This window comes from Myxocyprinus asiaticus, chromosome 32 (genome assembly GCF_019703515.2).
Source record: "Myxocyprinus asiaticus isolate MX2 ecotype Aquarium Trade chromosome 32, UBuf_Myxa_2, whole genome shotgun sequence".
Lineage (NCBI taxonomy): Eukaryota > Metazoa > Chordata > Actinopteri > Cypriniformes > Catostomidae > Myxocyprinus > Myxocyprinus asiaticus.
The window spans coordinates 29,581,978-29,647,555 of NC_059375.1; the positions used below are offsets into that span (position 1 = coordinate 29,581,978).

General features: G+C 39.3%; 1 protein-coding gene across 1 annotated transcript; it reads left to right on the forward strand.

The window, feature by feature from the left end:
* Nucleotides 1-14,167: 14,167 nt before the first annotated feature.
* On the forward strand, nt 14,168-60,719 carry LOC127423633 (GDNF family receptor alpha-1-like). Its single transcript, XM_051668115.1, has 9 exons — nt 14,168-14,277; nt 14,711-15,019; nt 15,276-15,359; nt 37,072-37,423; nt 42,943-43,052; nt 43,316-43,450; nt 48,303-48,502; nt 50,686-50,730; nt 58,299-60,719. Exons 1-9 carry the CDS (start codon nt 14,217-14,219, stop codon nt 58,443-58,445), a joined length of 1,443 nt encoding a protein of 480 aa, XP_051524075.1. The 5' UTR covers nt 14,168-14,216; the 3' UTR covers nt 58,446-60,719.
* The last annotated feature ends 4,859 nt before the right edge of the window (nt 60,720-65,578 follow it).

The window sequence follows — 65,578 nt, forward strand, 5'->3', positions numbered from 1 at the left end:
TGAAGGCTCTCCACATGGTTGGAAAGACCATGTGATGTATTCTTCCAATTAAATTCCCCCCCCTCTCTTGGGGCGAGATGTGGTCTCCGCGGTGTCCTCCCCTTGGGAGGGACACCCCCCGACTAGACCTGGCGGCCCAGGCAGATAATCCCCCTTCTTTTTTAGGGAGTGGAAAAAGAGAAGGGGAAAGAGGCCACGACTGGGTTAAGCCTGTCTCTATCTCTGGGTAGTCGACTTGTCCCCAAAAAGTGCCGTTCGACACTCATAACTGTGTTGGGGGAGGTTACGTGTCGACCTGGTGTGCTGGCTATGAGGCACACAGCAAGTCTGCCCACCACACACCGCCAGTTCACGTAACACAGTTCAGCCTTGTGGCGTTTTGTATAGGGACCCCTAGTGTCACTACATCGACACCAACGTCGAGTGAGTGACAGATAGGGAACGTCGTGGTTACTGGTGTAACCTCCGTTCCCTGATGGAGGGAACGAGACGTTGGTCCCTCCTGCCACAACGCTGAACTACCCGCTGAAATGGCCGGACCTTATATCGGCTCCTCAGCGTAAAACCTGAATGAGTGGTTGCATACCAGCTCCTTTTATACCCGTATGTTCGGGGAGTGGCATGCAAATACCACTCGCCAATTTTCATTGGCCTTTTATCAAAGACCAGAGGTGTCTCGGGCTCCCAAGAGTGACCCCTAGTGTCACTACATCGACACCAACGTCTCGTTCCCTCCATCAGGGAATGGAGGTTACACCAGTAACCATGACGTTCGCTGGACGAACAGATTAATTGATTGTAATATTAATTCAGCTACATCAAGTTAATTCTATTGATTGATCCAAATATTGATAATTAATTATAATGAGTTATGGTTAATTATTCATATTCCCATTTTAAAGATAATTTGACGGTGGTATATTTTGATAAATAATCTCATCCCTGTTTTTAAAAGATTTCGCTTCAAAGCTGTACCTAAATATGTGTAATATTATTTTCAATAAGCCATGAGAGTAATATTACTCCAATAAGTGAATTAATCATAATTCCCTTATTAAAGCTAATTCCTTACAATAGAAATTGTGAGCGGATACAACGAGACGTTGTATTATGATTTTAATGGAGGAGAATTTTATTCAGACAAATAATCTAGTTATTTGTCATTTATCTAATTTATAATGGTTATCGAATGCGATTAATTCCATTATAAATTTCCTTACGTAATAATGTAGAATAAGGACAGTTTAATTTAATTCCTTGCTCACACATACTGTTACCCTACATATAATGGTGGAGGTACGTGGGCACTTTAACCCATCCCATGTACATTTATACTACCAAATTCGCCACATAAAATGGTGGTCGAATGCGGCCAAGATTCGTAAACAAATTAATTAATTTATACAATCCAATTTCCCTACACTGTCATGTGGGCACTGAGGTATGCATGATGTCTTAACTGGAATATCGCCTACTCCTAATTCCCATACTGCCATTACATTGTTTTGATTACTAAACTGTTAAAACTAGCAATAAAAAAGAAGAGTAGGTGTGTCCAAACTTTTGACTGGTACTGTACAGAATATAAATAAACTTGCCTCGCCAAGTGGATCCTATTCCTTACCTCTACCTACTGTATGTGTGCTGTAGTTTTGGGCATTTTATGGATGGAGAATGGCAAGACCACTGAAAACATGAATACTCTGACAATAAATGTTTTTGACTTGCACTCAGGCCCATAGTGGGTTTCCATGGTGATGCTCTCACCTTTCTCCCACTGTCACAGTAGGGCTGAAAAAAAAAAAACAGAAGTCACTGATATGTTTTGCATAGTTACATCTCGCAGGAACACAAGCCCACCAGTATCTAAACAGAACCGGCTGAGCAGAGAGGGCATAAACCAAGCAGTATCAGCTCCAGGCTAATTTAACCTTAGACATCATTCTTCAACTCCCACTCAGTGAACTTTTGCTTCTCTCTCCTCTGATCATACACAAAGAAGGGGCGTGTTAAGGAGGACTCATCGCTCTGCTGGACACCAACTTCTTTTCCTGAATCGTGACTGTAGAAGTGAGATGGAGTCAGTAGTATGGGCTTTGCATGCCATGTGCAAAAAATCCATACTGAGTTTACTGTTAAATCGCATATTGGTCGTGGCAACTCCCACAGCGAAATGCACATAGCACTAACTATTGGCTACCCACTAAAAGGCAGCATTATTCCCTCAGACAGAGAGACTTAGTTGAACAGCATTGAGCTGCACAGGAGAGGGTCCCTGCATGAAAGAGCTGCCTCTGGCCGAAGCATATACAGACATAAACATCTGCGACTCTGACATTTGCGAGTGAAGATGCTCCAAGTAAAACCTATTGACATGCAGGCTGAACCCCTGTGGTCCGCTGTTGTCTTACAGCAGTTGGCAGGTACGAGTGTTTGCAGACAAAGTCGACACTCGCTTTTCGTTTTCATTATTTATTTAATTTCAAGTGCCAATCAGGCACTGGTGTATTGGCAGGTGGCTGGAGACAGCAGGGTTGGGGGCTGGAAAGCTCTCCGACGTGCATGGATGCAGGATGCATTGCAGATCATGAAAGAGAAGGGGAACGGAGCTGATTTTCTCGCCAGCAATGGATGATTTTTTTATGATTCGCTGAGCTGCTGGAATATTTCCCTTTGAAGTCAGTAGAGGTCACAAGAATGGTGATGTAACCTTAAAATTTTCACACTCTTTGAAGATTTATGTCTACACCATGTCAACAAAAATGGCCAGGACCTGCTGTGAAATCCCTATATTTGCACTCGCTGTGGAATACATCAATAAAAGACTCACTCCAGAAACGAGGGCATCAGCTACTCTTCTGAAAGCCCCCTATTTCTCCATTTGGTACATTTACAGCCTCATCAAATTGACTGTCTCGGCTGTTGAGTTAGGTAACAAGGCGCAATACAAAGCCACCCCCCAATGCTCTGGGAGGCAAAGTAAGGACAGAGACAGATCGGTCTTCACAAGGCAGCAGTAGCTTGCCCTTGCATGTCACATTATGTGTGCAATCATGTCAGGGGTAATTGGACATGTGGAAAGAATACAAATTGAAGTATTAAGAATACCTGGTGTCTTTTTTCAATATAGTTTAGTTTGCCAAATCCAGTTAAAGAGCCAACTTGAATATGTTTGGCCCTGTCACTTTTAACTTCCAACTTAATTACTGTAGGAACAGATGCAATAACATTGTTAGAGTAACACAAACTTATTAAAAGAAAATGACTAGCAGTTGTTCTTGAAACAAGTTGTTATTAAAGGTGCTGTTCCCTCCAAGGGATTTCAGATTTCACCTTTCTTGTTCATAAAGCCTGGTGCAGAATAACTTAGAGAGAATAAGGAGGCAATTAAAACATGCACTGTCAATCAACAGTTTTTCTAGAAAGTAGGGCAAAAATGTCATTGATAAATAAAATGAATGATGCCAAAATCTTCACAGACTTTCACTGTTGTTGTACCAGTTTGCATTACATGCATTTGAGCCAGTTTCTAAGAAAACAAGGGCAACACCATCCAGTGGCTCTCATTTCTATTGCTATGTAGAGCTTGGGAAGCCTGTGGGGATGTCTCACAACAGAGCACTATCCTAGTTTAACTAGACTCAATCTAGATTTCAAAGAGCAAGTTTTTCAATGGTCAGGCAAGCAAAATACTGTGGATGGATGTTTACTGACCTTAGCTCTTCATTTAACTCCTCCTAAAGCTGGTTTCAAAACTCAGGGCTTGTGCCACTAAAGATTTAACTTAATCCTGGATTTGGTCAAGAGCAAACCACAAGCAATGAAACTGCACGGAGAAATCGCATTTTCACAGATCCTGACTTGTACCTAAAAGACTGCTATCTCAGAGTATTCACTGTTCACACATTACATTCACTATTCACACATTACACTAACAAACGCTTACACTACATTAACAAAAAGTATGATTGGTATTACCATGTTTTTGGACATGATTCAATGATAATACCAAGGACATGCACCATGGTAATATAGTACCATAGTATTCTTTGCTATACATTAGAATACCATGTAATGAGATGATATGATATATGATATGAAAAATATTTCTTCAATTCCACTGTGTATATTAAAACAGGCCAGGGGTTTTCAGTCTTTCACAATATGCGCCCCACTAAAATTCACTGAGAATGAAATGCATGCTAAAACACCCATGACATACTACTTCACATGCAGTTTAAGTCAAGTAACTAAAGTGGTGCACACTATATGCATACCGACACATAAAATACATAGACAATAGGTTTTACTTACCATATTCTGTGTGATGGTTGAGCCATTTCTGAGGGCACACTCTGTATTATTGTTGGCTAGTCATTGTTAGTTTTTGGATTGTTAACCCTAACTCTTTACGGCAGAAAAACTCAAGCGATGTTTGAACGTCAGATGTTTGGTATATACACTCAGGGGCGGATCTACTAGGGTGGCAAATGGTGGCAAATGCCACCCTAAGAAAAGGCATTGCCACCCAATCTGCCATCCCACTATAAGTATACAAATGTATAAAATATAAATGTACGATTTTTTTTTCCAAGTCTTCACTGAATGATTATTCAATATATTGCCATCAGTTGAGACATGTCCTCAGCACTTTTTGAAATAGCTTTTGTCAGGTATGTGTATAATCCAGATGAAACATCTCCATTTCTTGAGTAGGAGTTTCTATTTCATCTGATCTGTGTACAGTTGTGCTCAAAAAATTGGTAATATATGTACCATTTTTAAAGAAAACATGAGTGAGCAGGCAAAACACATTTCTTTTATTTCTTGTGGGATTCATATTCAACTGTAGTTTATAACAGAATGGCACAATCATAAAACAAAACATGGCAACAAAGAAAAAAATGAAATGACCCCTGTTCAAAAGTCTGCATACCCTTAGTTCTTAATACTGTTTATTGCCCCCTTTAGCATCAATGACAGCGTGCAGTCTTTTGTAATATGAGGCCCCAAATTCTTGCAGGTGGTATAGCTGCCCAATCGTCTTGGAAAAATGCCTCCAGGTCAAGCAAATTCTTTGGTCATCTTGCATGAACCGCACGTTTGAGATCTCCCCAGAGTGGCTCGATGATATTAAGGTCAGGAGACTGTGATGGCCACTCCAGAACCTTCACCTTTTTCTGCTGTAACCACTGGAGGATCAACTTGGCCTTGGGCTTAGTGTCATTGTTGTGCTGAAAAGTCCAAGAGCGTACCATGCGCAGCTTTCGTGCAGAAGAATGCAAATTGTCTGCCAGTATTTTCTGATAACATGCTGCATTCATCTTGCCATCGATTTTCACAAGATTCCCCGTGCCTTTAGAGCTCACACACCCCAAAAACATCAGTGAGCCTTTCGCTATAGGCCTTGTTGACCCCTCTCCAAACATCATTTTCCATCTTTATCAAGTTCCATTACCTTGTTACACAGGTCTTTTGACAGTTCTTTTCTGCTCCCCATGGCACAGTATCTAGCCTGCTCAGTGCATCCACGTGAGAGCTAACAAACTCATTGACTATTTATACACAGACACTAATTGCAATTTAAAAAGCCACAGGTGTGGGAAATTAACCTTTAATTGCCATTTAAACCTGTGTGTGTCACCTTGTGTGTCTATAACAAGGCCAAACATTCAAGGGTATGTAAACTATTGATCAGGGCCATTTGGGTGATTTCTGTTATCATTATGATTTAAAAAGGAGCCAAACAACTATGTGATAATAAATGGCTTCATATGATCACTATCCTTAAATAAAAGACAGTTTTTTTTGCATGATCAGTCATATTTTGAAAATCAATGCCAAAATTTCACAATTTCTGCCAGGGTATGCAAACTATGTTTTGATTGGCGATCCGGCACTGGAATGTGTTATTTTGAATTTTTTTATCAATGTTTGTTGTGGCTGTTATCAGTGTCATTAAGTGTCAGCAGTTTGATTCTCTCTTCCGAGAAATAGAAAAGCAAAATATGTCCCCCATTGTGATGGCCTTCTCGGCCATATTGTTTGTGTGTATTTAGAGCGAATTCGGAAAAGTTGCACATATATTCACAGATTCGAACATCCTGGATCAATAACTCATAAGAAAAACATTGTTAAAACACAAACGACGCTCTTTCCAACCGTAGTAAGGTAGACAACAAGCTACAACCTAATTTTCATCAAAACGAGCTATCCTCTGAGCTGGACAAATATCATTGGTCTCTACATGCAGCCGGCTGTGAGACGAGTGCGCAGGGACCGTCTATAAAGTGCGACACCGAAAAGTGATACTAAAAAAAATGCAGTAACTTCACTCTTACTCACCAAAATCACTTCACACATCAGTGGTCTCCTGTTGGTTATACCATAACAAAATGAATTTCTTCTGAAGCAAATTGATATGTTTGTGTAAAAAATAATTTGATAATTAAAACTTTATTAACTTTTAAAAAGTGCTTCCTGCCAGCAGCTGATGCATCACGTACCTGATGCGTGACGTAAGCGTGTCGGCGAGTTCACGCGAGAATTCACAACAGAAGATCATGCAAGAGTTCAGCCATTTCAAACAGCATCAGAGCCCTGGATGGAAGCGCCGATTTAAAGTTAAAAACATTTTAATTATCGATTTGTTTCTTACATAAACTATCGATTTACTTCAGAAGATATTCATTGATCGACTGGAGTCGCATGGATTACTTTTATGCTGCCTAAATGTGACTTTTGGACCATCAATGTGATGGCACACGTGTACTTCCATTATAAGGAACTGACAGAGCTCTCTTCTAAAAATGTTCATTTGCGTTCTTGTGAAGATAGACAGTCATACTCATCTGGGATGGCATCGGGGTAAGTGAATAATGAGAGAATTTTCATTTTTGGGTGAAGTATTCCTTTAAAAACAATAATTCAGCGACTCACTCATTAACCTCCTGTTATGTTCGGGTCCTTTTTTAACCCCGTTTAAGAGTTAAAAACAGTGAAAAACTCATCGTAATCTTAAATGTGGTAAAAATGCCTTTTGGTTCTCCTCAATATTGACTAAAAAAATGTTTTTGGGGTTTTTATAATACTTATAAAATATCAACCTTTTTGTCTACACCTTTTATGTTTGGGTTATGTTCGGGGATAAATAATGCATGTTTTCATTGCAGATGTGTTCTCTACTTCTCTTGAGTGATCTAATAAACTGTATACAATTTTCAGCTAAGTATTAAACATGTTGATGATGTACAGGCTTTAGAAATGCATGTATTAAATATGATAAATACAGCTTTATAGGGTAAACATCCACAGATTTCACACACAAGTACAAACACACACACACACACACACACACACACATACACACACACACACACACACACACACACATACACACACACCCACATCCTTTAAGTAAAGCTAAGGATTTACTGTATATCTACTTTACACGAGTAGTACCATACAACCATAGTACATATTAGTAGTTAAAATGATACTATGTAATCCTGTGTTCAGTGTGAAAACATGTAGGTAGTAAACCTATGCTAATTTAAATGTTCATAATTAATAGATGAGTATACTGTAAATCTACTGCAAATATTGTACTCTATATGGATAATTTTTGACCTGAACATCACAGTTGTTATTATTTTTTAAACATAGCAGAAGGGTTAAACAATACTCACATTTGTATCCACCTACTGCCATACAAATATATGTTTCATTGCTGAATGCATCATTGAACGAATCTGAATTAATCCTTTTGGTGAATGAATTCAAAAGACTCAGGTGAGTCCGATCAATCAAAATCCTGTAATCTCGTGCCCACTTTAAAGGTTAGTTTATTTTTTTATTTTTTTATTTTTTTTCCTCATTTAAAAAGGTTTACTTTGAACAGTAATTTTGAAAACATCTGTGTAAAATGATGACCACTCATGTGAGATGAAGAGTTCAGTCATATTAGTAACCTTAGGCCTATAAAAGCTATTTTATTCTACATGGAGCAGGGGCGCGTCATGGGGGCAGCTATGTTAGCATCACATGACCATCTGAATACTTCTGGCTTAATCTCAGTAACTGCCCTGTTATTGGACACATTCACTGATGGATTAAATTAATCTTGTTTTACTGTGGATTCACTTTGAATGATGCTGCATCTAGGCCACTAGATATCAGTGTAAGCCAACAGAAGCCACTTCAACATACTTAAAAAAAAATACTGAGTGCACCTTTAACTCATGCTCGCACCCTCTCACAACAACTGTAAAAGTACAAAGGTATTACAATCAGATAACATCACTGTACCATGGTACCACCACAGTTACTTTTAAAAGGCACTGTTCTACCAGTAGCGGTAGCCGCCCGCAGTACAAAAAAAAGTATGTAACAGCACTAAAACAACAGCTGAACTCATTTATCTCTAAGGGCAAGCTATTTGTTCATATACAGTATTTTCATTATTTTCTGGATCAGTTTTCATTTTTTTTCTAATGTATATATGTCAGTAATCCCCATGCTTGAAACAGGGGTGTTGACATGAAGTATGCACCAAAAACAGAGATTGTGGCTGTGGATAAAATCCAGGAATGTTTAGAATTGAACACATGACACAGGCAGCAAATGTCTTCAGTTTAGCGTCTGACGACAATGCTATGTGGAAAGCTGTACAACATTCCCACCTGCTGGCAGGCTGCTTGAACAACCTACTCACTGAGAAGAAATGTAGAGAAGAAAATTAGATTTGAGTGCATTTGTTCAGACCAGAAAGCTTATGTATGTACAGTGACGGTATCATAATTTTTTTTTACTGTCATTTTTTATATTTTTATCTGTTTTTATTGTTTGTTTATTTAATTTTTTTAGTGTATGTCTTCCTCTTGATATTTTGTGGTTTGTCGTAATATTAGACCGCTAGGGGGAGTGCAACTCCTATTTCCTATGGGACACTTTGGAATTTGGCCTAATCTAACTGGGGGATTTTTTATTATTATTTATGTGTAAAACAAGGTCCGTGGTTAACAGTCTGGATGTTTTGTTCTAAAACATAAATTACACAGTAATACCTCAAACTTTAATTTTGAAGCCGTCGTGTGTTTTACAAAAAAATTAAATAAATATGTAAATCTATACAGCTTTAAAATTCCCGTTTGAAGTGTGTAATTTATGTTGTAGAACAAAACGCATCGTCAAATAATGTTTACCACAGACCTTATTTTACACATAGGTTCAAAACCCCCATTATAAAACCCATAGGTAAATCCAGAGGGAACCCATGGCGAATTCTCTTCCGTGTTTTTGGACTACAAACTGAACAGCTCTATTGTGGGTACTACAGTGATTACTTCTAAATTAACTTAAATGTACAAATATATTTCTCCACATTTTCAATCCCTGGCACTGTTATGAAAGCCATATTCCATCTGTCTAAAAAATAAAACATAGCAATCAAATTAAGATAAATCAAGCTAAATCAAATTAGGCCTACAGTACTGTACATTTCCTTCAGAAAACACCAACCCCCCTCAATGATTTTTCTCAACCTGCTTACTTAAAATTATTTATCCCTTTTGCTTTATTTTTGGGTTGAGTGAGTTATTCTGTTAACTTATTCCTTAACTGCCAAATGAATAAATGTAAATGTAAATGTAAATGTAACTTATAGAAAATACTAAATATGTTTTACATTGGTTTACACCAGTATTCATTTCAAATCCAGCTGTGGATCTTTTGCTTGACTGTAACATCAAATCAGTTCTATTGTCATTAGTATAAATGTCCAGTAATCCACAACTTAAACATGAATTTGCTTTACAGAAGAGAAAAAAATTATAAAGATAAAACTCTGTCCTCCAACAAAATGGGACAAATATTGTGCATTCCAGACACTAAGATCAAAACATGCTACCAAGTTGAGCAAGTAGAGGAGAGGGGAAATTGTCAAAGAAATGACCACAAGGCCACAATTTGAAAGTGGGAGATGGGAAAAACTGTCAAGATATCAACAATCTCTTCAGCATTTCACTTATTCATCCTCTTAGGAAGAGTGAATTAAAGCAAGCCACAACTGGGGAATTTCATGAATTGGAGGGTGCATGCTCTTGAATAAAATTTGTTCAATAAGTGTTTTGAATGTTTTTAAAAGGAGATTTGTGTTTCAAATTTGAACAGGAACAAAATTTGAAAAACACTTTCAAATGTACTTTCTGAAGGCATTGCATTTCATTCCTTGGTCATTTTGAGTCAATTCGGATAAAATTAATCCAACCCCATGGTGATCTTTACAGTTTTAAAGAACTTCAGTGAGAAGTCTATGAGCTGGCAGGCTGAAACTGAAGCAATTTTCTCTTTGATTGAGTAATCAAAAAGACACTTCAAAGTCAGCAATTACTGTTCCTCAAGTCAAACATGGCTTAATTGCATTTTAGCTTTTCAAAGACAAATGTTCATACAGAACACATTTGCAGTCTGAAGGGGAAAATAAGTGCCATTTCCTTTCTCTGCTAATTAATATGTTATAATGAGGATCAACTAAAGTACTGCATCTGCATGGACCGGATAAGATTACAGACCGATATAGCTTTTGAAACGAGCAATCAATTAGATGTACTGATGACACAGATCAAGTTTTTTTTACTCTCAATCGATTGCCCCAGAATATTGCTTACCTCATACGGTGTGTGTTTCTTAGTGTGATAAATGAGAGCCATAGTTAGGAATTATTCCTGGGGGTTGAGTTTTAAAGCTATACCCCTTATTGTGACCTCAAACCAATGAGAACTAAGATTTGTGGGGCAGAAAAAGACAACAAACCTCTCCCCCTCTGAATGACCACAGAAAATATACAGCACTTCCTGCCACAAATCTCCCATTGATTTTTCTTTTAACACTAGCTAAATGGAGATGCACTGCAGCACTCTGTTTGATGAGACTGCTTTAATATGTGAATATACATACATGTTTGTAGCTTACAAAAGCATCCACACAGCACAAACATCTGTAGGTCTAAATTACTACCATCACAAGTCAATCTACCCATAAAGTGTTTTTACTTGGCATGGAAACTATTTGTATAATTACACAGATGCTCTTCACATAAAACACATAAATTGAGATATTAATGTGCATGTCCCTTTGACAATGAGACTTCAGTATAATAAGATTGCATAAGTTACAGAGTCACTCATGAAAAAGATTTCTCCTATAACATTAATTACAAAAATTCACCTCTGATATACTTCTGCCTCTCAATTATGGACAAAGCATTAGTGTCGCTCTAATAAATATCTAATTCATAATTCTCAATATCTAATTCACAAATCCCTCTGACTCTATGTCAGATATGGCTAGCAGAATTTAAACAAAATAATCATTAATTAGAATTGCAAAATGCACTCAGTGCTGAGAGGAATTGTTTGAGCTGCATGTTTTCTGTCTCATAGAGGGATTTATTGCCAGGTCTCAAGTAAAGTTAACTGTCTGCAAAAGTAGTGTGGATCAATGGTGAAACATTTGTCGGATGTTGTTATTTACATTATCCATCAGCATCCGGCAGTGTCTTTGATTTAGTGACATTAAATGCAACAGACCTCATTTCTTAGACGGTTAGTCTTTTGTGCACATTCTAAAGGTGAGTATTGATCACTTATTGAGTTTCTAATCAAGTTCAGTGTGTGCCTATGCAATCTTATTAGTCTGACTGGTTTATCACATGTCAAGCAATTGCTGGCTAATGATATTGGTGATGTGTAATTAATTCTTTATGTTTCAAAAAATGTCATTACATAGTGAAAATTGATCTAGGTTTGACTTAAGCTTGTTAACAAGTGAGGAGCAATTAGTATACAATATACATGAATGGATCAACATTTATGAATCAATCAGTGAAATAAAACTCTTGAAGGCACTTGCAGGGGCACATGAGACTGAATGAAATGAAAACTCGTGGCTTTAGGGACAAGATTGTGGTAATTACAAAGAAATCGCTTGCTTCTGGGCTCATGTTTCTTTACCTCATGATACCAATTTGTTTCGAGTTCAGGTAGTTCACACAGCAACTAATGCTAATTTTAGTTATGACAACCACAGAGAGGAGTTTAAAGCCTGAAACTATAGAACTTCAGAAGTGTAACTTTGTAGAGCTTTAAACCTTAGAGACCCAGCGTAGCAGAATTGCAACATTTGTTCACAGCAATTAAACAGTAACTACTTTTTTTTTTTATTAAACATTGTTAAAAGAAACTACACATAATAATAGCTAATACGCTGAACTGTATCACAACAGCAGTTTTGGTGGGGGAGGAAATTGCATATTGAATGTCACAGCTAGCTAAAGTAACACAATAGGCACCCTAAAGCAAAATGTGCTTAAAGGAATATTCCAGGTTCAATACAAGTTAAGCTCAATCGACAGCATTTGTGGCATAATGTTGATTTCCACGAAAAAATATTTTGACTCTTCCTTTTATTTAAGAACAGCAAAAATCGAGGTTACAGTGAGGCACTTACAGTGGAAGGGAATGGGGATTTTTGGAGGTTCTTAAGGTAGAAATGTGAAGCTAATAATTTTATAAAAGCACTTACATTTCTGTTAAATCTTGTTTGTTATTTGAGCTATTAAGTTGTTGAAATCTCAGTTTTCCTGTCGTTTTAGCATTTACAGCGTTACGCCATCATGGCAACAAAGTTGTAAAATGGGATTTAACTTTACACAGAAAAGATTAGTATGCTGCAATTTATCACACTAAAGTCATATTAACATTCATATTGTTTACATCTTGTGGCTATACTTTTGAAACAGAGAGTATTTTAATGTTTATGGATTGGCCACATTCACTTCCATTGTAAGTTCCTCACTGGAACCAGATTTTTATTTTTTATTTTTTTAAAGAAAAGTAGGGACACATCTAAAAAGAAATTGTGGTAATCAACCTTATGCTGTCGATTGAGCTTAACTTGTATTGAACCCGGAATATTCCTTTAAAAATCAAGCTTTTCCCATTGACTGCCATTGTTTTCTTAAGTCACATAAACCCCCCCCCCCCCCCCAAAAAAATATGCTTAAAAAATTAAGATTTATAATAATAATAAAAAATAATAAAAACAACGAAAAATACATCTGTGCTTGGGTCTCTGAGGGTTAAATAAAAAAAAGTTAAAAATCCATATTAAACTGATATCCAGGGATGATTTATTTATCATTCTATCATACATTAATATCCTTCTGTTCTATTGGGTTTGAAAAGGCAGCTGTTGTACTTTAGCGAATAGGAGGCGCTCTTGCCCTCCATTTCTTCCAGCTAATTAAATAAGAAATATAATTCATAAACTTCATAACCAGTTATGTGATTGTAGGAGACGCTTATATGGGAAAGATGACGTGTAATGGCTACATTTTGAACAGTATATGCAACTGCCTTTCAATGGCATCCACTCATCCCGTTCACATGACGTCGTAATTGCTCCCAGTATGTAGTATGCAAAGTTGAAACAGTTTATACTGAATGGTGATAGAAAGAGCATACTGGTCTATAGAAGAATGCTGCAGTTGTGCCAGATATACTGTATTGTCAAATGCATAGCCAAAGTGGTTTCCATTTCTGCTTGGACATTATTTCTTATTAAGGGCTAGAACTATTAAGTAAAGTGCTTAATAGTGCCTTATCAGCGAATATTCACTGTCCAAATTAGCCAAAGGGACCGACCTTCTCCAGAAATATGAGCACATGCGCAATATCTTCAACAGCGTCAACGCAGTGCAGTGCGCGTAGTTCGGACACTGGAACGCACGTTGTCGGCTAAACGAGCGCGCAACAGCGCTCTGACTCTGTGCAATAACTAACGTGAACTTTTAATAATTTTCTGGAATGCTCATTGTATCTTAAGAAAATAAATAAGCGTTTTGTTGAACTACTGCTGAAGACATGACAAAGGAGAAATCTAAAGGTTGAACTTTACGCATCGATTTGTCGTGGTATTAGTGCCTCTCTCTCTCTCTCTCTCTCTCTCTCTCTCTCTCTCTCTCTCTCTCTCTCTCTCTCTCTCAGTGGTGTTTTTATTCTCTCAGCACTGAGCGCTTGTTGGAGTGCCTGAATCTGTCCGGATGTGTATATGATGTCCGATCACTTGTTCCTCACTAGTGCAAAGCTGGCGCACAATGGATATATCGGGGAAATTGTTGTGCATATATATGTTTAACCGATTTCTCTTTTCTATTAATGGATCTGAATAAACCGACGATGCTATTCGTAACTTTTTGGATAATGCTGCCAGTCCTTGGTAAGCTGAGATGCATGTGTTTTTAGGTTTGCGTCTTAGGTAACAACTACAGAAAAACGAGAATTTCATTATTTGTTATTAGACAAATATATATTGATAGATATTTTTTTCTGATTTATTATTATTATTGTTGTTATTATTGTTATTTGGTCTATTATTATAATTAAAATTATAGTTTTATTTTTATATTATTATTATTATTATTATTATTATTATTATTATTATTATTATTATTATTAGGCTATACCAAATATTAATAACTATAAAATTGTGTAAATAAGTGTAGATCTGCTCTGTAGATCTGCTATGTTGTAGTTATTTGCTTGAATTGGGTCCACTAAAGTTACTAGGTAAGCCTCGTTGCTTATGGACATTTATAAAGATTTTGCTATACGTCCGTATGCACTTTCATTTTGCCTTTCCCCCTCTACAGATTTAATGCACTTCTCGCAGGCAGATTCGATCACACAGTCTCGATCGGTTCGGCTGGACTGCGTCAGAGCTCACGAACAGTGTTTGTCGAAGTACGGCTGCAGCACGAAGTACCGAACCATGAGACAGTGTGTGGCCGGGAGAGCGAGTAACTTCAGCATGCTGGCTGAACCAGAGGCGCAGGACGAGTGCCGAAACGCCATAGAGTCCATGAAACAGAGTCCTCTGTACGACTGCAAGTGCAGGAGAGGGATGAAGAAAGAGAAGAACTGTCTGCGTATCTTCTGGAGTATATACCAGAGTTTACAGGGTGGGCAGATCCTTGAGTAAAACTCCTGTTGACTAAATCCTGTCTGTGTAATGATCCTCATGCTCACTTAGATACTTTGTCTTGGAAATGCAAATACGCATACAAATCATTCAAAACTGACAAAACCATACGTCTAGATGAAGTAAAAATACATGCTGTTTCCATAAAATCCCATTTTAATTGTAAACTCTGTCTTATGTTATTACTATTTCTACTATTCTATCTTACTGGTAGTTTGTTGTTGTTTATCTTCCAGCCAATGATTTGCTGGAGGACTCGCCATATGAGCCAGTAAACAGCCGTCTGTCTGATATTTTCCGTCTGGCTCCCATCATTTCAGGTAAGTCTGATGTTAATGTACATTCCCAACTCACACTTAAATGAATAGTTCACCTAAAAAAGAAAATTCTGTCATCATTCACTCACCTTTATATTGTTTCCTATGACTTCTTTTTCCTCAGTTGAGCTCAAAATGAGATGTTAGGCTGAATGACAGCCTCAGTCACCATTCCATTTCACTGTATGGAAAAAAAGATGAAATGATAGTGAATGGTGACTAACATTAGGCTAACATTCTGCCTGACATTTCCTTTTGTGTTTCACGGAAAAAAAGGAAGTCATACAGGTTTGGAATAAAACGAGAGTGAGTAAATGATGCCAGAAATTTCATCAGTTTTGAATAAACTTTCCCTTTAAAAGGAGATTTCTGTCAAATCACACTCGGGGCATTTTTTTTATTTTATTTTTTTTAATTTTTATTATTATTATAATTTTTTTTGTTGTTGTTTGTTTATTTTTTTATATTTTTTTTGGTCTGTTGATTCTTAATATTTGCTTAATGTACTTACAACTCTTGACTAAGTTCATGAGTTACGTATGACCTAAGTAATGACCTTATGTATGTCAAATTGCATCATTTTGTCCTTGCCCAGACGGAGAGATATGTGTACTTGCAAGTTGCTATGGGTTGAAGTGTCTTCCAAATGAATAAATATGAACAAAAATGCCTGGTAGCTCATAGAATGATCCACCTAGATTAGTCATTTACTAAATTCCTTCATTCATTCTTCTCAATTCATAAAAGAGTCAATCCCTTATGCATTCTAATAGAGGACTTGCAGAACAAGTGCTGTTTCGATAGAGATAGTACATTATGCTCTGTAGATGGTGCTGTTCCTCTCCTATGAAACTACTGTGAGGTTTGTTGGTTGAATACAGCACTGGCTACAAACTATTAGTCTGATGGAGTAATTCTCCATGGTCATAGGCAGTGTCTCAGTGTGGTTTCTGTTTGTATTAGGTGTTAGATTTGGTTTTGATTAAATGTGAATATAGCCAGTCCATGCATGAAAGTACATGCGAGGTAAAGAGACACCCTCCCATTAAATTCCCTCTCTTTCCACCTCAAATCATTAAAGTCGTACAAGGGTCACAGCTTTTGGGACTGCAGCCTTGTTTTTCCATGAAGAAATAATCTATATGGGGAAAAGTGCAGATGGTACAAAAAGGCTTAAAGACTCCTTTTTAAACAGTCTGAATGTTTAATCCCCTGTTAATTCTGCAATAACTAGTGTATTACTAGATAAGGATTATAAAGAACTGAACATCACAGGCTTGCTGTTGTTTTACAATACATCCTGATGTGTGTGCATGTGTCTGTAACAGAGAACTAGAGTTTTAGGGTTTTGATATTGAGGGAATTCCTCTATATCAAATGATGAACTTTAATCAGAGTGGTACCAAACTTGTTTAGAAGAATAGTGTGGACAGAGGGACAGACATGCGAAACATGCCAGAGAACCTTTGATTGGTGTTTCAGTGTTCAATGTGCACAGTAAAAAGTATAAAATAATAAAATAAAATAAAATATAGGGGAGACCAGGCTTGTTTGGGTAAAGGCGTTGGTTGGATAAGGGTTCATTTCTGAGTCATAACAGGGTGTTGTCACAAAATTGTGACATCAGAATTTTTATCTTCTTGAATCTAAAACGTTAAAAGTTGAACTGTCAAGGTGAGGACAACTTTAAAATGTTTCTGTCAAAACAAAACATTAACCTCTCCAGCTGATAATGTTATAAACTAATTTGGAGAAAGATATTTAAAATATTTAAATGTTAGTTAATAGAGATGGGAACCAGCTATATTTTGATGAATTTTTATAAATAATGTTACCTGGCTTACATCGTTTAAGAAAAGAGTGTGATCAGGGTTGGTTGACATATGGAGTATAAATAAAGAATAATTAACCCCCAGTCCTGAATATGTGGATGATAAAATAAAAACAGCCAATTGCTGGACAAAAAACAACAAAACAAAAAAAACATCTAGGCTAATATCATCTCGACATGATTTATTTAAATTATATAAAAAGTATTAAAATAATTTAAAATATTATGAAAATGGTTACAATTAATCTTAACCCCTGAGACGAGCGTGACTGCCGTGTGCATTTTCCATTTATCTTATTGATTTGTAACTAGTAGCAGCTTATAAAAATGCAAAGGAAAATCTTTTTGAAGAGCAAATCGTTTTCCTAAAAATGTATGTCCTCATATGTGAACAGCAAGACTGAGTTTTACATTTTAAATAATACCAAGGTATAGAAAGTCTGATTATTTATTTATGTATTTTTTTTTTTTTTTTTTTTTTACAAATTGTTATGTTTCCAGGAGTGTTGGTTATTCATGTTTTTGAGACTTTACAGACATTATAGCTTATTTTCTGTAAAGCTGCTTTGGAACTATGTATATTGGGAAAAGCATAAATAAAACAAACAAGTGATAGCCAGTGTGGAAGCATTTTACCAATCAGAAATTACCATAATTAATTATGATACAAATAATGGCCAGCATCGTCCAATCACTGCCAACCATGTTAAAATAAAATGATACATTATAAATTCTGAATCTGTGTACTGATTACCATTGTACCATGTCTGCCAACCATAACGAGTGGTCCAAACATCATCTGCAGTCTGAAACTGACCTTTTGGTCGGATTTTAGGAGTGAATGTACTTGGCTGCATAGGAAAGCTATAGGATTCTCCCTTGTTCCCTATTTAGTGAATGACTTATCCTCCAGTGTGCTGTCTGTCTACACCGGTCTCAGAACAGTTCGAAATGCGCCTTATTATCATCCTATGTCCATATAAAGCCTCTGAAAGCAACTTTTTTCTTTCTCAATGTGAAAATGCACAGTAAATATAGGATTTCTATAGAAAAACTAGTGCTATTGTCCACTATAGAGTACATTGTGTTTAGCAGTGTTCCGTTTTGCAACAAATCGCTCAAATAAAAAAATAAAAAAGGCATATCGGAAAAAACTAGAGACTCCAGTCTTTTGACTCAAACAGGTTAAAATTTCATTTGGTTTCTTACCAGATGTAGTTTTGTTGGCATTCTCCCAAAGACAAACTCTGCAGTGATTGGCGCCATGTTGTTTTGTCACATGACTCGTCGAAAGTTTAACTCTTTACTGATAACCCAGATTGAGTTCAGTCAGTTTAAATTATGCGTTGCATATAATGATGCCAAAATACAATGTCCACGCATGTGGACACGGGGTCGCATGAGGATAAAGCATAAATGATTTATATTAATCATAAAAAATAATCCTATTAGGCAAATTTGTGTTGAGTGGTGTAAGTTTGGTTTAAAATAAACATTTTCATCTTCACTGTTTGGTGCCACCCTCTTAAAATTAGTCTTTTAACACTGATCCAACCAACCACACAACCTGATCCAGACAACCCTGTAATTTTAGTCATGAATTAACAAAAGTTAAAAAAATATTTTGTGACATTGAATTTGTCTGTTTGTTTGTTTTTTACTCAATAACGTAAGATTTCATTTGTACCTACAGTACATCTTAATGTTTGGTCCAGAGATATTCAACAAAGAATGAAAAGGGATCCAACAATCCCTGGTCTCCCTACTTCATGCAATAAAAGCTAAATCAAGCTAGTATTTTTTAAATAAAAAAATATTACTTAATATGACAGAAACTACCAGAATACATTAGGTTACACCAACAAAAGTAGTTTTTAAGGGTCAGATCAGTATCGAACATGATCTCTTTAGGGCTGAAGTGTGTTTAAAATACTTTGACCTATCCCAGCTTAATATGCAGAGACAACAGTTTGTAGGCCATTCATACTGTAGATTGATTCCCCTAAAAGGAAAAGCATTACTTTATTTGTTTGAGCATCCTGACCAGGCTGACAGGGTGTGTACAGCAGCAAAACACCGGTCAGCACATAATATCCTTATGGGAAACATAAAGCCTAGGAAAGACAGAAAATTAGTCAACAGAGTATCAGCTTTCTCAATACCTTTTTTTATAGACCTGACTCACCGATATGCATTCTCATCTAATAGCAGCTGTCCTGGGCTCTAATGCAAAACAGCAGTGTTTCAGTAAATGTGTTCAAGTTACACTTACTGTCAGGAACATAGCCAAGATCAATTTAAACGGCCTGATTAAGCCTCTAATTATTGCTGAGCAAGACAGTTAACTCACCAGCTTGGTGTCATAAACTTTAAAGGAATAGTTCACCCAAAAATGGCAATTCTCTCATAATTGACTTACCCTCATGCCATCCCAGATGTCTATGACTTTCGTTCTTCTGCAGAACACAAATGAATATTTTTAGAAGATTATTTCAGCTCTGTAGGTCCTCACAATGCAAGTGAATGTGTACCAACATTTTGAAGCTGCAAATGCATACAAAAAGTGGTTAGAGCCATGTCTTCAGTAGAAAAATTATAGGTTTGGGTGAGAAACAGATAAATATTGAAGTCTTTTTTTTACTATAAGTCTCCACTTTCACTTTCACATTCTTCTTCTTTTGTGTTTGGTGATTCGCATACTTTGTGCATATCACCACCTACTGGGCAGGGAGGTGAATTTATAATAAAACAAGACTTAAATGTATCTGTTTCTCACCCACACCTATCAAATCACTTCTGTGAATGTGGATTTAACCACTGGAGTCTGTTGGGGTTTTCCTCCCAACATAAACTGGAGTTTATGTTGTCTTTATGTGTTTCTTGGAGCTCCAAAATGTTGGTACCCATTCACTTGCATTGTGAGGACCTACAGAGCTGATATATTCTTCTAAAAATCTTTGTTTGTCTTCAACAGAAGAAAGTCATATACATCTGGGATGGCATGAGGGTGAGTAAATGTTGAGAGAATTTACATTTTTGGGTGAATTATCATTTTAACAAACTGACAGTTCTACATAAAGATGCAACATTGAGATTATAAGAGTCAAAACAAATCAAATCATAATGCATGTTTATGTAAGGATTTAAGAAACAAGTGTAGACCTTTGATGCCTCTAAGATGGTTTGGTTAAATGGATATTGTAGAGCATAAAAAAACTGCAGTCTTTGTTTAGGTTGCCTCTGTTTGCAATATGCAGTAGAGGCACTTTCTTTCCTCTTTATTTGATGCCATGCCCGCTCTACATAGCTTTTGTTAGTATTAGGTTTTAGAAACAGATTCCTTTGAGCCATGGGATGACAAGAAAATGTGAGAAATAAAATCAACCATATGAGGGGAGAGGGGGAAAGACATGCCCTCTTTAGTGAAAAAGTAGCCTAAAGGGTAAGGCAGAATTGAGTTGTATTGAAAAGAATTGTACAGAGATTGCCAGTAGGCAGGCAAATTAGGAATGGTTATGAGGCTCATGAGGTTTTCCACAGTTAAAGCTGAAGTGTGTAATTTCTGTGCCACTAGCATCACCAAATGGAATTGCAAATATACAATAATGATTGTTTTTAGGCAGGTTTCCTCGAACAGAGAAAAAAAACAGATAAAAAGATAGGCACACCTCAAACTCATGCCATTGGTCGAGCCAGTGTTGCTGTGTCGGTCTGGTTGAGATGCTCAAACAAACAAAGCAATATTTTGAAAGTGCCCCAGAGTCACAGTGTTAACACTTTTGGGGGAATCAACCTACAAATGGCTTACTTACAGTTGTCTGTGCATATTACAACACACTATATCTTTAAGTACCGTAAGGTATTGTATGTCTACCTTCATTTGAAGAACAACACGCATGGCTATAGGTAAGGACACAAAGTAAAAGAGTACTTCTTTATGGGCTATAATAGTCTTTGCTTGGTCTTGATGTACCTGATCATATGACTTTATTATTTCTCTCTTTGTCTTTCAATGCAGTGACAATGCAGTGAGCCTTTCCAGAAACAAGTTTATTGTGCCATTAATCTAAACCCAGAACCATGAGACATTCAGATCAAATAACCACTGGAATAAATTTGCCAGGAAGTACTTGAATTAAAATGGGTCCTTTCCATAAATCAATAAAGAAGCGGCTATGAGAGAAGAAGAATGATCATACTGTCACAGTAAAGCGAGAGTTGTGTCACCTGATCTGTCAGTATGAGCTGGAGCAATGAAGACAAACAGAAAGCCAGGGGTTTGGATTTGGAACGAAAAAGAAAAGTAGAATGGGATAACTACATATATGGGGGGAGGGGGGGGTGTGGAAATAGGCCTACTTGCATAAATGGACCAGCATCATTTGTTCACCAATGCCACTTGGTTTGGTATTGTGCAATCTACTAATATAATGAAATTAATATTTTTTTTTTATTTGTGTCTTAAGTGTAAAAAAAATGTTGGGGCCACTGTAATTGTTGTCTTTGATAAGTGCAAAATCACTTTAACATAATTTCATTCAAGCACTGTAACTTTCAGGAAGGCAAAGGAAGACAAGTAAACAGTCCTGTTTCTTGTACTCTCACAACTGTAGTGCATTGGCTAGCAGGAAAGAGAGATGAAAGAATAAACAGTGGCGTCCATTTTGCACAGGACTGATGTGCCCCGGTCATCTGAATTATTCTCAATCTCTGGCTGGGCCACAATGTAGTAACAAGTCCCAAGTGTCCACCGTCTTCTAAAAGACCACATCCTCTTCTCATACAAGACGGCCCACATCCTTTCCTGCAGTGTATAAAATAACAGTTAGTCTGTATTTAGTCATGTCACTCATCCAGAAATAGTATACGATTGAACCTGAAACTGACAGAGAATGTATTGAAAGAGGAAATGGTGTAATTATAATGAAATTTGAAGATTTTTCAGCCTAAATTAAAATCCTTTTCACTATATATACTACATACGTATATTAAAAAAGCCTTTCATTTCTGGCTAATTTGTTTTACTCAGTGCCAGTTTTGATCCACAATTCCATTCTCTAAGTAATGACAAAAAATTATTTCCTTTTAAACGTTCAGTAGGACAAAATTCATATGCGTAATGTTCATTTGAAATGGCACGCTTTGTTTTTAAGAAAATCAATTCATACATCACTGGTATTGGCATGAATCCTAAAAAGGCTATAAAAGAGGAAGAGGTTATTAAAAATGTTTTTTTTTTTATTATTTTTTTTTTTTTTAATGGCCCTGTCAGCAGTTATTGTTTGGAGCTGTAATTTGATTTCCAATCTCATTTCACATCATTGACATGGATGCCAGGATTGTACGGTTCATGAATGCCAACCAGCTGCCACACAGCCTGAAGCAGAACAAGACAGAAAGAGAGAGCATTTCACATTTGTATAGACATAGACTGTTTACCACATTAGATATGATACACCTTATAAAACTCTGTTATGAGTTAAACATGCAAATATTGCGAAACACACAAAACAAATCCCCATCATCTCACACTATGAGAACTGTGTCTGTCTTTTCAGAAAACACATAAACAGCTTAAAGACTGCTGGAGGCAAAATTACATTTAAAGCTTGCTCATGCTGCATTGTATATATAGCTCATAAGCGGTAGGTAATTACTAATGTCTGGATGGTTGATTACAAATCATTCAGCATCAATAATTCTGTCAAGTGTGACAAAAATGAGAGAGAAAACAAACATAGAAAAAGTCTAAAATTCAAAACACTCTATACTGTAGCAACATAACAGAAAGGTAACTATTATTTTAAGTGAAATGGATAGTTCCCCCCAAAATTAAAATGCTGTCACCATTTGCTTACCTTGTTGTTTCAAACCTGTCTGACTTTCTTTCTTCCGTGGAACACAAAAGGAGATGTTTAGCAGAATGTCTGAGCTGCTGTCTTCCATACAGTGACAGTAGATAGCACAGTGGCTGCAAACTACTGAATGCACCTTTAACAGAGAATGGCCAGACTGGTTTGAGCCGACAGAAAGGCTACGGTAACTCAGATAACCACTCTGTACAATTACAGTGAGCACAATAGCATCTCAGCATGCACAGCATGTTGAACATTGAGGCAGATGGGCTACAACGGCAGAAGACAGATTCGGGCACTTTACCAGGGCCATAGTGTTCCAAATAAAGTGCTTATTGAGTGTGTGCGTGTGTATGTATGTATATGTGTGTATATATATATATATATATATATATATATATATATATATATATATATATATATAACACACAGTATATACTAGTCTTGTTTAATTTGTTAGTTGCTGGATTGTCTTGTCTTGTGCCCTACCCCTTGTTTGGTATTTTGTCCTGTCATTTCTCCTGTCAAGTTTGTATTTTTGTTCTTTTTTTGGCAATCTTTTGCATTTTTATTATTATAAACCTTTTCACTGTTTCCTGCCTTGCTGTAGAAATTGACCCTGCCATAAAAAAAAGATTAGCTATATTAACTACAAGCCATTAAACGGGTCAAATAGAGCTTTGCTTAATACAGCATAACGATTCCCATTTTCACGTTTATCATTTTAATGATTGATACTGTTGATATCTGATACAGCATAACAATGTGACACTGCTGCCTCTGTTTTTTAAAATCTTATCTTAAAGTGCATGCACTGTGGTACTGTACAAGCTTGTGTGGTCATACCATTTAAGGCCACCCAAAAGACACATCATCAGCACTGTCAGTGCAGAAATTAAAGGGACAGTTGACCCAATATGACAATTTGGTAATTTGCTTACCCTCATGTTGTTCCAAACATGTGTAACATTCATTCTACCATAAAACACACACACACACTCACACATGTTGGTGTGGCTATCCTTATGAGGACTGTCCATAGACATATAACTATAGATTCTATCCCCTAACCCTAACCCTACCTCTAAACCTAACCCTCACAAAAAAGCTTTCTCCATTTTTACATTTTCAAAAAAACATAGTTTAGTTTTCAAGCTATTTGAATTATGGGGACACTAGAAATGTCCCCATAAACCACATTTATAGCATAATACCCTTGAAATTTCCAATTTGTAACCTAAAAAATGTCCTCGTAAACCATCAACCTCCCCCCCCCCCCCCAAACACACTTATCTAGGCGACTCTTTACACTTTATTTGTAGAAACAGCTATTGTTTGGTCTTAGAAGCATGAAATGTAGTAGGAAACAAGAGGTGAGATGACAATAATACAGCATATGATGGGAATAGAATAAAAAAGCACAGTATTTACAGTATGACCAAAATTCTAGGCCAAACAAGGCACCCTTTATTGTTTGGAATAGATTTTTGTTTTCTTTTGCCATGGAGCAATAAAACATAACTGTTAATAAGATTATTTATATTTTCAAAATTCAGAGGCTTCAGAGAATCAAGCTATTTGAATTATGGGGACACTAGAAATGTCCCCATAAACCACATTTATAGCATAATACCCTTGTAATTACCAGTTTGTAACCTAAAAAAATGTCGTCATAAACCACCAAAACCCACCCACACACACACACACACACACACACACACACACTCACAAAATGTTAAGCAAAATGTTAGCTCCCTTCAAAATTCACTTTCACTGTATCTTTTTCCCATACAATGAAGGTGAATGTGACTGAGGCTAACATTCTGCCCAACATCTCCTTTTGTCTTCAGGTGAACTATCCCTTTAAGGACACATTAAATCACACACACACACTCACACACACACACACACACACACACACACACACACACACACACACACACACACACACACACACACACACATATACATTTAGAAACACTCAAACACACCCACACACTCATAGTCAGTATAGAGCAGAGAGTGAATAGACCATGCTAGTGTATTGGCTGTCAGACATATATAATACAAATCCCTTTGAGTAGATTTTGGAAAGAAGCCTAGGGAGAGAAAGAGGAAATCCTTTATTCTAATGGGCTGGCTTGACAGCTTTATGCTGACAGTCCCTGAGGACTGATCCCCCACTGTGTATGTGTGTTTATGTATTTGTGATGTATGAAGCCTATACTTATCATTTCCTGAGTCCAGGATGGTGCGAATGCGGATGGGAATGGAATGCCCCCCTCTCTCTTTTTGTAAGTGTGTGCTGGCATTCATCAGTAGATTTATCTGGTATTGTATCTCTTTAGCTCACCTTATCTCACCTCTTTAAGCAACAAACAGCGATAATGTGCTGGTTTTAACTACAACATTTTAAAAATGAGTAGACAAAGAGAGTTACAGCCTTTGACTGTGGCAAAATTGTGCAAAATTACATGGTTCATTACACTTATTGTTGCAGTTTTGAGGTGAAATGACCACTGAGGGGCACTAAAAGCAAATTAATTGTTCTCAAAAAGATGAGGACTTAAAAGGGATAGTTCACTCAAAAATGAAATTTTCTCATAATTTACTAAATGTTATGCCATCCCAGATGTGAGACTTTCTTTTTTCTGCAGAGCAAAAGCAAAGATTTTCAGAAGAATATCTCAGCTCTGTAGGTCCATACAATGCAAGTGAATGGTGACCAGACCTTTCAAGCTCCAAAATATCACAAAGGCAGTATAAAAGTAATCCATACTCCAGTGGTTACATTTATGTCTTCAGAAGTGATATAATAGGTGTGGATGAGAAACAGATCAATATTTCAATCCTTTTTACAATAAATCTCCACATTCACCTTCACATTCTGAAAGTGAAAGTGAAAGTGGAGATTTATTTTAAAAAAAGGATTGAAATATTGATCCCTTGAAGGTTAATGAACAAAACCTACCTAAAACTTACTGATAGTGTCATAAAAACCAAATGTGAGATGAAAAACTGATTTGAAATCACTAATCGTGATTTGTGTGAAAGTGAATAAAACTTGTTGTAGCACTTCTAGTGTTTATTTCACCAGAAAACTGCTGTGATATGTAGAACGAGACTCGTAAAACTAATTTTGCAATTTTTTTTTATAATAACATGATTCGATGAGACCAAGTTGTTGAATCTTGAATGGGTGTGGCATGTTCTTAATTTATTAATGGCTCTGTCTTGACTCCATTTCTCACAGATTAAAAAAACAGAAACTTGTTTTACTGCTAATGTATGTAAATTGAAGGCAGTGCCCCAGGGGGAAATTACTTGGAATTTGTTGATGGTAAACATCAAATACCAGTTTTATATCTTATTAGACATTGATTTTTCTTTTGGATTGAGAGCCATCAACACTGTAACCTTTATTAATTACACTCATGAGATTTCTTTGCAGTTTAATTGGTTTGCGGTTGGACATGCACAGCCCGACACACACATACACACATATTGCTCCTAGCTTTCTTTAAATCTCTTTAGCGCACACAGTCTAAAGCTCCTAGGAGCCTTCCTTTCATGCTCTGCTTCTCTTTCTGTCTCTCGCTCCCAAAACACACATAGTCAAACATTCAGCAGTCATGTGACTCCCTCCATTGTGACACTGTAACAATAGCGGCTCCCCTGTAGGGTACATTGCCAAGCCTTCACTGAAATTTCACTGTACCACTGGAGTATCAATGACCCCAAATCCCTCTGGCTCTGGCAATTATTTGGGATGAGACTAATCCAACAGCACTCTCAGGAACTGGTAGTGCCTTTAAAATGCCCATTACCTCAGTCTATAAGGGGTCAGGGGTTTGCAGCTCCTAGTGTTGGCTATTCATTAGATTGAAATGGTGGAATGTTGGTAGTTGACATGAAATACTTTTGCAAAGTTGACGTGTCCTTTTGTGTGACATGTTGTAGTGTACTACATCTAAAACTATTTTAAGGAGCATTTTTCTGTCTTTTAAAATGTATAAAAATTTGTTTTGGGTCCCCTAATCTGGTTGGACAAGCAGCATTGCAAGAGTGCCTACGGCTGAATCAAAGCTCTGCTGAAATTCATAACAACTGCACTCTTGCTTGTATTTTGTTGTGTATTGCTTAATTATAAAGATATCTCTGTAACACTTTACAACAAGGTTCCATTTGTTAACTTGAGTTAACAACATTAGTTAACATGAACTAACAATATACAATACTTTTACAGCATTTATTAATCTTGGTTAATGTTAATTTCAACATATGGTAATATTCATTTATTTATTTTTTAATCAAAAGTTAATGCACTATGAATTAACATGATCTAACAATGAACAATTTTATTTTTATTGACTAGCATTAACAAATATTAATAACAATATGCTGTTAAAAATACATTGTTCATTGTTAGTTCATGATACCAAATGCATTAACTGTAATGAATGGAACCTTATTGTAAAGCGTTACCATTAATTATTGTATTATTTTTATTCATGCAGCATTTATGACCTAATTTTAATTGAGAAATTACATGGAATATTTTTACTTTTAGAGTACAAATATTACCAAAAAAAAAAAAAATTATAATAATTGTCCCTTAAAAAAAAACCTAAAGGTAAAAAGGCAATTAAAAAAATTAAAAACTAAATGGTGACCAGTTGCTGGACTTAAGATATACACTTTCCCTTTTGCATTCATATTTACTTATAAACATGATATCTTGATGTTAATAAAAAAAAGGTCCAAGGACATGTTATGCATCAACTACTCATGTGGCCCCAGCTGCTGGGATCTTTGATGAAGTAACATACTGTACTTGTTTGGCGAAGAACAGAGTATTAATTGAAATAGTGTTGGAGCAAAGAGCTGCCATTTCAAACTCATCCAAAAGGCATTCTAGGTTATGATCTCTGGAATGTGGTTGGCTCATGAAAATGTTATTATAAAATTGTCCCTCATTCCGCTGTTCACCTTATCAGTCGTTTGATCGCTGCCATTTAAATTGCTGGTCTTTTCAAGCAAAGCTATACAAGCTCCATATTGATCAGCTCTGTAAACATACACGGATCAGTGTGATTATTAATTCCTCTCAGGTAAAAAGACACTCATCATTAAGTCAATAGACTCCATATCCACTGGATATTTTCAAATATCAATTGGACTGGCTATTACCCTTAAAGCACATTCCAAAGTTCAACCATTGGCAGGCATCACTCCTGAGCTCCATTATATGTCCCTGGACGGCAGTTTAAGCGAACGATTTTTTACGCCGAGCTCACGGTGTTGTTCAACTAGCAGTTCTCTCTTTATTAAAGAGCACAGAGATGGTCAGAGAGGGTTCATGTTGTAACAAACCCCCATTGTGCTGAAGCAGCACTGTTGTTAATTGATAGAAGGTTCCGGTCATATAGACTCATTTGCTGTAATTATTTTCTCAGAAGAATCCACATGTACTTTGAATTACCCAAAGGTAAATGTTATTGCTCTTTCACAGCTCAGCAGACTTAATGGAGTTCTTACTTTTCATATTACCTACATATCAACTCAACTTTGTCTCAGATGTTTCTTCTAAAATTCCTGAGTATAAATAAAGATAGAAACAACTGAGACAAGTGTTAAAATACAGTAAAGTATACAGCTATAAAATGAATGTGGATAGCGTAGGTCAGATAATTTGTTCTTGGAAGAATTTGATGTAATACTTGACTTTGGTATCTTGGCTAATTTACCACAATTTATGAAATTGTTGAGATCTCTTCTAGAACTAGAGGAGACACGTGATTTTACTTGCTTTTTTTTTCAGAGAAACAGAGACTTAAAGGGGTAGTTCACCCAAAAGAGAAAATTCTGTCATCATTTACTCATGCTTATGCTGTCCCAAACCCATATGACTTTCTTGTGGAACACAAAAGGAGCCTCAGTCACCATTCATTTTCATTGAATGGGAAAAAGATGCAATGGAAGTCTATGATGACCATCAGTGCCTAAAATTCCTTCAAACAACTCCTTTTATGTTCCACGGAAGAATTTGCTCTCCATTTAATCTCATTCCTGCCTCGGATGAAGAATTAACCCTATAACACCGCTTGTATCAAATTTGATACGCTATTTTCTAAAGCCTGTGCATCATTAACATAATACAAATTTGCTGAAAATCCTGTTGTCTGCAATGTACTAGATGTCTGCTGCCACCTGGTGGATATTTCCAGGCATTTCTTGATGGAAAAATATTTTAATTATTATTATTTATTTTTTTTCAAAAATGTCCGGTTTTGTATTGCATGCACTCATTTTTTTTAAGTGAAATCTTTGCTGATTTTAATAAAGTAAAAGTGACAGTAATGATTATATTGTTACTGATATTTGTAAATGAGTTTTGCTGAATATAAGCAACTTGTGCTTGGTTAAAATGTTGTATATTATTTTACTGAAAAAGCCCATTGAAATCCATGCATCAAATATGATACAGCAGGCTTTTGAGGTATATCTCTTAATCACCATTACATTACATCCATGCCCACCACAAAAAAATCACAGAGCTTTGAAAATTCTGACATATACTTTTATAAGATATATTTAATGTGTGAACTAATATTTCTGTGTATTTTCATATATGCAGCCTTCTCTGTCATTATAAATATCTAATTATTTTACATTACAAGCTATTATAATGTCATCTTACCATAAGTTCCTGAGACCCATTGAAAAAAGTTTTACAATTTCCCTTTTTTAAATGTCAATATAGTGTTTGGTGCATAAAATACATATGAAAAAAATTGTTTATTAAAAAAGTAATATTTTATTCATATTGTATTTGATGTACTGAATTGAACTGTGATACATTTCAATCCATATTTATATACCAAAGAGAGGAAGCTGTCATGGCCAAACTCTCAAACATTTGGTATCTCTGAAAAGCCCAGGGAACCCTCTGATAATACCACAAGATTTACCATTGTAGCATGTTATGGCTAATGGCTAAGAAATAACAAATGTCCTACACAAAAATGAAGTACTGGGCCTCAGGAGGATAATGACCTTTAAAGCCTAATGTATCAAATATGATACATAAAAAAAGTGCAAATTTCTTTTTTATAGTTTGTCTAATGGTAATAAAAACAGCTGAATGTCAAAAAATTTGAATGTCAGGCTTTCCATAGTTAAGATATAATAGAGATTTCTTAAGGGTAGTATTGGCGATCCTATTGAAAGAAAGAAATAAAGAAAGAAAAGTTTGGGGAAGAAGAAAGAGACACATCAAAAAGGCCAGAAGAAAGAGACAGTGAGAAGATAGATGGAGACGGACAGAAAGACACAAAGGCAGGCACAGTGGAAGAGAGAGTGGGAGATCAATTAGGGAGGTATGATTTGATTTGCTGCAGTGGCGTGTGTTTTTATTGGATTGAAAAAGTTGGGGGGCAAAGCTGTGAGATTATTAAGCATCCACCAGAAGAGCTCCAGGTCTCTGCCATCAGCACTTTCTGTCTCAGCAGCACTCACAATCTCTCAGGCCACTTAAGGAAGTGACTGAAGAGCACACTTATTATTCCGGTGCCCATAGAGCAATAAACAATAGAGCTCTCTGCAGCCTGAGCACACGCTGTTGCTTGTTAGTTCATGTCACACTGGAGTTCTTTGAGGTGTACACGTCTAGGCTCTGAGACAAGGTAGCTTTTGGCATGCAAAAGACACTGATGATAGGGAACACATGCTGAGCTACTTTTTCACACTAAAATCATGTTAACATGAATATTGTTTACATACTTTTAAAACAGTGAGTATTTTAACATTTATGGATTGGCCCCATTTACTACAATTGTAAGAGCCTCACTGTAAGCCAGATTTGTTCTTTTTTTTTTTTTTTTTTTTTTTAAAGAAAAGGACAGACGAGTCAAAATAATTTTTTGTGGTAATCAACATTATGCCACAAATGCTGTTGACTGAGCTTAACTTGTACTGAATCCGGAATATTCCTTTAAGCACATTTTGGATAACATGGATCATCAGGTTTTGCACAAATTTATGAAGTCCATGCCAGCTCAAGTGCATGCTGTTATTTAAGCAAAAGGGGATCAAAACGAATACTAAGAAATTCTGAAATTCATGTCTTGAATGAATTGAGGCTTCTTACTCAAATTGTTATGCCGATAATATAATTTTTAATGAACATTTGTATTACAAAAATACAAACTAGAAGAATTTTTACAAGTAATTTTCAGACCCCACTGTATACCATGGTGGTGGCACCAAGTCCAAAGTTGTAAAATGCAAGGATGCACAATAATAAATTAATATTGCATTATGTTTATAAATGAGGCCGAATATCACAAGATAATAAAGGTTGTATTTATAGACTATGACATGCTGCACTACCTGTCCACATCACTGCAACTTCTAATGAACAATTAAACATCCCTCCAGTAACTCTGTGCCTCGTTTTAACGTGCTTGTCAGACGTAAGTAATGGTTTTTATATTAGCCGATTAACCTCCAGCATCTAGGCTGCATTCAAATTTAATCACATCTAACCATCTCACAAAAGCCCACAATAAGCACAAATTCCTCATCAAAAAGTATAATTGCAAAATGCAGTGGCCCATGCGCATGCAAGAGCTACAGCGCATCTAAAAAAATTTTTTTTTAAAAGCCAGTTACTGAAGCGGGAAGATTTCTTTAAGAAAAGAGCCACTGAGAGAACACTGAGTCATCATTAGTTAAAAGAAAATATCTTCACATGCAGCAATACTAGACAGTCAGGGATGGAAATCTGTCTTTGATAGTGCCCAACCAGTGTTGTCAAAGTGAGTTTAAAATGGCAACTTTAAAAAGCTACACATAGCTTAAAATAACTAAACTACAGTCCATCTAACACCTTTTTAAAAAGTATTTAGCTACACTACAAGCTTCTAACAAAAATAATCTAACTACACTGAAGCTTTTAATACGGAAGCTCTGAACCGCAAGGTGAAAAAAAAATAAGAGTGAAAAAAAAATAGTGTCTCAGTTCCTTCCTGAGCCTAAGTCTTAAATTTTTTTCTCTCTTCCTAAAATTTTTTCTTCTCTCTTCAAAAAATTTTTTTTTCTCTCTTCAAAAAATGTGTTTCCCTACCTGTCACTCACTCGAAGTTGTGTCGATGTAGTTACACTAGGGGTCACTCTTGGGATAAAAAGCCAATGAAAATTGGCGAGTGGTATTTGCATGCCACTCCCCCAGACATACAGGTATAAAAGGAGCTGGTATGCAACCACTCATTCAGATTTTCTCTTCGGAGCCGAACGGTCATGCTCACTGAGCTGAATTCCCACGACTGTTCATTCACCTCTGCTGGATCTGACGGCGCATTTCAACGGCTTCTCCCTCCTCTGCACTGGTGCACTGCAGAGAATGCACCTGGGCGCTTCGGCAGAAATAAGAGTATATTTCTCTAAAAGAGTATATTTCTCTAAAAGAGCGGCACACACAGAACGCCATGGCTCTCCTGCAAGTCCGCCAAGGCGCTAAAGGAACTGCACGAGGGTAGTTCCGCCCCGGGATTGATGCAGGAACTGCACTCGGCGACCGACCTCGCCCTCCGAGCAACGAAGATCACGGCGCAGTCACTCAGGGGGACGATGTCCACATTAGTGGTCCAGGAGCGCCACCTTTGGCTCAACCTGGTCGAGATGGGTGAGGCCGACAAGACACGGTTCCTTGCTGCCCCCATCTCCCAGGCTGGCTTATTTGGCGACACCGTCGAGGACTTTGCCCAGCAGTTCTCGACGGTGAAGCAGCAGACAGAGGCTATCCGGCATATCATGCCCCGTCTGCTCGTCGCCAAGGGCGTCCCCCTGTGGTGACTGCACCGGCTCCGCCGCAGCCCGCTCCTTCGGTCCGGCCCCAGTGTGGAGCCCACCGCAGGAAGCAGATGCCACCCGTCTCGCAGCCGCCAAGAACCCGTGAAAGGCTTCAAAGAGCCCCTGAGACGGGCGACCCAGGGACGATGAAACCTGCTGCTCTGCAGCTGGTAGGCAGACAACTCCATCCCCCCGGGAGGAAAATCTTTTTGTTACCTTTGCATTTAATTGCGCTGCATGCCCAAGTGGCTGCAGTACCCAAGAGTTCAGCAAGAGCGGTTTCCTTGTTCCCTGGGTCACGTATCCGGTGTGCACGGCCGTCATCATGACCACTGTCCACTACTCTATTTGGCAGGTTTGGCGCTCCAGCAGCGGTCTTCCCACCCCTGAGCACCCATCTGTGGCACAAATCCACCCCTGATGTGATAGTCTCCACAGGTCACGAGGACAGGCCTCTTCCTCCCCCGTCCCAGACTGTTCCGGGGGTGGTCACAAAGAGCCAGGTAAGTACTTCGATGTCCCTGTACTCAGCACGGCCACGACATGGTGTGGCACCTCGAGCTCCGCCCCGCCGCGAGGCCCCACCCGCTGGTTCGTCTGACGAGATTGTCCCTTTGGTCCCCCTCGAGCAGAGCTTGGATGCATGGCTTGCGCTTTCCAATCCGTCGCGATGGCTGGTCCGGACCATCCGACTCGGCTAGGCGATTCAGTTCACCAGGCGTCCGCCCAGGTTCAGCGGTATCCACTTCACCTTGGTGGAGGACAAAAATGCTGCTACCTTGCGCTCGGAGATTGACACCCTCCTACGGAAGGGTGTGATAGAACCTGTCCCTCTGGCCACGATAAAGAAGGGGTTTTACAGCCCCTACTTCATCGTACCAAAAAAAGTGGTGGGTTGCGGCCAATCTTGGACCTGCGAGTACTGAACCTGGCTTTACACAGACTTCCGTTCAAGATGCTGATGCAAAAACGCATCAAGATTAGTTTGTGGCGGTAGACCTGAAGGACGCGTACTTCCACGTCTCGATTCTACCTCGACACAGACCCTTCCTGCGGTTTGCATTCGAGGGTCAGGCGTATCAGTACAAGGTCCTCCCTTTCGGCCTGTCCTTGTTCCCTTGCATCTTCACGAAGGTCGCAGAGGCAGCCCTTGCCCCGTTAAGGGAGGTGGGCATTCGTATTCTCAACTATCTCGACGACTGGCAAATCCTTGCTCACTCTCGGGACATGTTGTGTGCACACAGGGACTTGGTGCTCTCACACCTCAGCCGATTAGGGCTTCGGGTCAACTGGGAAAAGAGCAAGCTCCTCCCGGTTCAGAGCATCTCTTTTGGAGTTGGACTCAGTCTCTTTGACAGCGCGCCTCACGCATAAGCACGCACAGTCGGTGCTGACCTGTTTGAAGGCGTTCAAACAGAAAACAGCAGTTCCACTGAAACTCTTTCAGAGGCTCCTGGGGCATATGGCATCCTCAGCGGTGGCCACCCCACTCGGGTTCATGCATATGAGACCGCTTCAGCGCTGGCTTAAGACTCGAGTCCCGAGATGGGCATGGCACCACGGGACACATTGCGTGGTCATCACGCCGGTCTGTCACCATCTTTTCAGCCCTTGGACCGACCTCTCGTTTCTACGGGCAGGTGTTCCCCTAGAGCAGGTCTCCAAGCGCGTCGTGGTCATGACAGATGCCTCCAAAACGGGCTGGGGCGCTGTTTGCAATGGGCACGCAGCCGCCGGCTTGTGGATGGGCCCACGACTGCATTGGCACATCAACTGCCTCGAGTTGTTGGCAATTCTGCTCACCCTGTGGAGGTTTCGGCCATTGATCCAGGGCAAGCATGTGTTAGTTCGGACAGACAACACGGCAACGGTAGAATATGTCAACTGCCAAGGCAGTCTGCGCTCTCGTTGAATGTCACAACTCGCTCGCCGTCTCCTCCTCTGGAGTCAGCAGCACTTCAAGTCTCTGCAAGCCACTCACATCCCCGGCGACCTCAACACTACAGCGGACGCGCTGTCACGGCAGGTTACCCTCAGGGGAGAGTGGAGACTCCATCCTCAGGTGGTCCAGCTGATTTGGAGTCGATTCGGACAGGCACAGGTGGACCTGTTCACCTCCCAAGAATCCTCCCACTGCCCACTCTGGTACGCCCTGACCGAGGCACCCCTCGGCATAGACGCGCTGGCACACAGCTGGCCTACGCAAATATGCATTTACCCCAGTGAGCCTACTTGCACAGACTCTGTGCAAGGTCAGGGAGGACGAGGAGCAGGTCGTCCTGGTAGCACCCTACTGGCCCACCCAGACGAGGTTCTCGAGAGACTCACTGCTGGCCCAGTACACGTGCTAACTAAGAGCTCTGTTCTGGGGTAGGTGCTCTGCATGTGGCGGTTCCCTGTAAGGTAACCCCATGCAATGGATATCTTCCGCTAATTGGGCAGAGCCCCTCTGCCACAGTCTCCATGTTTGTAGTAACTCCTCCCCCGTTGGGTAGGATCTACCATGAGACTCTCCACCTGGTCGGCAAGATCATGTGACATATTTTTTCCACTTCAATATCCCCCCTCTCTTTGGGCGAGGTGTGGTCTCCGTGGTGTCCTCCCCTTGGGAGGGACACCCCCCGACTAGACCTGGCGGCCCAGTCGGATAATTCCCCTTCTTTTTAAGGGAGTGGAAAAAAAGAAGGGTGAAAGAGACCACGACTGGGTTAGCATGTCTCTATTTTTTGGGTAGTCGACTTGTCCCCAAAGGGCCGTTCAACACTCATAACTATGTTGGGGGAGGTTACGTGTTGGCCTGATGTGCTGGCTACAAGGCACACAGTGGTCTGCCCGTCACACACCACCAGTTCACGTAACACAGTTCAGCCAGTTGTGGCGTTTCGTATAGGGACCCCTAGTGTCACTACATCGACACAACGTCGAGTGAGTGACAGATAGGGAACGTCCTGGTTACTTGCATAACCTCCGTTCCTGATGGAGGAAACGAGACGTTGTGTCCCTCCTGCCACAATGCTGAACTACCCGCTGAAAGGGCCGGATTTTGTCTCGGCTCCTCAGCATAAAACCTGAATAAGTGGTTGCATACCAGCTCCTTATATACTGTATGTCCGGGGGAGTGGCGAATGGTTTTGGACTGCAAATTTTTTTCAACCTACAACCTACAAATGGCTGACATATTTTTTGCATAGTTTTTGTTTTTCAATTGTTTTCCTACAGGGGTTTTCAAGCTGGGGTCCAGGGACACCCAGGGGATCCACAAGGCGGTGCTAGGGGGTCTGCAGATTTTCTTTTTTTATTATTATTTATTTCTTCTTTTTTTTTACTGAATTTAACATCTATTACTGTTTTACTCTGCTTTCTAATAACTAGGTTTATACATCTAACATTAGTCTAATATTGGGTAGACAAAGATGCTCTGTTAACTTAATACAAATTTAATATTTTCCAGATAATATTTTAATAACTTAATTCAACTTGAGTGTGATAATATAAAAGCAAATTATTTAATTTGCACAAAATATGTTGTCTTAATACAGTAATGTCACACTTACAATTTTTCTCACACACAATAAATGGGTCTTTATAGGTAAAACTATATACTTGCCTTTTTATTTTAGGAAAGGGTTCCCTTGCAAGAGGATCATCATATTTGGGGGTCCTTGGCATTGAAAAGTTAATGTCTTGGACCATTGCATGCATCTCACAGAATTAATAAAAAAATAAAATAAAATGGTTAAAAACACGTATTGAAAAACCTGTGTTTTGCTCTATTCATGGTGCTGTGTCTAGCTTCTTAATTGCAATAATGTTTTATAGTTGTCTCTGTATTTTAAACTGGGATAGATGACATTATTTTAACATTGTTATATCTACTTTATATGTATGTTGAAAAAATTGCAGTAATTTTCATAACATTAGAGATATTTAGTAATGTAGTTACTCAGTCTCTTACATAGACATCTTACTTACTGACATACACATGGCCTGCAGTTCTGTGAATGCCCTATGGCACAACCTCAGCCAGGGGGCATTCACTGAGAGTCCAGAAAGGTCAACAATTGCCTCACTCTCAGCAAATGTACTTTGACATTTATAGCGTTCGCATCAGTAAAATCAGCCGGTAGTCTTCCAACTCTCCCTTGAAAGTTCTTTGCTCCCATCTCTGCCCACATAGGTGAGGCAGCCTTTACCAAGGATAACAGTTGCCTGAACGCCGCCAAGGCCTGCAACCTGAACGACATGTGTAAGAAGTACCGCTCAGCCTACATCAACCCCTGCACGAGTAGAGTCTCTACTACGGAGGTGTGTAACAAACGCAAGTGCCACAAGGCCCTGCGGCAGTTCTTTGATAAGGTGCCACCGAAGCACAGCTACGGGATGCTGTTCTGCTCCTGCCCCTCTGGGGATCACTCGGCTTGCTCCGAGCGCAGACGTCAGACCATCGTTCCTGCATGCTCCTATGAGGACAAGGAAAAACCCAACTGTCTCTCCTTGCAAGCCTCTTGCAAGACTAATTACATTTGCAGGTAGGTTGAAGGACAGCTCATGGCATGAGTGTGCGTGTGATAGGAAATCTCTGTTTGAAAGTGGCGTAAGTGTCACTGAATAAGGAGAAAAGTAGTGGAATTTTCAGTGAGTGTCTGGGAAAATATGACAATAGTAACTAGATTTCCATTTACTAAAGGGAATATCTGAGCTTGCAAGGCAGCAAAATAAATGTGTTCAAGTTTTAGGTAAATTTAGGTTCCCCTTCTGTCACTCACTCGACATTGTGTCGATGTAGTGACACTAGGGGTCGATCTTGAGAGCCCGAGACACCTTCAGATCTTTTGAGAAAAGGTCAATGAGAATTGGCGAGTTGAATTTGCATGCCACTCCCCCTGAAATACGGGTATAAAAGGGAGGCTGGAATGCTGATTTATTCAGATTTTTTTCTTCGGAGCCGAGCGGTTGTATTTCAGTGAGCTGAATACTACTACTGATCCATTCACCTCTTCAGAAGCGTGTGCTGTTGGATATACGGTGCATTCCAGTGGCTTTCTTTCCACTCTGCACTCCACTGCAGACTACGCCCCTGGGCACTTCGACAGCGCTTTAAAAGAGTTTATTTCCTCTAAAGAGTATATTTCCTCTATTAGAGCAGGCACAGTGACGTTGAACGTCTTTTTAAAGACGTGTCTTTTTAAAGATGCCCTTCTGTCTCTTTGCAGTTCCTGGATGCGGTCGTTACCTCTCCGCCTCTGATGGTCATGATCACTGCCTCATGTGCATGGGCCAAAATCACGATGAGGAAGCGTTCGTGGATGGTTCATGTTCTCATTGTGAGAACATGACCATGGCAACGTTGTGGTCGCGGCTTTCCTTCTTTAGAGGGAAAACCACTTCAGCTGTCCCCCCTGCTGGTCCTTCTACCTACGGGTACGAGGCCACCCTGGTTGACACTGAAGGTGATTCAGGGGCTTCAATGGGTACGGTTCTGCCGGGTAAACCCCCACAGACCGCCCACTCCCCGGTACGCTCGTTTGCGCCCGTAAAGTTCTGGGTTGAGACAGGCAGCTCACCACAGTGCCAGCCTAATGTCTCTTTCGGAGCTCGTTAGCTGGATGAGATGTCAATCGCTGCATTGGAGAGCGCCTTGGTGATGTCGGACGGCGAGGACTCGAACGGGCTGCCGCCTTCGGGTGTGGCAGCCCAGTCTGAGACCGACGCGGAGCTGACTGCCATGCTTGCCCTTGCTGCCGTTTGACGACTGGTTTCTGGGTTCGGCGCACCGCTCGCGGCCATGCCCCCCTCCAGTCCCCTTCTTCCCGGAAGTGCTCGACAAGCTGACACAATCGTGGAGGGCACCTTTTGCTGCCCGAACCCGATCCTTCAGTTTGTCCACTCTCACTACCCTCAACGGTGGGGTGGCCGAGGGTTATGCCACGATACCCCAGGTGGATAAGGCGATCGTGGCACACCTGTGCCCGCTGAGCACAGCCACCTGGTGGAGTCGCCCAGCACTCCCTTCCCGAGCCTGTAGGACAACGTCATCTCTGGCGACTAAAGCCTACAGTGCTGCTGGTCAGGCCACCTCCGCCCTGCACGCCATGGCCCTCTTACAGGTCCATTAGGCCAAGGCTTTGAAAGAGCTACACGAGGGTAGTTCTGATCCTGGTGTGCTACAAGAGCCACCTGGTCGAGATGAGGGACGCGGACAAGGTGCGGTTCCTTAATGCGCTCATCTCCCAGGTCGGATTCTTTGGCGACACTGTCGAGGACTTCACCCAGCATTTCTTGGCGGTGAAGCAACAGATGGAGGCCATTCAGCACATCTTGCCCCGACATGGGCATCCACCTGCGGCGACACAAACTCAACCAGCTCAGCCCAAGCCCAGCCCTCAGCCCCGGCGTATAGACCCCCGCAGGAGAGGGACACCCCCTGCTTCTCGGCCGGCCACGAAGACCCCAGGAGGTCTCCCAAGTGCCCCTGAGATGGGACACCCGAGGATCGAGACATCTGCGGGAACTCCGGAGCTGGTAGCCAGACCACTCCATCCCCCTGGTGGAGGGCCGGGAGGAAAATCTTTTGTTCCCTTTTTCTTTTCTGTTCACCAAGAGCAGTTTCCTCTCTCCTCGGGTCACACCGCCAGTGCTTACGGTCGCCGTCCCCACGGCTACCGGACACCGAGCGCCTGCAGCCTGGGCCTCACGAACGCAGCCCCCCCGCCTTCGCATGCCCCGCTGCATCACACAAACCACACCCCCGGCCAGCCGGTGGTGACGAGTGTCAACGTCGGCCCGAGAGGCCCTCCTGTGTCGCCGGCCCACCTTACGCCAGGCGTGCGAAGCAAGGTAAGTGCTTCGAGGGTCCCCTCAGAGCGGCTGCCTCAGGTCGGAGCACCGCTTTCCCTGGTTCAGAACATCTCTTTTCTCGGCATGGAGTTAGACTCGGTGTCAATGATAGTGCACCTCACATGCGACCGCGGCAGTCAGTGCTGAACTGCCTGAACTTATCCAGGCGTGAAATATCGGTCCCACTGAAGTACTTTCAGAGGCTCCTGGGGCATATGGCATCCTCAGCGGTGGTCACACCGCTCGGGTTGATGCATATGTGACAGCTACAGCACTGTCTCCAGACCTGAGTCCCGAGGTACGCATGGTGCCGCGGCACACATCACGTGGCTCTCATGCCTGCCTGCCGCCGCCTTTTCAGCCCTTGGACAGACCTTGCTTTCCTGCGGGCTGGAGTCCCCATACAGCAAGTGTCCAGGCGCGTCGTGGTTATGACAGACGCCTCCAATACAGGCTGGGGCACCGTGTGCAATGGGCAAGCAGCCGCTGGCTCCTGAACAGAACCTCACCTGCGTTGGCACATCAACTGCCTTGAGTTGCTGACAGTACAGCTCGCCCTGTGGAGGCTATCGCCATTGATCCAGGGCAAGCACGTGTTGGTCCAGATGGACAACATGACGACAGTGGCTTATATAAACTGCCAAGGCAGTTTACGCTCTTGTCACATGTTGCAACTCACCCATCACCTCCTCCTCTGGAGTCAGCGGCGACTCAGGTCGCTGTGGGCCACTCATATCCCTGGCAACCTCAACGTCACAGCAGATGCTCTGTCACGGCAGGTGACGCTCAGGGGAGAATGGAGACTCCACCCCCAGGTGGTCCAGCTGATTTGGAGTCAATTCGACAAGACACAGGTAGACCTGTTCGCCTCCCGGGAATCCTCCCACTGCCCGCTCTGTTATGCCCTGACTCTCCCCTCAGTACAGACGCACTGGCACACTGGGAGGATGAAGAACAGGTCATTCTCGTTGCTCCGTATTGGCCCACCCAGACCTGGTTCTCGGACCTCACGCCCCTCGCGACAGCACCTCCCTGGCAAATTCCCCTGAGGAAGGACCTTCTTTCTCAGGGATGGGGTACCTTCTGGCACCCACGCCCAGACCTCTGGAATTTCCATGTCTGGTCCCTGGATGGGACACGGAAGACCTAACTGGTCTACCGCCCGCAGTGTTTAACCCGATCACTCAGGCCAGAGCTCCTTCTACAAGGCAGCTATATTCCCTGAAGCGGCGTATCTTCGCTAAGTGGTGTTCTTCCCGTAGTAAAGACCCCCAGAGGTGCGCAATTGGGTCAGTGCTTTCCTTCCTGCAAGAGAAGCTGGACGGGCAGCTGTCCCCCTCCACTCTCAAGGTCTATCTAGCTGCTATAGCAGCACACCAAGACGCTGTTGAAGGAAATTCTCTCGGTAAGCACGACCAGATCATCAGGTTCCTGAGAGGCGCCAGGAGGATGAACCCTCCTAGGCCGTGCCTCTTTCCCACATGGGACCTCTCTGTGGTCCTTTTAAAGCCCCATTTGAGCCCCTAGTGTCAGTCGAGTTAAAGGCCATCTCATTGAAGACCGCCCTCCTGACCGCGCTCACTTCCATCAAGAGGGTCGGGGACCTGCAAGCGTTCTCTGTCAGTGAAGAGCGCCTAGAATTCGGTCTGGAAGACTCTCACATGATCCTGAGACCCCGACCAGGCTATGTGCCCAAGGTTCCCACAACCCCTTTTAGGGATCAGGTGGTGAGCCTGCAAGCGCTGCCCCCGGAGGAGGCAGACCCAGCCTTATCATTGCTGTGTCCGGTGCATGCTTTGTGCATCTACTTGGATCGCACGCAGAGCTTTAGACGCTCTGAGCAGCTCTTTGTCTGCTTTGGCGGACAGCGGAAAGGGAACGCTGTCTCCAAACAGAGGCTTGCCCACTGGATCGTGGACACCATCGCTTTGGCCTACCAGACCCAGTCCGTGCCCGCCCCCTCATGGGTTCGAGCACACTCCACAAGGAGTGTCGTCCAAGTGCCCGACCGGGGAAAGCGATCGTGCTGGGGAATGGGAGGTCCGTGGGGGGATACCCAGCGGAGGTAGTCCCATTGATGTCCCCAAATTTCCCCCAGTGCTAACCAGCACGGCCTCATACCCGTAGGTAGAAGGACTAAGGCGGGGAGCCGCTGGGGTGGCTTGCTTTCTTACGAATGCAAGCCGCGACCACAACGTTGCCATGGTCATGTTATCGCAATGAGGACAAGACCCATCCACGAATGATGTCTCCGTGTGGGCAGCACCCAGACACGTAAGACAGCGATCATGGCCATCAGAAGCGGAGAGATAATGACTGCAACCAGGAATAACACACAAACGGAAAGGCATCTTTAAAAAGGCATCCTGTTTGTGCCGCTCTTTTAGAATGAAAATAAACATCTTTTTAGAATATACTCTTTTGTTATTCTGCCAAAGCGCCCAGGGGTGTTCTCTGCACTCCACGGGTGCAGAGGGGGAAAAGCCGCTGAAATGCGCCGTTAAATCCAGCAGATGAGGTGAATGAACTCGCGGATGAATTCAGCTTCAATTAATAGAACCGCTCGGCTCCGAAGAGAAAATCTGAATGAGTGGTTGCATACCAGCTCCTTTTATACCCGTATGTCCGGGGTAGTGGCATGCAAATTCCACTCGCCAATTCCCATTGGCCTTTTTTAAAAAAAGCAGAGGTGTTTGGGGCTCCCAAGAGTGACCCCTAGTGTCACTACATCGACACAACGTCGAGTGAGTGAAAGATAGGGAACTACATGCAAGAAAACACAAAAACAAATTCAAGAAATAAATCCCCTCCCTGTCCTCTAAGAGGCTCTTTAGAATCAACACAAAATGGAGCACCATCTTTGTAGTGTATAGGCGGCTATATATGGTTAAATAAAAATAAAGGAGGGCCAATCACATTTCAGTATGCAGCTAGCTGTAAGATAGAATGCCAATGAGAATTTATGTGCAAATATTACAATGACATCATCACTATCAGTTACATTTTGAATTCTTGCTGAAATGGCTCAAAAATATAACGTTTACCAAAATTATCTACTGAAGATTAATTTCAATATAGTGCTAGTCTTGCAAGTACTTTAGTAACTCTGCAAAGCTTGACTGTCACTGTTGTGCTGAGTGTTTTTAATGAGGAGAGTTAGTGTGTGGACTTTTGTTCATTCCTGTTTCTTTTTTTTTATTTCTTTTTTTAGGTCTCGTTTAGCTGACTTCCTCACCAACTGTCAACCTGAGACTCGCTCCATTTCAGGGTGTCTGAAGGAAAACTATGCCAACTGTTTGCTGGCATATTCAGGCCTCATAGGTGAGTTAAGTCAGATATATTCATAAAGTGCATCAATACAAGATTAGCTGCCTCACTCTGAATGAGGTATAAGAACTTAACTAACATTAACAAACACCATTTGATTATGTAATGATAAATAATTATTTGAGTTAATGTTAGAGATGTCATAAAACATTGATTCATACATTTTCATTGATGATGACCTTATTAATGATGACCTAATAATAAAAGTTATTTTAAAGTGTTACCTTGTTTTCATTTGTTTTGCATATGTGATACAGGTACGGTGATGACTCCTAACTACCTGCGTGACCCCGGCATCAGCGTGTCACCTTGGTGTGACTGTAGCAGCAGTGGGAACGGAAAAGCAGAATGTGACAAGTTTACAGAATTCTTCACCAACAACCGTTGCCTCCGTGAGTAGACTCTTGCCCATCAACTTTATTCACACAGGGTGGCTGACAGCTTTTTATATTTGTACAATGTTGTACAACAATATAGATTCCAAAGTTGAATTCTGCTCTGTTGCGTCTTTGCGGTCATTCACAGTCTGCACCAGTAAATCTAATCGCCCTGATTTGTGTTGTTGTTGCATTTCAGGGCAGTCTGACGGCCAAGAGACAGAGAAATCCCTCTTAAATGGGGCAGTTGAAGGGGGGATTGACATAAAAAGGCAATAAAGCATTACTCAGGTGTCCATAGGCCTGAAAGAGTAGGGGAAGCATGCATTATTCTGTCAGGGAGTTCTTCAAAAATATCCATTTAGATGAACTGGATGCAAGGTGATAGACAGGGAGCAGATGAGAGGGAGAATTTGTGTACATAAGACAATGGCCTTTAGGACGACAGATCAGATGATATAGCAGTAGCGGAAAAAGTCATGCCACATCCACACCACATATATGACGCATCTAAGTGTGTTTGGGTGTACGTTACGGAAAGAGAGAGGGAGACAGAAAAAGGAGTGTCTACCTGAGGAAATGTACCATGAAACTTTGCCATGTCATGGTACCGTATATACATAGATACAAACATATACTTTTAAACATATATACATATAGTAACATAAAAAAAGAAAAAAGAAAAAAAGAAATAACAGATGAAAAAAGCACCAGTGCTGATTGTACATGTGCTGGAGGTGAATTTCCCCATTCTCACTAGCTGCTGCATGTCTGTCAGAAAGCTGGTGATCCACTGACAGACAGAGGCAGGAACAGAGAGCTGGGTTAATTTAGTTCATAGGAGAGCAGGGTTGATGGTGTTAAAAGCTGAACTGAAGTCAACAAATAGTATCCTTGCATAAGTCCCTGGTCTGTCTAGATGTTGAAGTATGTAATGCAGACCCATATTGATTGTATCATCCACAGACCTGTTTGCTCGATATGCAAACTGCAGGGGATCCAGAAAGGGTTCAGTGGTGTCCTTCAGGTGGGCCAACACCAGTCTATCAAATGACTTCATGACCACAGACATCAGAGTGACAGGTCTGTGGTCATTAGGTCCTTTGAATGGGTTTCTTTGGGATGGGGATGATGTTGGAGTATTTGAAGCAGCAGGGAAATTCACACTGCTCCAGTGATCTGTTGAAGATCTGTGTGAAGATGGGGGCCAGCTGGTCAGCACAGGATTTTAGACAAGTGGGTGAAACACCATCTGAGCCTGGAATACCCGGCACACATCCTCTTCACAGATCTTAAGTGCAGGTAGAGTAGCAGGAGAGGAGAGGAGGGGGGTTGCAGAAGGTGTAAAGGTTTGTGTGCTGTGAAGGTCAGTGCAGGGCTTTTCAAATCTACAGTAAAACACATTTAGGTGAGGAGAAGTAATTTGTCAGTTTTGTTATGAAGAGAGCAGAGATTCGTTAGATGGATGCTTGGCAGCGCGGTTCGAAAGCCGCGCTGTCGGAGCTTGACCAGCGCACCGGCTCACTTCCCTCATTTGCTTCTTTTAACATGCTCATACAGCACCGCTGCTGCTCCCGACTAAAATGTCCAGCAAAAAGTCTGAATAATCAAAAACCGGTAAAAGATTGTCTGGCGTGTGCTGCCGAATATTCAGCAGCTCGTCTCTGGTAAAACTGATCTGAAATAAATTACTAAACACAGGACAAACAAACAAAAACAACAAAACTGGAGAGCTCCATACCGAGGTGGCCATCTGTGGCGCCATGATGTCCTAATAATCATATTTGATACCTCCATTGTCTTTGCATTTGATGGAGGTATTTTAAGTTCTGTATCAGTGTGCATGTCTGGACATTTCCTATTCTTAAAAATAAATGTATGCATAAAACAAAAATATTGCTTTTAAGGCTGGGTGGTATTTCCAATATTCACTGTACAGTTGTGATGATTCTGCTGGCAATATAAAGTTTAGCAACACTTTTAATAATATGATGATTTTTATACACTTTTTATTTGGCCGTTAACTTTCCTAAGGAGCATGTCATTAAACTAGTTTCACAATACATCCTTTTCTCGCAACTTGCAGGTATGAGAGTTTTTAGACAGGGATGTTTTAATAGCATCTCTGATGTAAACTTGATTCATTTCTGTGTCATCACTCATAAAATGTTCTAAGATGACTTCATGTGGCATTTTATGTATATACTAAAATGTGTTAGTAAAACGTATGTATATAAAGATTTCTATTTATGAGGCCTACTATTTATTGTCAAAATAAGTGTTCAAAAACATGCCTTGATTATTTTTAACTACATTACTGCCTTTTAATTCTTGCATTAAACATTTTGAATATACTTGGCTACGATTTTAAGCCATTTCAGAGAAAATACATACAGTATAATAATATCAAGATATATTTTTGATTTTGTCAAAAGGCAAAAACATACAGCATATATTTACACAGTATATATATGGGGTAGTCACGCAAAGATTGCCGGTGGCACCGTGGTTGGTATTGTTTACATTTAGTGCTTGTTAAATGTACAGTTTTAATATAGAAATGTTACTGCAAGAGTAATTTCTTAATTTATGTCAACACACAGTATCAGAACATTAAAATGACAGTTATGAAAATGTAACCGTAATAATGGCGCACATACCTATTCAATAGTGTAAACTAATTTAATTTATCTCTTGCAGGCTTCACGTGGAATGACTTTATATCATCTGCTATATCATCTGTGCTGTCATGCTAAAGGCCATTGTCTTATGTAGACAAATCTTCCCTCTTATTTGCTCCCTGTCAATTACCCTGCCACCAGTTCATCTAAATGGATGTTTTTGAATAACTGTCTGACAAAATAATGCATCCTTCACTTTTCGTCCAGGCCCATGGACACCTGAGTAATGCTCAACTGCCCCATTTAAGAGGATTTCTCCGTCTCTTGGCCGTCAGACTTCCCTGAACAGCAACTGCAAATCAATTCAGGGAGATTATATTTACTGGTGCAGACTGTGAATGATCGTGAAGACGCAACACAGCAGAAATCAACTTTAGAGTCTATATTGTTTTACATTATAGTAAAGACAAAGCTCTCACTGGCACTACAGCTGTCGCTGCATATTCTATAAATAATATCCTTTCTGCCTCATTTTATCCACATTAGAAGCAGTAGATTATGTGTAATTTGTAATGTTTACATTATGTTTTCAGTGCAAAGATTCATGCTGCTAAAGCTATACATGGTCATAAAATGCACGTTACCCTCTGTTGTATTTTCTGATGAATTTTGTGAAAAGAATCCGCCTAATCTCTTTCTTGCTCGCTCACACAGCCACACACGATCCTTTACTCGAATAAACAAATTAGCAATGGGGGTTTTGGCTGTTTCAAAGCATGATGCTTAAACAGTGGCTATAGAAAGTAGTTCTATTAAGCATATTAAGGATGAAAACCTGTAAATGAAAAAATTAAAAACATGTGCATGTTGTAACCATGGCATTTTCTAAGTCACTGGAATAGTCCTAAAACAGTGGTTCTCAACCAGGGGGCCGGGACCCACTAGGGGGCCTCAGCACACTTCCAGAGTTGATTTAAAATACAAAATATTAAAATAATTAAGATAATTCAACTTAAAGTGCTAAAAATACTTTAAGATGTATGCCTACAAATTATAAACAGACTCTTTTTGAAACTTCTTGAATCAAAAATTATCCATGATTAATTATTTTAATCAGACACATCTAGTTTCGGGCGAGGGGGCCTTCAAATATTGTCTTGGACAGTGGGGGGCCTTGGAATCAAAAAGGTTGAGAACCACTGTCCTAAAACACTACTCATAGCGATATCTTACCTTGCCTTCTCTTCTTTTTTAAAGAAGGACAACATTTTTCTTTGAACTGTTCTCTTGGCCATTTTTAAAGGTTTGCAAAACTGATGAAAACTTGCATTACCTTCAGTGGCATAAGATACATGTGAACACAGGGCAGGACACGTCAACCCGACCCTAAACTCCAACAGAAAACACTGGCACATTTTTGCAGTGAAGAGAGATTGCCAGATTGTGCAAATAAAGCATAACAATGGCAGAATATTTCCAAACTGTGCAATGGTAAAGATCTGATTGAGGGGTTGCATCTATTGATATCTGTTAACCCCAAACATGTCTAAACCTAAATCTCTGCATTTATTGACTTTCCTAATCTATCAGATGTAATTAATATAAGATATCAAACCCATATAATCTATTTAGAATTATGCTTAGAATACATAGTAGTAATGCTTTGTTGTCCTGAGGAGCAATAATATGGTAATGGAGACTACAAAATGGTTCTAAACCCTTTATGAGTCATTAACCCTTATAGAATAGAATGAGTTTGCCTGCCAGGAGACTCAGCATTCACTCAATAAAAAGGTCAGACTACCCTCCTTCCTGATGGTACTTAATACACAAGCAGCTTATTCTTTACCTGAGTACCCATCAATAATCTCTCACTTGCCCTTTTGCTTGCTCTGGCATGAAGTAAATAACAGACTCTGAAAGTCAAAGTGCTCTTGAGAATAAAGTCATTTTTAAAAAGACAGATGAGTCATAATGGCCACCCCTGTTTTATCAGCAGAAAGGTCCCAGAAACTTTGAAGTTTAAGTGGAGATCTTAGAACAGTGTAATGCAGCGGTAAGTGACTGTTTATCAGAGTCTTTCAGCTTTAGTATTAAGAGATGAAGAGAGAGGCTCTTAATATCCAAAAGGTGCTGTTTTTGCTATAACAAAAACAGATTTGATAGTGGCCACCAGGCAGGTCAGTTTCAGCTGTATCTTAAGTTTATTTTTTGAACAAATTACTTTCTATTTCTGTACTATGCAGGCAATGCTATCCAGGCGTTTGGTAATGGCACAGATGTTGGGGTGTGGCAACCCCAGCCACCCATCATGTCCACACCACCTGTCTCTTACACTCCTCAGAGAGGGCGAGACAGGACATCCAATGCACAGGATGACTCAAAACTCACCAACGACCTGGACACAAATGCAGACCGTCTCTACAGCTTTTGTGGAAGTCTGAAGGTAATAAAGGCTTACTAGCAGGTTGCATGCCAAGTTATATAAAAAAAAAAATAATTAGTGAAAAAATAGAAGTTTGCAATAAAAGACTAACAAATAGAAATTAATTACAATTTAAATCTGAAATTTGATTATGAGTAAATGTGTTACTGATTGTCAGTGCAGTGAAAAGGGTAATAGAACATTTGGACACTTAAGTCACAATTAAAAATGTATGAAGGCCTTTGCAATATATAACAAAATATCAAACCAAGTGGCATTTATTTTAAAGATAGAATAAGCCCACTTTTAAGCAAAAGTAAATAATAATAATAATTATTATTATTATAATAATATATGTAAAATTATTAAACAGTATAGTTTAAAATTAAGACAAACTTTCTGGTCGTCAAACTTTAGTGGAACGTCCATAATTAATGTGATGAACTACACCTATGGTTACCATGCTTCATACATCCACTAAAATCCCCTTGGGTCTAATTGATTAAAAGCAAAAATAACTCAAATTATAGCATCATTTGTTTGCAGATGCTATTTGGTTTGACTTTTTTTTTTATTTATTTATTTATTTATTTTTAATGCAATGACATTCATAAATTAGGTACTTAAATGTCTAAAAGTGTCCAAATACAAAGCATTTATATTGGTAATTGACAGCTGCCAGTCACACCCACACCACATTGTGCCATTGGCCCTCACAGATGGTTAAAGATTCACAGCATTCTTCAACTTTGCAAACAGCCAGCAGCTTTTTTGGATGTTTTCAGGCTTTTCTTGCATATGATGACTTTCATTTTTTGAGCAAAGAGTCTCAGGGTGAGATGAGGGCTTACTTTTGACTGATAGGTGTTGGCTGTCGCACTGATAACACACACATAGGGCCTCTGGGTAGAAATGATATACATCAAACTGCCAGAACTGTCATGTCAGAGCTAATTGGCTGGCACATTAACATGAGGAACACCCTTAAGCAGGATATACTCACCCCTTACATTCTCTCGGTAAGTCTACAAAACATATCTTTACTAATCATCTGCACAATCTAACTTCCAGACTGGCAGGCATGCAGTCTCTAACAAAATAGTGATTTGATATTTATGCATCACAACAAAAACAGATCTGGACAGGTAATCTTAAAAGGAATATTCCAGGTTAATAGAACTTATACTGTGTGGAAGAGCGGCCAATTACCACAGATGTTTGTATAAAGGAAAAATTGTTTACTGTAATTCCCTTACAATGGACGTCTATGGGACAAGTGTACAACACTTGAGTAATGAGCAATATTTAAATTATGAGTAAACGTTTAAAAATAGCTATCACAGAAGTTTTAAACGTATGTATATTCATGTAAATGCATTGCCAAAAATGCAAGCTTTACATTTCTGCTTGTATTTCCTCCAGTACACTTGCCCCATAGACTTTCATTGTAATTGCAGTACTGTACAAGTGCAGAGTATCATAAACTCTCCCACCGATTTAGCACACTGATTCATCATACTGGTTTAATAACAGTAACATGATTTATTAGCAGACAGTTTCTTTTTTTCAGATAGACTTTCAGGAAGGCTATTAATCATTCAATCCCACAATGCCTTTTGCAGGAATTAGTTCCTTTCGTTCTCCATTGTGCGGCAACTTTATTGTGTTTCAAATTCTCAGTGGAATCATTTTATCGTTCCAACAAAACAACCTGTGTGTTTGTGCATGTGGGAAACTAGATAGCAGAGCAAAGTTTTATGTAACAGGGTATTCAAATGTATTGGTGTGTTACAGACAGCAATGCAGACACACTGCCCTTCTACACACAATGAACACACACACAGAGAGAGAGAGAGACCAGAGCACATTGATTTGAAAGTAGCAAGACCTTAGAGAGTGCTTTTGGTAGCAGTGTTGTATACGTGTGGTGTATATGTGTGGGCTGTAGGACTCATTATCGTAACATTACATCTCACTCAGAAGGACCTTTCTCTGAGGCCAAAGTGACCTCTATTTGCAGTGCTTTATTGAAACTGTGCTTGACTTAAATCACAGTGGACTTAGTTAAAGGGTGAATTTTGCTTGCTGGATGGAAAAGCTTCAGTGTGAGAAATGGTTTATAACACAAAAACCTTGAAGAGCATCTTGGAAGAAAATGACTTTTCATCCCATATTTCAGCTGGCCTACTTTTCTTTCTTTATAGGCTCAGAAAGTGAAAAGGAATGTTACTCTGGATGTTCTTTGTGTGGTAAGAAATCATAATCACCTATGAAAGCATAGCAAAACATTTTTTTATTCCACTCCATAGAGATTGTATATTAAGCATTATACATACCACGTTTATGTATGGAATATATACAGTGCATTCAGAAAGTATTCAGACCCCTTCATTTTTTTTCCACATTTTGTTATGTTGCAGCCTTATGCTAAAATGCTTTAAATTATTTATTTGTTTCACATAAATCTACACACCATACCCCATAATGACAAAGAAAAAATCTGATTTTTGACAACTTTGCACATTTATTAAAAAGAAAAAACTGAAATATCACCTTGACATACTGTAAGTATTCAGACCCTTTGCTATGACACTTGAAATTTAGCTCAGGTGCATCCCATTTCTCTGTATCATCTTTGAGATATTTCTACACTTTGATTGGAGTCCACCTGTGGCAAATTCAACTGATTGGACATGATTTGGAAAGGCACACACCTGCCTATATAAGGTCTCACAGCTGAAATTTGCATATCAGAGCAAAAACCAAACCATGAGGTCAAAGGAACTGCCCGAGGAGCTCAGAGACAGGACTGTGTTGAGGCACAGATCTGAAGAAGGCTACAAAAAAATGTCAGCTGCATTGAAGATTCCCAAGAGAACAGTGGACTCCATAATTCTTAAACAGAAGTTTGGAAAAACCAGGACTCTTCCTTGAGCTAGCCGCCCGGCAAAAACTGAGCAATCGGGGGAGAAGGGCCTTGGTAAGAGAGGTGTCCAAGAACCCACTGGTCACTCTGGTTGAGCTCCAGAGATCATGTGTGGAGATGGGAGAAACTTGCAGAAGGACAACCATAACTGCAACACTCCACCGATCTGGGCTTTATGGCAGAGTGGCAAGACGGAAGCCTCTCAGTTCAAGACACATGAAATCCTGCAATAAAATCACCTAAAGGACTCTGAGAGTGTGAGAAATAAGATTCTCTGGTCTGATGAAATGAAGATTTAATTGTTTGGCCTCAATTCCAAGCATCATATCTGGAGGAAACCAGGCACCGCTCATCACCTACACAATACCATCCCAACGGTGAAGCATGGTGGTGGTAGTATCATGCTGTGGGTGTGTTTTTCAGCATCAGGGACTGGTCAGGGTTGAAGGACAGCTGAGTGCAGCAAAATACAGAGATATCCTTAATGAAAACCTGGTCCAGAGTGCTCAGGACCTCAGACTGGGCTGAATGTTCACCTTCCAACAGGACAATGACCGTAAGAATAAAAACAAGACAACGCAAGAGTGGCTGAGGGACAACACTGTGAATGTCCTAGAGTGGCCCAGAGCCCAGGCTTGGACCCAATAGAACATCTCTGGAGAGACCTGAAAATGGCTTTCCACCGACAGTCCCCATCCAACCTGACAGAGCTTGAGAGAATCTGCAGAGAAGAATGGCAGAAAATCCTCAAATCCAGGTGTGCAAAGCTTGTTGCATCATACCCAAAAAGACTTGAGGCTGTAATCACTGCCAAATGCTCTTTAACCAAGTACTGAGTTAAGGGTCTGAATACTTACGTCAATGTGATATTTCAGTTTTTTCTTTTTAATAAATTTGCAAAGTTATCAATAATCTGTTTTTTGCTTAGTCATTATGGGGTATGGCGTGTAGATTTATGTGAATAAAAATTAATTTAAAGCATTTTAGCATGCAACATGGCTGCAACATAACAAAATGTGAAAAAAAATGAAGGGGTCTGAATACTTTCTGAATGCACTGTATATGGAATATATTGCACACACACACACACACACACACACACACACACATATACACCGATCAGCCACAACATTAAAACCACCTGCCTAATATTGTGTAGGTCCCCCTCGTGGCACCAAAACAGCGCAAACCCTCATCTCAGAATAGCATTCTGAGATGCTATTCTTCTCACCACAATTGTACAGAGCAGTTATCTGAGTTACCGTAGACTTTGTCAGTTGGAACCAGTCTGGTCATTCTCATCAACAAGGTGTTTCCATCCGCAGAACTGCCACTCACTGGATATTTTTTGTTTTTAGCACCATTCGGAGTAAATTCTAGAGACTGTTGTGAGTGAAAATTCCAGGAGATAAGCAGTTACAGAAATACTCAAACCAGCCTGTCAAGTCAAGTCATTTTATGTGTATAGCGCATTTCACAACACACATCGTTTTAAAGCAGCTTTACAGGAAATCATGCATTAACAAAAAAATAAAAAATAAATAAATAAAATGAAACTGTAATATCTATAAAGTCTTAGAGTGATTATTGTGTAGTTTCATTAAATATGACTGTAAATTTTGGACAAAAATGATTATATAATAATTGTATTTAGAACCCCTGTGAGCAAGCTGAAGCTGTGGCAAGGAACACAAAACTCCATAAGATGTTGGTTTATGGAGAAAAATAACCTTGGGAGAAACCAGGCTCACTGTGGGGGCCAGTTCCAACATGAATATAATGCCAGTATTAGTTATTTGTGTGCAGTGCAAGTCATGGTTTAAAATTGTTATTAAGTAAGCATTAAGGTCCAGTGTTTAAAAAAAAAAAAATTATGAACTTTAAGATTGACTAATGTCTTTGGAGTCCATCCTGGATTAACTGCAGAAGTTCACATAGATGCATTGTCCTTTGTTAGTTGGCTGAAGAAGGCTTTTGTTGGCAATTCATTTATAGTCTATGTTTTCCATTTCAAGAGTGTAGTCAATCAACAGACAATGGTGATGCAGGCAGAGATCAATGAGGTGCATCGCAGTTCAACCGGCAGGACATTTCTGTGAGGTTCGGTGGGGTCCATCCTAAGTCCATGGTTCAGTCAGTGGCATATGATGTATCTGATGTCTTACAGTTGGAGTTGGCATCAGTTCATCCTCTGAAGTCAAAAGGCTGAAGTGATGTCTGGCTAGCACTGGCTGTAGTTTGTTGTCATCACTCAGCGACACGTAGCAGTGGAGTCCGACACCAAGCAGGAATGGAGCTGGATCTGGCCGGCTCTGGTAACCTCGGAATATGAATTGTGAGTTGATGGATAAATTAGGTGTATGCCTTGCTAAATAGATGAGTCTTTAGTCTAGACTTAAACTGAGTGAGTGTGTCTGCATCCCGAGCCAAATATGAAAAGGATCTACCTCCTTTTGTGGATTTTGATATTCTTGGAATTATTAACAAGCCAGAATTTTGTGATCATAATGAATGTGACGGATTATAGGGTGTCAGAAGTTAACTTAAGTACTGTGGAGCTAGACCATTCAAAGCTTTGTAAGTAGTTAACAGAAATTTAAAATTAATATGAAATTTAACAGGTAGCTAATGTAACGATGATAAAATTGGGCTAATATGATCATATTTCTTGGTTGTAGTCAGCACTCTGGCAGCCGAATTTTGAACCAATTGAAGTTTATTTATTGAACTTGCTGGACATCCTCCCAGTAATGCATTACAATAATCTAGTCTTGAGGTCATGAACGCATGAATTAGTTTTTTGGCATAAGCAACAGAGAACATGTGTCATAAATGTATTGCTATATTGCTATATTTCTGATGTGGAAGAATGCTGTTCAACAAACATTGGAAATTTGATTATCAAAGGACAGATTGGTATCATATATAACACCTAAGTTCTTTGCTGTAGAAGACGACGTAACAGTACATCCATCAAGAGTCAAATTATATTTTAGTGGCTTATTTTTTAGAGGTTTTTGGTCCAATAATTATTACCTCTGTTTTGTCAGAATTGAGTAGAAGGAAATTTCTGACCATCCAGTCTTTGATTTCATTGATGCACTGCTAATTTGGAGAATTGTGAATTTTCGTTGGGTTTAGAAGAAATATAAAGTTGGGTATCATCTGCATAACAGTGGAAACTTATTCCATGATCACTGATAATATCTCCCAGGGGAAGCATGTATAAGGAGAAAAGCAGAGGCCCTAAAACTGATCCCTGTGGCACTCCATACTTAACTTTTTTTTTATTTGACAATTCCTCGTACTGTGATGGGGCCTAAATCCTGACTGAAATTGTTCAAATATTCCATTTCTCTGTAGAAATTAACATAGTTGGGAGGAGGTCTGTAATGAGCCAATTTTCCAGGATCAAGCTGTGGCTTCTTAATAAGCGGTTTGATAACCGCCATTTTAAAGTTTCTTGGGCCATGCTTTATTCTTAACCAATTTAGCCACAGTACTGAATAAACCCCTAGGATTGTTGTGGTTATTTTCTATGAGTTTGCTAAAATATGCTGACCTGGCAGCTTTTAGTGCTTGTCTGTAGCTACAGACACTATCCTTCCATGCACCACGAAATACCTCTAATTTTGTATTCTTCCATTTGCGCTCCATTTTCCGAGTTGCTCTCTTGAGAGCATGAGTGTGATCATTGTACCATGGTGCGGGGATTTTTTCTTTAATTCTCTTTAATCGAATGGGGGTGACAATATCAAGAGTGCTAGAGAAGACTGACTGTATTTATATTTTCTGTTATTACATCAAGTTCTTCTAGACTTTTTGGCATACTGAGTATGTGAGAATTCTGGAAGATTATTAGTGAAGCTATCTTTAGTGGTCGAAAGAATAATTCTACTTGAATGATAGTGTTGTGTAGATTGAGTGACATTAGCTGATCACAGCAAACAAGAGACGAGGTAATGATTTGAGAAGTCATCGCTCTGCAGTAATATTTCTATAGTATCAACATCAAATCTATATTACAGAATTAAATCTAGCATATGATTATGGCGATGAGTTGGTCCTGTCACATTTTGTCTGACTCCAAGAGAGTTGAGAATATCGATAAATGCTATCCCAATGTGTCATTTTCATTATCTATGTGAATGTTGAAGTCACCAACAATTAAAGCTCTATCTACATTAACTACAAGATCTGATAGAAAATTTGCAAATTCACTAAGGAAACCAGAGTACGACTTGGGTGATCTATATACTGTAGTAAGCACAAAAGACGACAGAGATTTTTTTATTTATATCTGAAGGTTTAAGCATTATTAGTTAAAAAGATTTAAACTTATATCCTGTCCTCTGAGTAACACCAAAAACTTCACTGTAAATTGTAGCAACACCTCCTCCTCGACCCTTCAGACGAGGCTTATGTTTATAACAATAACCTGGGGGAGTAGATTCATTTAAACTAATATATTAATCTGGTTTAAGCCAGGTTTCAGTCAAACAGAGCGCATCCAAACTATGATCAGTAATAATTTCATTTACAATTAGTGCTTTGGTAGAAAGAGATCTAATGTTTAGTAGCCCTACCTTTTATATGATGTTTATCTTCAAAAATTATTATTATTTTTTTCCAAGTTTGACCTTTATCACATTTTGTGAAAGTGATTTAGTGAAAGTTTTGTGTTTGGTTGTTTGGGGAACAGACACAGTCTTTATATGATATCTAGGTGATACAGTCTCTATGTTTGTAGTCTATGTGACCCATGTGAACCAGTTTGTCTGCTTCCTGACCTGGGCCCCAGTTAGCCAAATACTGTCACTATTAAGACTATGAGCCAAATTAGAGGAGAGCGGAACCTTCATTGGAGGGATGGAGTCCGTCTGTTTAGCAGGTCAGGTCTTCCCCAAAAACTCTTCCAATTGTCTATAAATCCTATGCTATTATCCAGACACCACTCAGACATCCAGCCATTCAGTGACACTAATCTACCATAAACCTCATCACCACGACGAGCAGGGAGGGGGCCAGAGCATTTTACAGTGTCTGACAATGTTTTTGCAAGTTCACACACATCTTTAACATTATCTTTAGTGATCTCCGACTGGTGAAGCCAGACATCATTAGTGCCAACATGAATAACAATTTTAAAAAATCTACGTTTAACATTATCCAGCACTTGTAAATTTTATATTATGTCAGACGACCGAGCCCTCGAAATGCATTTAACAAAAGTGGCTGGAGTCTCTATTTCCACATTTCCAAACAGTATCTACCAGCTTCTCTTTCTCACTGACCTCCATAGCATTTGGATATGTGTCTCTAACTCATTAACTTTCTCCATCAGCCTGACTAACTCCTTACATTTCTCAAATGTGAATCCCTCATTGCTAATGAACGAAGCTATAGCAAACATGTGGCATGCAATGCAGGAAGAAAATTGTTTGTTGTTGTTGTTGTTATGGTTGTTCTTGAGCGGCGATGGTTTGAGATCGATGTGGTTCCTAATCAGATGTTTGAGATTGATGCAATAATTTGTGTAAAACACAGTGGAGAAAATTAATGCACACAGTCGAGACGTGAAATGAAGACAAGCGGAAAAAAGAAAAGAAAAAACAAGATATAAATACACACAGCTGAAACAGTAGAAAAGCGGGAAAATCCCGAAGGACGCAGTAAAATGTCAAAGGATAAAACGATGAACGTGAATAAGCAAGAATAAGAAATGCTAAGCAAGATAGCATGCTACAAACACAAACTGTGCCCATCTGGCACCAACAATCATCCATGCGATTATCTAATGAGCCAATCATGTGGCAGCAGTGCAGTGCATAAAATCATGCAGATACGGGTCAGGAGCTTTAGTTAAATGTTCACATCAACTATCAGAATGGGGAAAAAATGTGATCTCAGTGATTTGGAGCGTGGCATGATTTTTGGTGCCAGATGGGCTGGTTTGAGTATTTCTGTAACTGCTGATCTCCTGGGATTTTCACACACAACAGTCTCTAGAATTTCCTCAGAATGGTGCCAAAAACAATAAATATCCAGTGAGTGGCAGTTCTGCGGATGGAAACGCCTTGTTGATGAGAATGGCCAGACTGGTTCCAACTGACAAAGTCTACGGTAACTCAGATAACCGCCCTGTACAATTGTAGTGAAAAAAAGAATGCTATTCTGAGATGTGGGTTGGCGCCATTTTGGCAGCACGAGGGGGATCTACACAATATTAGGCAGGTGGTTTTAATGTTGTAGCTGATCGGTGTATATATAGTATATATGAGTGTTTTATTTTGGAACACAAAAGTTTAAATTTACACAGCTGTTACCACTGTTTGGTTAGTGGTAGTGTAGTCAGGTTGATTAAATCATGTTAAATAATATTTTTGACTTTAATAAAACCAGTTAAATTAGATGTCAACACATAAAGCTTTTTTTATTTTAGCTTAGACAAAAAAAAATGTTTTACAGTATAGTGACTGGTGGCTAACAAAAAAGAAAAAAGAAACACACCATAAAAGCACCATAAAAGTAGTACATACATCTGGCTTACTATGTTCCAAGTGTCGTGAATCCGTATAATAGCTTTGTATGAAGAACAGACCACAATTTCAATCATTTTTCTATTTTGGAGCTTAACAGACATGGTTACTATAAACTATAGCATGAGAATTGTATAGATTCTTCAAAATTTCATCTTTTGTGTTCCATGGACAAAATAACATCATATGGTTTTGTAACGACCTAAGTGTTAGTCTATAATGACAGAATTAAACATTTTGTGTGAATTATTCCTTTAAAACTATTGCTACAAACAACCAGTCATCTGAAAATTGCACTGACTCAGCAATAACAGCATGGCTAACAATATGATATCATGACATTTTTCCACAGGATCCGTCGCTGTATGACCCCAGTAGCTTAAATGCAATTCCACAGAGCTCAACTAGTGCTGTCTGCTCATTGAACTTGACTGTGATGCTCCTCTGTCTGGTCCTCATTCTTCAGCCTGGGCAGCTTATAGACCCACAGACATTATAGCCGCTCAGCGATCAAACCTGCTGGACTGCTTCTGCTGCCTCTGTACCATACAAAAATTTCATATTTCAGTTGTTTTCCACAAGTGGTGCTGTGCACAGTGTGGTGTTTCGGTGTGATGAAACTTTCTTTGGTCCTTCTTTCTCACTAATCGGCGGTAAAGGCAAAACACTGAAGTATCAGGACATCAGTGGAAGGTCATCTGGATTACTTCTGTTGACATAATGCAAAAACTTAAGTGGCACATTGCGTCGCAAACCTTTTCTATAACATCTGAGCAAGATCTAAGGTTGGACTGGTTGAGAATTTAGAGATACATGGAGACGTGAGAACTTCTGACAATGAAAGATTGACTGCAATTTGGCACCTGCATACTAGGGTACTGCTGCTGGGAATTTGCCACAGGAAAGCCTGCAAACTCTAACTTCTGCTCTAACAGTATTAAGCAGCATACAATATTTTCTGAAGGCTTATCAGCAGAACCTGCTGCTCCTGTCGATTACTAGGACCTACAAACCTTATTTTTCCTCAAAGTGGCACTGACTTCCGGCTGTGGCTCCTGCTAAGATGATATGGTATGAACATTTCTGAACATCAGGATAGACAGGACACTTTATCACATAAAAAAAAAAAAAGATTTTTTCGGAGTTTGTGGACTCCCTTGAATTTGTAAATGTTTCATCTATTCTAGTTCTCTTCCTCTGCAGTGAAACATGCTCTGAGGATGAGAGTTGAGTACCAGTTTCCTTATGCGAGGAACTTTTGGGACTTGCCATTCATCCTGGATAGTTTCTTGTAAAATAAATAAATAAATAAATAAATAAAAATTAAAAAAAAAAGAAAGTGTTTCAATTACAAAATTCTCATCATTTACTCACCCTTATGCCATCCCAGTTGTAAGACTTTCTTTCCACTGCTGAACACAAACAAACTTTTTTAGGTCTATACAATGCAAGTAAATTGTGACCAAAACTTTGAAGCTCCAAAAAAGCACATAAAGGCAGCATAAAAGTCCATATGACTCCAGTGGTTTAATGTATGTTTTCTGAAGCAATCCAGTTGGTTTTGTGTGAGAACTAACCAAAATATAACTCCTTTCTACTGTACATCTTGTCATTGCAGTCTCTTGGAACGATCATGACTTCAAGCTCGATTACACTTTCTAGCACTTGACGCATGCGCAGAGCGCTAGATGGCGTTATAGGAAGTGTAATCAAACTTGAAATCATGATTGCAAAGGAGACTGCTGATGTCAAGATTTATTGTGAAAATGGACTTTAGTCTGTTCTCACCCAAAACCAATTGCTTCAGAAATATCATATTTCATTCCCCCCCACCCGGCAAGTAGTGCTGTGCGCAGTGTGGTGTTTTGATGTGATGACAATTTGTGATTAAAACACTGGAGTAATATGGATTACTTTTATGCTTATGTGCTTTTTGGAGCTTCAAAGATTTGGTCAGCATTCACTTGCATTTTATAGACCTACAGAGAAGAGATATTCTCCTGTAAATCTTAATTTTTGTTCTGCAGAAAAAACAAAGTCATACACATATGGGATGGCATGAGGGTGATGGTGAGAGAATTTAAATTTTTGGGTGAACTATCCCTTTAAGCTCAATTGACAGCATTTGTGGCCTAACCGGCACTTGATTACCACAAAAACAATTATTGGCCCTCATTTATAAAATAAGAAAAAAAAAAAAAGCAGCAGCAAAAATGCTTGTTACAGTGAGGCACTTACAATGCCATTGAACGGGGCCAGTTCATAAACATTAAGATACACACCGTAAAGCCAAAATATGTAAACATTATATTGACTGTATCACACTAAAATAATGTTCACATGAATAATGGGGCTATACTTTTAAACAGTGTATATGGGACTGGCCCCATTCACTTCCATTGTAATTGCCTCACTGTAACCAGGAGTTTTGCTTTTTTCTTTTTTTTTTTTTTTTTTTTAAATAAATGAGGTTTGAGTCAATTATTTTTTGTGGCAATCAAATTAATACCACAAATGCTGTCGACTGAGCTTAACTTGCTTTGAACCTGGAACATTAATTTGAAGTTAATTTGGTTAATCTGTTGTGTAAAATATTGTATGATTTGGGTTTTAACATGTGTGATGAAACTCTGAATTGAGTACATGGGTTGATATCGCAATCCACTATACTGTATGTAAATTGTGCTGTACATTCAGTAAGGATGGTTTCTTTTTCTCATTTAAAGGAAGTGCTCTTCAAGTATCATTTCTGCATTGGTGTTGCACTGGTTAGTTGTATAAAGACAAAGATATATATATATATATATATATATATATATATATATATATATATATATATATATATATATATATATATCACACACACACACACACACACACACACACTGTGCATAGAGAACAGGGCTGTAAGACATGAAAGAGCAAAGCAAAACTTACATTAAACAAATTAAAGACATCCTTTTAAGTTATGTCCTACTTATACATTTTTTATTTTAATGCATAGCTTGAATGTTGGTTTGTGATTACTATAACTGAAATTTTTTTTGGATTCTTGTTACCAAAATCAGCCACATAGTGGATGTCTACATTATACTGATTAGCCTCATTCAGTTTACTGTACCAGAAGGTTTTTCAAGCTACAGTCATACACTTTACATTTTAACACAACATCAAACTTGACATAAACAGACATAAAAAGCTGTCTTGGTTTACTGAGGTGTTTTCAGTTTGACTGATGATTCACCAACTCACTCACCAATTTACAGCAGCAGCCCTTTAAAAAAAAAACAAAAACGAAAGCATATTTGGTTTAGTGACAATAAGAAGTTGTAATTGTCAAAAATACTACTCTAGTACTTACGGAAATTTGGTATGAAATGTGGTTTTCTTACTTGGATTAATTGCTTCTGCCTGTATGATTCTCACTTGTAAGTCAATTTGGCTAATAGTATCTGCCAAATGAATAACACAATATATTATAATATACATTTTATATTAGTTAATAAATCATAGTGCTCGGATTGGCTGAGTTTTATTATGTTTGGCTTTCCAAGTTGGAGTGCTACTGGCCTACCTACAATATAATATAATAATATATTATATTATATTATAGTATATTAACTATAAATAGGAGGGCTAATGGTTTCCACGCTGTTAGCATACATGCTTTAGGTTTAAGGTTGACTGTGCTTGGCCATTTTATCAGGATGGATTAACTTTCACTCCTAGCAGGCAGGATTAAGCGATAATTCGGACATGGCATGATTGTCAATTAGATCACATCAGTCCAGTCTCCCTGGGACAATAACTGACAAGGACACAACCCGGTGCACCTACAGCTCACTCTACATGCTGGACCAAGACATGGCAATTCCTAAACAGGGCATTGCTTGAGACATGGTGATTGAACATGTGTTCTAAATATTGGTCGAGGATTTATTAGCTGTGTCACATTGGGGAAAAAGTGAATTTATGAGAATTCTGTGCTGTGGGAAAGAAGGAACAATGAGAGGCAAGATTTAATAATCGCTCAAGTGGAGCATCGGTGGTTGTGGTGTCTGTGAGAAAGAAAGTGATCACAGTGCTCCATTGTAATTGCGGAGCATCATAGATTTACATCAAGCACATTATGAGCTGTAAAGCTGGAATGAAAAGTAAATTACATGGTATCAAATAAATGAATGATTTTATGAGCAGGGTGTCTGGTTTGTTTCAGATAAATTTGTAATAAGAAAGGCACACTGATTAAAAAATACCTTCGAATTCATCCCTTGTACACAACAAGCATAGCCACACTCTAACCTCAGTGAATGAAAGTAAAATAATTGTGTTAGTCAAATAAAAGAGGCACAGAGGATACAGAACAATGTAATCAGTGTGTACTGTTTGCTCAGAGATTCCCTCATTCTTGACCTTGGTGCCTGACAACATTGCTCGCTTTTTCCCAAGAACACAATACCCAAACCACCCTCCGGCTCTAACCTTTAGCATTCCTCAAAAATGGCACTTCTAAACTTGCGACAGCACTTTTTATCTTATTTGTGGTAAATGTCAGGGTTTCAGGCGCTGTTTGGTGAGGGTGTTTGGAACTGATTTCCTTCAGAGGTAAAGAAAGGCACCGGTAATATAGTGGTATAGTGATTTGACTCACTGATAATCCCAAGACCTTGTGAGACCTCTTTTAAGACTTTCACACTAGAAGTTTGAGGGGCGAATTGACAGTGCAAAAACTGGCGCTTTCTTCGCTATCCTCCTGCAATCTAGTTTAACCAGGTGCTAAATAAGCTGAAACAGTGCTGCACCTTGAGTGTTGAAATTAAAGGGAAAGTTCTCCCAAAAATTAAAATTCTGTCATTATTTACTCACCCTTACTCACCTAAACCTTTATGACTTCCTCTCCTCCGTTTAAGGAGATGTTAGGTTTTATATTTTGGTCTCAGTCACCATTCACTTTCATTGCAACACATAAGCAGCGTTCTGATGGGTGTTTGAAGAGTGCGCATGTACATGAACAGACATCATTGGATGTCATAGGATGGAGCCCAAAAACAAGTCAACACTATGGAAAGAATTCAAAATTTCTCTGAGTACAGTGGGAAAAGCACATACATTAAAAATAATACCCATATATACACACCACTGTGAAATATAAACTGTCCCTCACGTTTGAGTACAGTATATGTGCTTGTACACTACCAGTCAAAAGTTTTGAAACACTTGACCGAAATGTTTCTCATGATCTTAAAAATTCTTTTGATCTGAAGGCGTACGCTTAAATGTTTGAAATTAGTTTTGTAGACAAAAATATAATTGTGCCACCATATTAATTTATTTCATTATAAATCTAAAATTTAATAAAAAAAAAAATGTTTTTGAAATTGATGACTTGGACCAAATAATTAAGAAAAGCAGCCAATAAGTGCCCAGCATATAGATGGGAACTCCTTCAGTACTGTTTAAAAAGCATCCCAGGGTGATACCTCAAGAAGTTGGTTGAGAAAATGTCAAGAGTACATTTCTGCAAATTCTAGGCAAAGGGTGACTACTTTGAAGATGCTAAAATATAACACAGTTTTGATTTATTTTGGATTTTGTTTAGTCACAACATAATTCCCATAGTTCCATTTATGTTATTTCATAGTTTTGATGACTTTACTATTATTCTAAAATGTGAAAATTGGGGGAATCCTGGAGTTTTACGTAAGAGGGAAACCCCACTATTACAGCGCAATTCCGCTGCAGATCGCGATAGAAAGTTAAGGAAACAAACACAGCAACAACTCTGGAATATCTGGAAATAAAGCAAAGCAACGAAGAATAAAATAGCAAAGTCTTCCTCCATGTTTGTTATGTACACAAGCGTTGCGGGGAAATTACGTTGCTGTGGAGAAAGCTGCTTGACCGAACCGCATGTATACAGGAGTAAAGAGTACGCCGCTTATAAAGTACATGTAAACCGGGAACGCTGCTTTCTCGCAATAACCCGCTTTCTGGTGCCCATGTAAACGTAGTCAGTGATACAATAAATCATAATAATCTTTTACATTTTTGACAAGAGCTAAGCCATAAAAGACAAGGTGCAAGTTAAAGTACATCAGCCAAAAGAGATCAGTAGAGAAAAAACTCCAAAAGACCAGAGTGCAAGAATTACAAAGAGAAAAGTACAGGCAGGAAACTTCAGCAATCATTGTGAACTAAAACAATCCATCTGCTGCATTGGTCATCTCCATCTTTGCTATAATGGATATAATGTCAGAGTGTCACTTGGGATGTTTGAATTTTGACCTCTAAAATCAGACTTACAGTCTAGAGTCTTGTGTTTCTGTGGCCCATCTGTCAAAGATTTGTGGAAATGGGAGAGGGTGGACTTATGCACAACATCTACTCAACATGCTGTTCATGACTATTAGTCATGGGCCATTTCATAGCTTGAGAGCAAAGTGAAGACAGAAGTGGGCAGAGGGACACAGAGATGGGACAGAGACATGACTCATTAGACAACTAAGGGGAAGCTGAAGATAGGAGGCTCTTTGGAATTACCAAAGGCAATTACGCATAATGTCTGGTTTCTGCCTTATGCTTTGCTCTCTATTAAAGGGTATTGAATACAGAAAGACAAGCATCTGCTTTGTAACCAGTTGAGATCTGTCTGTGTAATTAGCAATCAGCCTTCAGAAATTACCTAACATCAGATGGGAAATAATGCCATGAGGGTGACAGTTCAGAGGGAGTATTCATGTCTTCTGTGGGGTCAGCAGGATTTGAAACATCATACAATTCCATAAAGGGTTTGTGGTTTTTCAATTGCTGATTGTTTCAAAAGTTCAAATAAAAAGGCCTGGAAACTAGCTGTAGGAAAACATAGTGAAACAAAAGAATGCAAAGAAACAAGCACATATACCGCTTTTTTTGCACTATATTTTCCACCAAAAGTGAAATAAATGTCCTGAGGAAAAAAAGGGAAAGGATTCATATTTGATCACAAGCATATTTCTCTTCTGAGAGAACTACCAGACTATGCAGTTTAAAATATCTTATAAAGTATATAACCAAAAAAATTAAACACAATTTCAAAAGAAGACTCTATAGGTGTAAACCAACCTGGTCTCCTGAGAAGTCGTAATAATAATATGAGATCGTGAGAAACTGTACCAGTGTTGGGTGTATCCGATTGCAAAGTAATTAGTTACTGTAATCAAATTATTTTGTCAAAAATAAAGTGTAACACATTACATTTTTAATTCTTGTAATCAGATTACTGTTACTGACTTTCAATTAAAGTAATTACTTTAAAGTATATTACTTGTGCAAAAGGAATATGTATAATACATTTAAAATATGAATTCATATGTACATCTGTTTCTGTGACAGCTGAAGGGTCAGCGACAATGATTGAGGAGGAAATATAGAAATTTATAATTTGAGTGGAAAACCAAAAACTTTTCTAGGAAAAGTGTTTTAAAAAGTAACTAAAAAGTAAAATAATTAGTAATGTGATTACTTTTTAGATAAAGTAATCAGTAAAGTTACAAAAGTAATTTGTAGTGGATTACTTATTTTGAGTAACTTACCCAACACCAACCAGCTAGCTCATCCAAAAACATGATTTTTTTTTTTTTTTTTATGAATTTA

Bases quoted from the DNA above. Each gene is read 5' to 3' on its own strand.
- LOC127423633 (XM_051668115.1), top strand. From the start codon at position 14,217: ATGGATCTGAATAAACCGACGATGCTATTCGTAACTTTTTGGATAATG. The intron at 15,020-15,275 runs GTGGGCAGATCC...TTTATCTTCCAG, and splicing joins TATATACCAGAGTTTACAGG to CCAATGATTTGCTGGAGGAC. The intron at 15,360-37,071 runs GTAAGTCTGATG...CTGCCCACATAG, and splicing joins TCTGGCTCCCATCATTTCAG to GTGAGGCAGCCTTTACCAAG.